The 72,089-nt window shown below is 37.2% G+C and overlaps 2 long non-coding RNA genes across 2 annotated transcripts; one reads left to right on the forward strand and one right to left on the reverse strand.

Moving 5' to 3' along the window:
* Positions 1-4,032: 4,032 nt before the first annotated feature.
* LOC127151237 (uncharacterized) lies at positions 4,033-55,504 on the reverse strand. Its single transcript, XR_007824005.1, has 4 exons — positions 55,411-55,504; positions 5,680-5,779; positions 5,384-5,433; positions 4,033-4,579 (listed from the first exon to the last, which is right to left on the reverse strand). It is a non-coding gene; the product is annotated as an uncharacterized LOC127151237 (long non-coding RNA).
* LOC127151236 (uncharacterized) lies at positions 21,905-23,706 on the forward strand. Its single transcript, XR_007824004.1, has 3 exons — positions 21,905-22,189; positions 22,919-23,056; positions 23,465-23,706. It is a non-coding gene; the product is annotated as an uncharacterized LOC127151236 (long non-coding RNA).
* Positions 55,505-72,089: the final 16,585 nt, after the last annotated feature.

Raw genomic sequence — 72,089 nt, forward strand, 5'->3', positions numbered from 1 at the left:
AGCTAAAATGCATAGATAGGTTTATAGGAGATGTTGGCTGTTTCGTGACTTTTATGTATGAATGATTATGCAATTATGGATTATTTAATGATTTTGCATGTTATGCCTATTATTGGAATGAGTTAACTATTATATGCTTTTTTTACTAAAGGTGGTTGTTAGCTTTAGCTATTAGGTTGGTATTCTACATGTATGGTGTCCCCCAAGATCACCATCTTTTGACGGATATGACTGATGTGTGTTCCTACAAGATCACTAGATTGATATGTCTTCCTACGGGATCACCAAACTTATGTGTGTTCCTACTGGATCACCAAACTGCTATTTATTCGTTTGGGATCACTAGACTAATGTGTGTTCCTTTAGGATCACAAGATTGATATGAGTAAGGATACCTTCTAATGGGAAGTTAACAATTCACCTATCAGGACCAGTAGTAGGTCCCTTACTGGGTATTTTTATACACCATTTTCTATGTTTAAGTTTTTAGGTAAAGATAAATGGAATGACAAGCTGATGGGCGATTTGACTGTTCCGTTTTCTGTTCAATTTGATGGTTTTTTTATGTTCTTTAAAATTAAATAGGGCTTGACTAAGTTTATATTCTCTTAGTATTTTGGTAATTTGCAAAACTTTGATTCTCGAACGTTTGTTTTACACTTATTTAATAAAGAAATAAATTTTGCCTTATTTCAAACACTTGGAAAATGTTATTTATTTCAGAGTAATGACCTCAAATTAGTTTGCAAAGTTTGATCGTTATAGAGTATTTGTTGTCATTCTCTAATGCTTACATATTATTTTGTGGTTGATTTATACTTGAACGATATGAAATAAGCTCTCAAAAGATGTTACAAAAATATCACTCACTAGCCTTTTAAGCTCATGCTTTCCTAATGTCTTGTTTTCCCTCTAGGTAGTAAGGAGTATTGGTTGCCTCTCAAGGTCGGGTCTGCCATACTACAGGATGGAATTGACATTTTAATTATAGGATCGAGTTGTAAGAATGGTTGGTTAGTGCATTGGGAGAGTTTGTTATGATAAGTTGTAGTGCTCTTATGGTTTTTCCGTGTCGAACTCAAACGGTCTCTCAATTGTTTTTTAATAAATCATTGCTGATTGATTTGTTTTTTTACAATGGTATGATTCCACCATTCAAAATTTCTTTCTACTCCCTAACATCATTTTTTTCACCATTTTTTTAAAATTAAATAACAAATATTTAAAGACGGTTAAAAACATAACAAAACAGAAAAATATTTACATTATATAGAACAATTTAGAAAATGGCAAAAGTTCATAAGTTCATAATGATAAATACCAAAAAATGCCATATGATTAATTGACACCCAGAGTGTAATATATTTGGTCATTTAGATTTGACTATTCTTTCCTAACGATCGTTTAGGTTTGATCGTTTAGATTTGGCTACCTAAATCTAAACGATTTTTTTCAAGATTCTTTAGTACGATCATGTAGATTTGGCAATTATTTGGTTCACGATCGTTTTTATTTAATTGTTTAAATTTCGGTAGCCAAATTTATCATTTATATTAAATAGTTTAAATTTTGGTAGCCAAATCTAAACGATTTTTTCAAGATCTTTTAGGTAGCCAAATCCAGACGATTTTTTTTCACAAGTTTTTGGTACACGATCGTTAATACTTGGTACACAATCGTTTAGATTTGATTGTTTATATTTGGGCAACTAAATCTCAACTATTTTTTTTCAAGCTTTTCTGGTACACGATCTTTAGATTTGGTACACGATCATTTATATTGGTACACGATCATTTAGATTTGATCGTTTAAATTGATGGGAAAACAAAACATGCGTAGCGAAGGAATGGATCAAAAATTACTCTAGATGCATCTAAACTAATTTAACAGTTAACAAGCTTAATAAGTCCTAATTAAAAGAAATTAGGGTTAAGGAAAATACTTACCTTTGTAGCTTCTCAAATCCTTGAAATCTCTTAATGATCATGTACCTAGAAACACCGCTAGTGTTGACCCACTATTCTTTGGACTTAGAACTGGATTGTGGGATCCGTTAAGTGAATAAAAAAATATGAGAGATGAATGGAAAAAGAGGAAGAAGGAACCAACAAATTGGCTATGGGAGAGGTGAGAAAAAATTGAATGTTTTGAATAATTTCTCCAAAAAATCAAAAGTATCATGATAGTTTTCAAAACCTAATTTTTATAAAAACATCACATGAAAAATGCATGAAAATAATTACTCTAAAAATCAACACCTCATTCTCCATTTAAAATTAATAGGGTTTGTTGTTTGCATCACATGTAAACACGTCCCACTAAGTGTTAGTGGGATTATCCAACAAAATGTTGGATTTTCCCACTAACTTTATTCCAAAGGCAATATAGTCATTTGACAAACTAAGTCAAAGTCATCATTTTGAATTTTTACCATTTTGTTCGTCTTGACTAATTCCGACCTCCCAAGTTTGACTTTTCAAAGTAAAAAGGTCAACATTTTGACATTTTACAACTTTGACCATTTTCATAAATTCTGAGTTTCCGAATATGAAGCAATATTCAGATATTTAATATTTAAATCACATTTAAACATAAAGCTCTATAACCGATGACTATATCACATATATTCATCGATTTCTATCTCTCTACCTAATTCGAACAATTCGAATTATTCCAACATATGGTTCTAAGTTAATTTCATATGAGTTAGCAGGAGAACCTAATAGACTTATAGATCATGGGCTCCAACGATCAAGATTAACTGGCTAAATCCTTTTAGATCGAGCTGATCAACATTCGTTAACTAAAGGATCATTCCATTAAAGTCCCACAGTTGCACTCGCCTTACTATAGATATATTTCTATCTATTTGATATAACCATGACATTAAGTTAATCCTTTATAGGTTGTTTGTAATCTCGGTTGGGTCAAAATACCATTTTACCCTCGAGATTACATATTGTTCCTTAAGTTCCATCGATCCACTATTGAACAATTGGTTTAAGGACCAACCTATAAATCGAATTCCTGTCAATGAGAGGGTGGGATCCCTTGGTTCAAGACTTGGATTTCGTCTTGCACCCTATGTTTCTGGTCATTCATCTGGCCAGCATCGTTGAGCTTCCCTCACCTATGCAGATCTAAGGATTATACCGTCTGAACATAAGTTCATAATTAGCTCAGGATTAAGATTAAGTTACCTAGGCCATCATAATCGAAATAGTCAGTTTACGTAGTCAATGGTGTTATAACTTAAAAGTAACTATTTCAGAATTCCAGTCTTATGTAAACTCTTTACATAATTCAGGATCACATCATTTGTACTAACTACAGAGCGGACAACATCCATAGTGTTCTCGGAATAAGGTGTCCAACTTATTCATACACTATAGACCATTTGGGTTAAAAACTCAAACTTGATCCACATTTATGTCTCTACATAAAGTTTAAGTATACACTAGATAGCCTCGAGACTTTAGTTATTTGGATTCAAGATTATAGTATTCTATTTTCACTAATAAGTCCTCAATAACTACTTTATTTAATAGAATATAATTTTACCTACAAACTACGAGTTTTAAGACATAAATTCCAACATAAATTTGGGTAGTTAAATCTCAACAATTGTTTTAGGACTTTTTAGTACACAATCGTTTAGATTTGGTACACGATCGTTTATATTTGGTTCATGATCGTTTATATTTGGTTCACGATTGTTTAGATTTGATCATTTAAATTTGACTACCCAAATCTAAACAATTTTTTTATTTGGCATTCAAATATGCTGGCGGTTTTTTTGTGATCTTTTATATTTGACGCACAATCTTAAACAACAGAATAACAGTTTGAAAAAAAATAGATGTTGTATATTTGGTAAAAGAAAAATTGCAGAAGAAGAGAAAAAGAAGATGGAAAGGAAAAGAAAAATTGCAGAAGAAAGAAGATGGAAAGGAAGAGCACACTAAAATATTTAAAAACATTGCAAAATAATAAGAAAAAAAAGAAAAAATGTGAAGAGAGGAAAAGAAAAAAGACGATAAAAAGGAAGTGCCAATCGAGAATATTAAAAAAAAAATTTGCTAGCTTCTACTACTACCACCACTAAGACTACCACTACTACTGTCACACCCCCTCCCGGACTACCTGCTACCTTAGACCGGAAGATGGCGTGAAGCTGACAAACAACGCTTTTCTGTACCTGTATCTGTCGACTCTGCTTAAAACTTTCATGTGATGAACTTGCCAATCTAGTATATAAATTATTGTACATGCCACAAAACACAGCGGATCCTAGGCTAGTCAAACACAGCTAGTCAAACACATACATGAAGTGTACCTCAAAATTTACCGATTTCACGAATAAACCTAAAGACACCTTAATCAAAATATACCCAACAAAATTTACACAACTACGGCTCCTAAAGCTTATACAAACTGTGGAGTATCTATAACATACAAGGGTGTATATACACCACAACACAACAGACTCTATGCCCAACTCAAAACATGTACTGGCAATCGATAATGAAGCTTCCGCAGACTAAGGCAGTCTATCAGGCACCGGGAAGTCGATCTCTACCTGGAAAATGGGTAAAACATTTTGGAAAGGGTGAGCTATGAAGCTCAGTGAGTGACTCAGTTTAAAACTATGAATTTAAAGATAAGAGTACGTGAAAACTTTACACATATAAATCTGTTTATACAAGTCGCAAATGTAAATGTGTAGTAGTAAGAATAGCTTCCTTAAATACTCAACATGTTCATCATTGAAATCTAGCAAGGCATATCAAGTATATCGAAGCATTTTAACTAACATGACGAATCTACGTTGTGTAGGGTACACCTAGTACAACAACGTTTACAAGCACTACGATGTAGTGGGGCCCGCCCAGCACTCCCATCGTCTTTGTCGTAGTGGGGCCCGCCCAGCACTCACGACAGCATCGTTGTTACGGAGTACACTCAACGTCAACAACGAAATCTAACCAGTGTGCACACGGTAATCTCTAGCCTCAGGCTCAAGATCTCAGTCATGTAGTTAATGAAAATTTCATAAATCATCATAAAATATTAAAACATGCCTGCTTATAAATTTTACACAAAGCTCGAACTTTACTCAGCTCTTTCGTGGAAAATTGTAGTTCTTAAAACAAAACTTCATACTAATTCATGCTTTGCTTAAAATATTGTGGTTTAAATACTTTCCAAACATTTAATATCTACGTGCTAGCATAAATTTCTTTAAGAAATCTAGTCTCCAAATGTATACTTGAAAATAGTCATGAAATTCAAATACCTTTCATGGCTTCGTAAATAAACATTTATCGCATTCAATCATAATAACAGTTATGGAAAATATTTCAAAGTTGGTTTTGTCACTCACAGTCTTGGGCTAGATCCTTGGTCTATAAGCTCGGTTTAATTCTTCTCGGCCTGCCAACAACCCAACCGAGTATTAAAACCTTAAACATTCTGGTTTCCTAAAGATATACATAACATGTCGCACCAAAGATGACGCTCACGAAAACAAAGCTTAAGAAATAAAATCCTATTTCAACAATTCTCTAAAATTTCCAGATTTCTAACATAAACTTCAAAGAACTATAACTTTCTCAATACTTAACCAAAATGAGTGTTCTTTATATCAAACTCTTCACTTTGAGATCCTCTAAAACTTACCTGAAGACATATAAATCTGATTCCCCGTGCATAAACACATATAACCCTCAAAACAGAACCACTTCCAGAATCGCGCGCACACGACCTCTTTAACTTGTTCCTACAATTTAACCAATTTTTAGTCGTTTTTGGTTTACAATTTCTTCATAAAAGTTGTAGTAAATTGAATAAGCTTTCCAACCATACCAAATAGAAATTCTAACTCCACCGATACACTCTGAAATACAAGAAAAACCAGAGACCTCCTGATTTCGAGTGAAAACCAACTGCCCTGTTTTCTTCATCAAAAAGCACCAAATGAAAATCCGAATTTGCTCCAACGTTCTTCATAAAGTTTGTTTAAAAATGAGTTAACTTTCAGTAAATGTAAATCTCACCTCTTAATTCCTTTTGAAGAGTTCAAACCGAATTAAAAACCAGTGATGTGCAGAATGAACTAAAATTCAGCCATTGATACACTTTGCTTGAGTTCTCCTCCTCTTCTTCAACCTAAAAATTCTAGTAAAATTTCTCTTCTTCTTCCAAACTCTCTCTTAGAAGTTCTCTGCAAATTGAAGAAGGAAAAAGAAAAAAAAATAAAGAGAACTTGGATGTCTTCAAACTTGGCGGTGAAGGGAAGAGAAGAAGAAGAAGAAAAGAGAAAATGAAATTTTCTTCTCCTTTTCTTCTTTTTGTCCTTTCTTTTCTTTCTTTTCTTTAATTAATTTAATAAAACTATTTAATATATAAATATATATATTTATATTTACACTTAATTTCCATTTTCTTTTTCTTTTTTTTTTTCCACATTTAAAGAAATTAAACCAAGAAAATATCGGGTTTACAACTACTGCTACTATACATCATCCCTCCTGTACATTTGTTTTGGCTATCCTGCAGTTATGGTAGCCTTTAGTTGAAACTTAGTTGTTGTTTATTTCTTAGTAGTTTTATTTGTTGGAATTATTAAGTAGCTTGTAAAGGTTGAAGTAATTTATGGTTGATTTTTTATGACTATCTTGTAGTTATGATAGCCTCTTTAGTGCAAACTTAGTTTTGAATTTGTTAGTAATTTTAGGGGTGTGAAGTGTTAGGTAGATTGGAAAGTATGTTTGAAGGCATAAGTAGGTTGTAAAGATTGAAGTTATTTGTTGTTAGTTTGTTATAGCTATTCTGCAGTTATGATAGTCTTTATAGTTTAAACCTAGCTTTTGTGAAAAAGTTGAGAGATTGGGCATAACTTATTAATGAGAGTGAGTTTAGGGTTTGAGAGGAGGAATATATAACTAATCAAACTTATTTATGTTTTAGGTCTTTAACGGTGGATAGGGGTGGGATGAAACTTAGGAATAAGTTATCGGTTAAGTATAGAAATGGAATGACCCAATTTTTAGAGGTTACCAATTTTCTCATCGATGATTACAGATGAATAAGGTGTCCATGCAAGAGATGTATGAACTCATCACTAGTGGAAAACTGGCAATACTTGACACTTGCAGTTTTGAAATACTTGACAGTTTTAATAAAAACTGTCAAGTAATATGAAAAAACGTCAATAATAAAAAAAGTAAAAAATTAAATTTTTTATTTTTTTTTATTTTTAAATACTTGACAGATTAAAAGCGTCAAGATTAGATTTAATTACTTGACATTTTTTAAATGTCAAATAATATATATTTTCTCCATATTCTAAAAAAAATCTTTTCCCTCTTTTTTTTCTCCAAAGTTCCCTTTTGTTCCCTAATTTCTAATAAAAAACCTTTCCCTCTTTTTTTCCCCAAATTTTCTTTTGTTCCCAATTTGTAAAAGAAAAACCCTATCTTTTCTCCCCCAAACCTTTCCTCTTCCCCCATTTTCTCCAATTCGCACGCTCCCCTTCTTGGCCATGATTGCCCGAACGATCCCTCCAGATGGCCGGTCACCGAACGATCTCACACCACGAACGATCTTCCTTGCTTGTTTCTATTCCTTAAATGGTGTCCTCCACGAGCCTTTCTAGGTCCCAAAGACCTTCTACCATCTCGCCATTCCGCTCACGGAAGTCTCCGGGGTTGTCGTCGCCCTCCAGGCCGAATGGACGACCTACAACTACTTCTTCAACAACATCTTTGAGACCTCCGTCGAAGGTTTCAGTTTCTCTGATGACAACTGCTAGTTGTAACCCGAACCCTTCCATTCTTTCACTTGACCGTTCCGATGTCATGAAGGCTAAAGAAAATGTGACGGTCGCGGTTAGGTTTAGACCTCTGAGGTATTGTTTGCTTTTTTTTTTACTCTATTCTTTGAAGAAATGGTGGACTGATTTTGGCGGAGGCTGATAAGTTTGTCATCTTCGAGCTGGTGATGGTACTTGGAAGCTTATTCTATTTCTTTTCTCTTCTTGTTTTTGACTTGGAGTAAGGAGACGAGATAGCTTGGTATGCGAACGGAGAATACACAGTGAGGAACAAATTCAACTCATCCATCGCTTATGGATTTGGTTCGTTTGAACTCCTTTTCAATTTTCGATCACACTTTGCTTGAATTTGTTACCATCAAGTTGTTCTGGATCATGAATTCATTTTTATCCTGTGTAGTCAACTGTTGACTCCATAACTTTTTTTTTAGCCAAAAAGTTGCAAGTACCTTTTCTTTTTGAATTGCATTGTGATTTAAGCTTTCGAAAAGCTGTTCTAGAACTTTTTGAGTATTCTATCATTTTTTTTGTTGTTATAGTTGTGTTATTTAGTGGCTGCTCAGTTGTTCCTCGGACCCGTGTATCGATGAATTTGCTATTCTTCTTTCAAATGGGTATTTCTTGCATGTTTCAGATAGAGTTTTTGGTCCAACGACAACGACTCGTCATGTATACGATGTTGCTGCTCATCAAGTTGTTGTCGGTGCAATGAACATAATCAATGGTAACCTTTTGATAAAAAAGAAAAATTTATATAAAAGAAGTAATACTGCATGCTCATAGCATACCGATGTAGGCTTTCAACACGGTATTGGAACAGTTGATATTTACTATTTACTGGAAACAAGCAAATTTAGTTCCCCTGGTTATCTTCGTCTCTCAGTTGCATCCTGGACTATATCATTGGGTTTTATGAAATATTGGCTGAAATATCTTTTTCATACCTTTTTCCTAATTAATGTTGTTACTAATTTGTTTATTCATTTATGTCTTATGATGTTACTCTTATCCAAAAAATATAGCTTATGCTGTTTGATGTAGCAACTTTCTGGGTTTTTAAGTGTTTTAGCGTTTGTTGTATTTACTTGCTTTTACAGCCCTGTCTGTTAGTTTTGTTTATTTTCAGTTAGTTATTTTTGGTTGTTTGGTTTGTTAGCTTTAGCTGGTGTTTGGCTTTCCTAGATAATGGGTACCTTAGTTGTTTTTTTAGTATCATCAATGATATTTTCTAGGTAGTAACTATGACATCCCATGTATTCTCTCTTATTCTTTTGATAGCTATGTGACCAACCATCCACTAATTCTTAAAGTATGTTGTAAGCGTCCAATACTTCATAGAGATCCTACATTTTGTGTCTATTTCAAGGACATAATTATAGTGTCAAAGGTCTTAGACTTAAAAGTTAGAGTTCTTAGTTTTAATGTTGTTCTCATTTTGTTTGTAGATTTCAAGGAGTTGATGATAACAATCGTGAGACTTTGAGTTTGGAGCTATCCAAGAGTGTGGGGCTTGGAGGAGGGTGATGTCTTTGTTTCTTATTATTATATGTACTTTTTCTTTTATGATTAAGAATGACGATCATAACTTGTTTTGTAATATGAATAAGAACGATGTTCCTAAGTTCTAAGTATGTAATGACCAATTATATGTATATTCAAGGATATATATGCAATTTGTTAGTTGATTGAAAGTTTGGGTTGATCCAATTTTTCAATTGATGTGTATTTTAATATTGTTGGACTTCAAAACAGGTGAATATAAGATATATGGATATTTTAAAATATATAATTTTTTATTTGAACAAACCTTATATACTTGATACCTATAAATTGTCAAGTATAATTTCACTTGATGTGTAAAACCTGTCAAAAATAAAACCCCCTTATTCTGAACACTGGATTAGTTGACGCATAAAAACTGTCAAGTAGAATTATATACTTGACGTTTTTTCAATGTCAAGTATAATTATACTTGACACTTAGAAACTGTCAAGTAAACCTCCCTTATTCTTGACACTGGATTAGTTGACACATTGAAAATCGTCAAGTAAACCAATATTTGACAGTTAAAAAGCGTCAAGTAAGCCCAGTTTTGTAGTAGTACATATTGGGACTCATTAGAGGGTGTGGAGTGACATCTATTAACAATTGGAATACCCCTTTCCTATACATAATAGGTATATCACAGAGAGCCAGTGACCTTGGTATAGAAAGCTTTGATGAAGGAATTAGTAGTAACCATTTTAATGAAGAAGATGAAATGTTTTGTATGCTTAATGATTTACAAGCTCTGATTGACCACGAAGAGGAAATGGAGGAAGGTCGGGAGAATGAGATGTATCACAAGAAGGCTCCTCCGCATGCGATGACATAAGGATAAACGAGTTGAAATAGAGGATACGTTGAGACATCTAGCTAATGCCGTGAGATGGAAGCATTTTGATAGTGGATTTTCTGATTTCGCTTTAGATTCACGAAACGTTCGTTTGGGGTTAGCTTCAGATGGATTTAATCCGTTTGGTCATTTGAGTACCTCGTATAGTATGTGGTCTGTGGTGTTAATTCCTTACAATTTTTCACCTTGAAAATATTTGAAAATGTCAAACTTCTTCATGTCATTGCTCATACCCGATCCAAGATCTCTTGGAACAGAAATTGATGTTTACCTCCAACCATTGATGGTGGAACTAAAAAAGTTATGGAATTTTGGTGTGCATGCGTATGATTCTCTTATCGGACAATTCTTTCAGTTGTATGGAACCTTGTTATGGACACTTGATGATTTTCCAACATATGGTGACTTATCCAGGTGGAATAAGATAGGGTATCAAGCATGTCCCATATGCTTGAGAGATAGATCATCATTTGGGATAAGAGGAAAAATATATCTTTCATGGGACATTAACACTATCTTCCATAGAACCACGTTTGACATAGAAGTAAACTACACGATGGAAAGGCTGAGCGTAGGGCCCTTCCAATGGTAATGGATGGGCATAACATCTTGGAACAACTAGATTTGTTAGAGTTTCCAATTATGAGTAAACATCCTTCATTAAACGATAAGAAAAGAAAGAGAGCTTTTAATTGAATTAAAAGAAGTATTTTTTTTTCGAACTTCCTTACTGGTCGAGACTTCTATTACATCAAAAAGTTGATGTAATGAATATTGAAATGAATTTATGTGACAACTTGCTTAGTACAAATAAGAAAGGATTTACACATGATAGAAGTCAATAACAGATTGTTGAAGCCAAATGCGAGTTACACGTTAACTAGCGGCGAGTAAGTTGTATTATGCAAGTACCTAAAATTAATTAAGTTTCCCGATGGATTCGTTTCTAATATTTCATGATGTGTGAATGATAGAAACGGGAAAATATCAGGTCTTAAAACACACGAGTATCATTGTTTTGCTACATTGACTTCTTCTTATTGGTGTTCGAGCATACTTATTGAAAAATGTGTACACCGCTGTTACTGAACTGTGTACTTTATTTCGTGACTTGTGCACAAGAACGATAAGAGTAAGTGATTTGGACCAATTGCAAGCATATATCATAATTATACTTTGCAAATTGGATAGAATATTTCCACCTGCCTTCTTCGACGTAATGGTGCACCTTTCTGTTCACCTACCATACGAAATCCATGTTGCTAGTTTGGTTTCTACCACAATAAAACTGTTTGATTGGAACAAAGCACGTCCTGAGGGTCTATTGCAGAAGCATATCTCATGTATAAATCAATGACTTTTTGTTTGAGGTACCTAAGTGGAATTGAGATTCGATTCACTAGAAATGAATGAAATGATGATAGTATTTCAGATGACAAGGTGATTGGTGAGTTCGAAATTCTCTTGTAGAAAGTACGACCATGAGGGGCATCAAGTGTACGAACCCTATCATAGGAAGAGAAACGCCTCTTTCATTGGTGCATCCTCAATAACGTAGATGAAATATCCGAGTATTGGAAGTACACATTTTGTAACGACCCAACTCTTTATACTAAGCTGAGGTCGTTACTAAAACGGAACAATGACAAGAGACACTTTTTTTTGAAACGAGGGAAGAATAAATTTTCATTAAAAATGGAATATTAAAACACTGAAACATAAACGCGGAAGCAAAACTGAGTCCCCATATGGCATGCCACGGATCCTTCTCTGTCGCTCGCCAGCTTTCCTCTACCTTTACCTTCGCCTGAAATGTTAAACATAGAAAGAGTGAGTATAAACATATACTCAGTAAGGGACCTACTACTAGTCCCACTAGGTGTCTGTTAACTTCCCATTAGAGTCCTGAAAATGGTACCCAATCTCTGGCACGTTCCCGAACACGTGCAACATGCGCTCCCGTAGGAACGAAAATCTGGTCTTCGGTGTCCCGGGGGAGCACCTAGGACATGCTGGTCTGTAGTGAACCCGGGGGTAACACTAAGACAATCGGGATGCGAGGACCCCGTCGAATCACTCGAATCATATCTATATACATGCTAGACTGGCGTCCCGTCGAACCACACAGTCCTAAATAGGTGGTGATCTTGAAGGACACCCATGCAGGTACGACTCTAATAGACAAAGTTAACAGAACACCCTATCCATAGCATGTAGCATAACATAACATCATAACATGGCATGAGTATTAATCTTAACGTCCTTAATCATGTGATTAATATATCATGCATTAACAATCATCAACATCAATCTATCAGTCCTTAACATAACATCAGTCATCATCATCAACCATCAACATAATAATCTCAGTCATCATCATCAACATCAACTATCATCATCAATCATCAACATAATAATCTCAGTCATCATCATCAACATCAACTATCATCATAATCTCAGTATAATCATTATCATCAAATTGTGCATCTTAGCTACCATCAATGCATAATCATAATTACATGCGGTCTCTTAAATTCAGTTCGAAGGTCTAGTAGGAGAATCTCTTACCTGGAGATTTTAACCAAACAAGGTACTCCCTAGTTGACAGTAAAAATTCTCCAATTAACTTGATCCTAATCATAAAAGGAAAACTTAGTATCTTAATTAATGAAATTAGCAATTGGCTAACATCCAAAAATCCTCCCAAATTAATTAACTTTCTAAAAATTGGGTTGAAACCAATTCAACCTTGATTGGGAAAAATCCAAGATTTAGATCTTAAAAAGTTTAGCCAATTGAACCTTTAAAGAAGCCTCAAATAGATCCAAAATTAAATCAATAAAATATTAATTTAATATCATTTGCTTACCAAGGTTACTCAAATGGAGGTTGAAAAATCCTCTTATCCTTGATGAAAAATTCATCACTTTAAATCCTCAAGTTTCCAAAGAGACCAATCTTAACTTCAACTGAGGCGGCGACAGCAGAGGGTTATCTTAGAGAAGAAGATGAAGAACCTTTTTCTTTTTCCTTTATTTTCCAACTTAAGCATTCCAATCTATTTATAGACCCAAATAATAACAATAATAATAATTATTATTATTTCCTTTTCCTTTTCCTTTTAGGATATATATATATATTATAATAACAATAATATTTATTATTATTATTTTCTTTTCCTTTTCCTTTTAGGATATATATATAATACCAAAAAAATATACATATATCTTTATTCCCATTATCTTTCCTAAATCAATGCCTTAATCTTAGGCATTTATAACTATTAGTAATAATAATAATACTTCTTTATTATTATTATTTTTCTCTCACCAAAATCTACAATAAATATATATTTATTTAAACCATTATTCTCTCTTATAAATAAATATATATCTTTTTTGTCCAATCAAATCAATCTATCTCTTTCCTCATGGATTATCTTCTTTTCCAAATAAATATAATTATATTTCATCATATAATTAACTTCACTTTTCCAAATTATTAATTAAATATATATATCCATATGTATATACTCAATTAATTACAATTCCACCAAAACTAACTTTTCCCTCCAAAATCTCAAATTAACTTAAGTCTTCAATTAATTTAACCAATCAAATCTTTTCCAATAAATCACTTATAACTTCAAAATGAATTATCTTAACCCAACCATAACAACTTCACTCCAGAATCAAGATTTATCTTTCTACATAATAATTAATTATCTTCCACAATAACTAATTATTATTTATCTTTCTTCAAAATAATTAATTATCTTCTACAATAATTAATTATTATTTATCTTTCTCCAAAGTAATTAATTATCTTCCACAATAATTAATTATTGTTTATCTTTCTCCAAAGTAATTATCCTTTTACAAATAATTGTATTTTTCCAAAATATAATTATTTTACTTTTTCTCCTTACTAAATATTCTTTCTCCAAAATAACTATCTTTTCCTTAAATAATTATATTTCAACAAATATAATTATCTTTTCCTTTAACATAATAATTATATATATATATTTCCACATATACATATAATTATTCAATCTCCAACAAACTTTCCACCCCACAATTTAATTAAATAACATCCATAATTATTTAATTAAATTCAACTTCAACAACACTAAAAATCCACAACTTTACTTAATTCTCTTAACCTACCATTTAAACAAAAACTTAACAAACACCACGTGCCAAAACCTCTAATTAATTAAATATTCATCCAAGAAATATTTAATTAATTTCGATTCCCACCTAAAACAAATAATTCTCATTAAATGGATTCAAAATAACGCCCAATAAATTATCTTAATTTTTGGGGCGTTACACATTTCTAACCTTCACATTCACTGGTCATTTTAAGTATTTGTTACACATTGTTCTTACATAAACTAATAATTATTGACTTTTGGATTCACTTCAGGTTGATACGTTGGCAAGTTCAAAGCGCTTCTGAATAGTACAAAAGACATCAACGAGCATTTTCTGAATGGTTCAAAAATCAGGTATATAGCGTACATGAATTTGATAATGATCAAGCACTATGTTTTAGAATTTTATATATAATCATTTACACATGGATTTCATGTTATAGAAATGTGTGAAAAAGAAAATCATTCTCATTATTTCTTCTCACTTATGATGGGACCTTCACTGACATTCGGTTTTATAGTGGATGCATTGTCGGTGGGATGACATTTCTATTGTAGAGCGTGATTCCCGATACACAACACAAAATAGTAGAGTCATGATAATCCGTGAAAGTAATGACAGTGGAAGTGGCAACAACTTCTATCGTGTAAATGGTGTTGTGCTAGCATCTCGCCTTACGACTCGCCTTGCAACTTTTTATCGTTGAGTTCTTGCATGAGTTCTTCATGCAATTAACTTCACTTTTCTTCTTGCTATCATATGTGTGAAAACATTTAAAAGCATAGTTAATCAGGTGTGGAGAGTTATGTAAGGTGCATCTCTTAACATTACAAATTTGCAGTAACAGTTATACATTTTGGTCCTTTATCTCGAGTTTTGACTCAATTGTTTTACTTAAAAAACCACAATAACTTGTATTTCTACAAGTTATCAATAAGTCTCCTTGTGGTCAAGCCCAAATCAACAATTATTGAAAAATAAAGAACAATTACTCTTAAGGAGCTGGTACAAGATATTGTGGAACCAGTTGTCGAAACTAAATCAAGTTCAAAGAACACAACCTTTAGTAGTGATGAGGTCAAGCAGGACTGTTAGACCATCATATAGGTATTCTTCTTCTTTAAATTACATATTATTAACTGATAGAGGTGAACCTAAATGTTACGATGAAGTGGTTCAACCGAAAGATTATGTGAAGTGGGAGTTAGAAATAAAAGACGATATTGATTATGTTACGACCAACGGAAACTGACTGAGTTACCTAAAGGTAGGAAAGCTTTGTAGAATAAACTGATCTATTGACTAAGGGTGTGTTTGGATTGATTTTGAAGTGTTTAATTTTTAAAACAATTCATTTTAAAACAAATTAATATGTTTGACATTTGTTTAAAATAACTTTTAAGAAAATGAGATTATTAAATAAACCATTTTAGAGAAAACACATTAAACCAAATTTTAGAACAAATGTTTATTTGGTGTTTGATGAGGAATTCCTCCCAAATATCTATTTTTCTTACTCTTTTTTTCTATTCCATTTTCCTATCTATTTTTCACGTTGTCGTTCTTTTTGTTTTTTTTTTTAAATACTTTGAATATTTTTTCAATGTGTTGATATACATTTAGATATAGGGGTTTGCAAATGTTCTTCTCCCAACTAAACTACTCCGCCTTAACATCTGTGAAAGAAATAATAAGGATGCCAAGGAAGAACATGATCATTCAGTTCATGAAATGAAGATGAATAAAGAACGTTATTCAATTGCACACTTTTTGTCTAGTTGATATTATATGTTCTCAAAAAAATTATTGATTCTATCTATATTTTGTTGGTAGAAATTAATTATCTTTTTTTATGGTTAAGTATTTACTTTTCAAGATATTTGTACTTCTAAAATTGAATTGTCCAAAAGAAATTAATACAAAAAAAAAAAAAATGAAATTATTGTTTATTTTGAAGATCAATAATTTCAAGTAACTAAAAAGGTAATAACTTCAAGATAACGTGCAATTAAACATTTATGAAATTAGTCTGTAATGTTTCATAGTATTTTATGAAATTTGACCTAAGTATAAACATTGTTATTATAGGACAAACAAAATATAGTTTTGCATATAAACATTTATAAAAAGATCAAACCGAACATGTAAGTGTTTAGATTTTAATCACATTTTATAAAAAATGTTTTTAAAACAATGTATTCTTAAAAAAAATATATTTTTTTTAATAGACAGTCCAAACACACCCTAAAGCAAAGGACTCCTTGGCAGCAAAAGATACAAAGTAAGGAATGTAGCCAAAGGCTTACAACAGACGGAAGGTATTAACTTTAATCTGATATTTTTTGCTATAGTTAAACTAACCAATATTAGAATTGTATTGTCAATAGTGCGAAAGAGAATCTGTTCTTGGAAGAGATGGACGTAAAGACCACATTTCTTCATTGTGAATTGGAAGAAGAATTTTATATTGTACAACCATAGGGATTCATAGTTGAAGGGGAGGAGAAAATGGTTTGCAAACCCCAGAGAAGCCTGTATGGTCTCAAACATGCTCCAAGACAATGGTATAAGAAGTTTGACAACTTTTTGAGCAACAGAGATATTAGGCAGGTCATTGCTGCTACATCAAATCTTTGGATAAATCTCACATTATATTACTATTATATGCTGATGACATGTTAATAACAGGTTCAGACAAACAAGAAATTCTAAAGATAAAAGCTGAGTTAATAAAGAATTGGATATAAAATATTTAGGAGCTGCTAAACAAATCTTAGGGATAAAGATTGAAAATACGGTACATTGACATTATTACAAGAATGATATGTGAACAAGTTATTGAATTGACTTCGCATGGAAAACAAAAAACTTGTGAGTATTCTCGTAGCTTGTCTGTTTAGTTTATCTAAGGAGAACTCACCCACTACTAAGTAGGAATGAGATCATATGAAAAGACTGCCATATGCTTCAACTATAGGCAACTTGATTTATTTCATGGCTTGCACAAGACCAAATATTGCACATACAATGAGAGTGGTTAGCATATACATGAGTAATTCAGGGAAGCAGCACTTGGAAGCTGTAAGTGGATTTTTCGATATCTGAGAGGGAATGGTGATTATGCTTTGCACTTTAAAAGGTTAGATTTTAAACTACGGGGATATGTTAATGCAAATATGGCAGGAAAAGTACTACCAGGTATGTTTTTACTTTGGGTAATATTGCTATTAGTGGATTTCTGGACTGCAAAAAATATTAGCCATTTCTATTATAGAAGCTGAGTATGTTGTAGTTACTGAGGCAAGTAAGGAGTTGATATGGCTTCAGTTTTTTTAGAAGAACTTGACTTGAAATTGGGAAAAGAGAGTGCTATTCACTTAGCAAAGAATCAAACAAAACACATACAACTATTAATTTTGGAAGATGAAGGTTTGGTACTTCAAAAGATTCTCAAAAGTTAGAATCCTGCATGAGTAGAGAGAAGAGTTGCTACTGCGGCCGTGGAGACATGATGCTTGTTTGTCTCCAAGAGGGAGATTGTTATGAAATATGGAGCCCAAAATCAAGCCCATTTATGTTGAAGATCAAAGGTCGTGTGATTTTCTTTCTTGCTTATACATTAAGCATGCTTAACCAACAAGCTAATACGTGATCCGCTAAAGTGGAGGTGGGTTATTATGGAAAATGGATATGGGCAGTGAAAATTTTCTTTAAATTTGAGAGGTTGAGAGTCACACATTCGAAAAACCAACGAGACTCACACTCTATATAAGATAGATGGGCTACTCCTCTTATTGCTAATTGGTTTTGAAATGGAACCCCATACTATCAAACAAAATTGACATAGTTGGTGTGAAGAAGATGGATGAGTGTCGAGAGCTTCTTCATACTTGTTGGTCTGTGTATTCGTCGGAAAAAATTACCGTTGAGTGAGTTTTCTTTTGCATCGTTTAGTGCGCTATTTTTCTTTCCTGGAGAGTGTTGTGAGCTTTGTAATGCGATTATTTTCTAAAGAGAAAAGTAAGAGAGATCATTTCAAAACATTGTAAATTTTTGTAATATTCTCCTTGGCTATTTTAGTGGAACCTGCATCTGTAGTAGATAACTTGAAGTAGCCCACACTGGGTGACCAGTATAAACCGAGTGGAATCTCTCCTCCCTTAAACTTGTTTTATTATTATTCTTGTTGTTTGAAAGGTTAGGTTGGTTTATCTTTTCTTTTAAGCTAGCGAGTTACAAATTGCTTTTTTCACATAATTTGGATCTCGAATTTGATCAAACACTAGAAGAAATTTGACCTTTAATGTCGGTTGGAAAAAATAGAAACGGAGGTTTAATGTCGATTTAAAAATACGGATGTTTAATGTCGGTTTTAAACCTACATTAAAGCGGAGCGATTAATGTCGGTTTAAAACCGACATTGAAGCTAATCTTTATTTTTTTATTTTTATAAAATTAATATTTTCCATATAATTTAGGGTTTGCGTTGCTTTTCTTTAACCCACTAGTAGCCGCCTCCGTTCTATAAAATTAATATTTTCCATATAATTTAGGGTTTGCGTTGCTTTTCTTTAACCCACTAGTAGCCGCCTCCATTCCTTCCCTCCGTATCTCTCGTCTCGCATCTCTACTATCTACGATCTCACCGCATCTCTTCTTCCATATTTGGCCAACTCATTTTTCTCTCTCGGTTTAATTTCTTCATGAAGATAAAAGAAAAGGTTTGCAAATTTGTATATTTTCCCTCTTTCTTCTCTTGATGAGATTAGGGTTTTGATTCAGATCTGATCTCTGATTTCCATCTTTAAATTCTTCCTTATACAGATCTCCACCTTCCAAACCTATTCCTTTCTTGGTCAATTTTGGTATGTTTCAATGTTTGGAATTAGCTCTCAATTATTTGCTTTATTTATTTATTTTAATTCCATCCAGTGACTTTTGTTGCAGATTCTGTTTGGTTTTGAATTTCGTATTTGAGTAATTCCTTTCATGTTCTGTTTCGGATTCAAACTTTCTTCTCACTCTGAGTATTCTTCTTTTTCGTTACTCTTGTTGTTTGGTTAAACATGGGGATCAGCTGGTTGTTTTTTTTTTTTTTAATAGTGATTTTGTATACTTGATTTACTTTGTTTTTTTGGATGAAACGGTGTTAAACAGACCTTGAAAATTGGCTCTACAAAGACAGCATCCCATAGGCGGCCAGATCTCACTTCAATAATTATCCACTCTAGCTGTAATGAATAAATGAAATCATAGAGTAATTGAACAGCCGGTGGAAACCAATGCAACGTGGACTATGATTAATATCCCAAATTAGAACCATGTGTATAATACAAGTTCCTTACTTGAGAGTCGAATTTGATGTTTCAATTTTCAATCTACCACCACAGCCTCTCTATTTCGTCTTCCTCAGCTTTCAAATAAACAAAAACTTTAGAATTTATCGGGAGATCCTGTTTTGCTCATTGAAAATTCATTATGAACGATCCCCATGTTCATCACCTTGCCGTTCCATCAACCCTTCTGCGTATGCTCCACTCTCCCTCTACTTCCTCCTTTGATTATTGAATTTACATTTCTTTTGCATTCAGTAATTAATTGTTCGTTTCATTTCTCGTGAATCTATGATGGGTTTATGCCCCAAAAATAAGACATTTGTCTAATTGCACTATGTGAATTTTCTATGCTTAACTCAAGAGGTTTAGGTTCCACTGGTATGAATTGCGTCATCTTCGTGCATTCATAGTATTGTATCTTCTTGGGTTACCTTTGCTTTGTAGTTCATGAATTGGGTTTCAACACTTATAATTTGAAGAACGGGGCACTGTAGAATTGATGAAAAAGGAAGGGGAAATGCTCTGCTGCTATGTGAAAAGAAATGGGTAACATTCACTAGGAAGTAAGATTAATTGCTAGAGTTGCAGAAGTAGGTTCGTAGTGCTGAAAATACTAAAATATGTTAACATGTTAATTGAGCTTTTGTTAGATGAACATCTTGCCGAGTAAAAAACGCTTGTCTTTGGCTGGTGGTGCATCCTCATGTTTTGCTAATTGTAATGTGTCAAGTGGAAGATTGTGTCTCACTCTAATTTTGGCGGTATCCATTAGTAGTTATATTCTGGTCTAATTTGAAATATTCCATGATAGACAAAGAGTTAAAGAATCATAGCCAAGTTTCGTTCCTTGGTAAATTCTTTTTGAGCTTTCAATAGCGAGTTGGTGGTTCCTTTTCCCTGCTGGCCATGAATTTCAATTCAAAATTCCAACTGAAATACATGAAAAGAGCAGAATGCTCGTTGTTCTATCCTTGAAAATAGTTGGTTCATTTTTTTTTTGTTATTATTAATCTTCTGATGTTCAAATGTTATTGTAAGGTTATGTTGGTGGTAAATTTGTAATATGATGCCAGATGTTATTAGAGTCTGTCCTATGCCGATTCTTTTTGTGGGATTACTTTTCATATGCCTAAAGTTCTGGTTTTCATCTTAAAAATAAAAAAGAAAGAAAGAAAAGGAAAACAACATCTAAAAAAACGTTGCTCAAGTGTTGTAGTTCTTTTGCTGTCTTATGTTCTTACATTTTCATTTCCATCCCTACCCATCTTCTCCAAATTTCCACTAAAGTTTCCTTATGTTTTGGTTTCATTTTTATCTTCCATTTCTCTCTCTCTCTCTCTCTAGACGTTTTTATTTTTCTTTTCATTTTTTTTTTGGATGGTAGTCTTCCTCAACCACAAGACTTAAAAGCTCTCAACCCAAAAGTTTGTTTTTGTTCTGTTTGGTCTTTGAGTAATGATCATCTGATTTACTTATCTTTCCAACTCAAAAAGTATGAAATGAAATGTTTGCTGATCCTTTTCAGATATTTCTACCAATAGGCATATGAAGTAGTATAACTTGAACTTTGACGATGAGTTTGGGATGACTTTTGGAATTGTGAGAAGTGGCTAAAATCGGTTAATGGACTATGGTCACAAAGTCAAAAGTGATTTTGAAACTTCCACAAGTACATGAAAAACACTTTGAAAGCATATAAGTATTTATTCTCCGAAAGTGCTTGTAAGAGAAGTGATTTACTCTAAGAAAAAAAAAATCTAAAAGTTTATAACAAACACACTTTATTATTGTTATTTGTGATTGGCATCAAAGCTTGTTGCTTACTACTTTTCACCCTATTTATTTTTTGTTTTGGAAACTTTGATTTACTGAGATCCCATTTAGTAACCATTTTGTTATTATTATTTTTTTTTGAAAATTAAGCCTATCTTCTCTCTATATCTTACGAGATTTGCATCATTCTTAAATACATGGTTGAATTTTTTGCCAAATTTCACAAACAAAAACAACATATTGAAAGCTACTTTTTTTTTAGTTTTCAAGTTTTGGCTTGATTTTTTAAACCATTGGTAGAGTGTTGATAACAAAGGAAGAAAGTTGGAGGTAGAATAAGTGCCTATAGGCTTAACTTTTCAAAAACAAAAACAAAAAACAAAATGTTTACCAAACGAGACCTGAGAGAAAGCATCTTTCGGTTCCTCACTCCATATTTTATATCATTTATTTTCAATCAGAGGTGAAAATTTGTGGATTATGAATGACTTCTGGTTGAGCTTTCAGCAAATATATTTTGCTACAGTGGGCAGAAGCAATCGAAAGTTTGGATGATGGAGTCCCAGGATCGGATAAGAGCTTTGGCATGAAGCAAAGGCCAAATGGTGATATTGAAATCGATGAAAAATATTGGGAGCATGATTTCTGTATTCTAACCTGCCAAAAGTGCAACGGAGTGCTCAAACCTGATGTAAGATTATTTGTTCCACTATTTGATAATATTTCTTGTCACAGAAGTCAAATAACAGTTTTAGGAAACAAATTTGTCCGATAATTATTCGCTGAATCTGAAGATTAATGTAGATAAAAAAAATAGAATCCTAAATTAAAATCCATATCAGCTATATCATCCATGAGAAAAGGAAACCACATAAGCTATGTTGCATTAAATCATACTGCCTCATTATTCGAGAGTATATTGTGTAGATTATTATGAGAAAATAAAACTCTTTCACAACATAGTTTAAGTAAACGGTTGAAGATGTGTTATGTTGTCGGAAACTAGAACTTAACGGATCAATCTCAAGTTAGCATTGTTGGTTCTGCACAATCGTATATGTTTCAAATTTATATGCTATTTTGCTCTCTCCTCTCTAATTACCATGATCTCTAGTTCTCTCCTCTCTAATCGTAGTTACCTTTACACTATGTTGTTTTATTGAATGTATGAGTAACTCTTTGCTAAGGGAGGGAGATACTTCTGTGGGTCAGTTTATTCTTTGACAAAAAAATAATAATAAATAAATACATATTTGTTTCTATAAATCTTTTGTAAATGAGAACAATTCTTTAAAAAGTGTTTGGTGCGAAATGCATATTTGTTTATGCAATTCTAAAGATTAAATGATGCTTCAAATAGATTGTTGGTTGTTGATTGTGTATTTTGTGTTGATATTTTTGTTATGAAATGCAATGGTAGGAAAGGGGAAGACCTTTAATAACACAACAGTGAAGCGGTCGATTATGGTGCCCACGATTAGTAACAAGCTAGCAGATATGATGATTATTCATGGAGGAAATATGGCCAAAAGCCAATCAAGGCTTCTCCACACCCAAGGTATACAAATATGATTGCTTTACTTTTCAGCTTATTGTGTTGATGTTGCTTATTTCTTTATAGATTGATATTGGTTTTCATAATAATGTTATGTAAAAAAATGTTGATTATTCATTTGGCGGGCAATATTATGAGCTAATTAATTACAAGAGTTCATAGGTTGCCACACAAAAAATATATTTTTTTTTATTTGGGAAAAGGATTGTATATGATTGCATCTATAGAATATTTCTAATATTAGATTGAAGAGATTTAGGAAAACCTGATGGATGGGGTAGACTAAAGAGAGTTATGTGGATTGGGGTGTGGATATAAAATCTTAAGAACTTTTCATCCTTCTCTGCAATTTTAGTGCTTCAAACAACTTTGTTATTCTATATAAATGGTTTATTTGGATATTGTTTATAGATAATTGAAGTCATATCGGGTTGAAAGCTAAGCGATTGTGCAGAGATGGCCAAGCGGTCGTTGAAAATTGAAGACTGAGAAGGCATTTAGGATTTTTAATTATTTAATTCTTGTATTAGAATCTTTTTTCATGTACTATTGTAGACTGTATATATAAACATAATATTAAGATTTTATTTTGTGTATTCAAATGTAAAAGACAAATATTATAGTTTCTAACATAATATGAATTTCATTGATTTGTTGGCGTGTGAAAAACATATTTATCTACAGTGACCCAATGTCGGTCTATAGGACAATAATGTAACAATTAAATAAAAATAAATTTGTAAAAATGAATAAAAAAACTAGGCTTTAATGTTGGTTGTAAACCGACATCAGAGTTCAACCGACATTAAAGGGCTTCAATTACACTATCAAAGATGTCGGTTGAAAACTGACAAACCGACATTAAAGAGGCCTTTAATGTCGTTTTTAAACCGACATTAAAGCCCAACCGACATTAAAGGGCTTCAATAACACCATCAAAGATGTCGGTTGAAAACTGACATTAAAGGACTTTAATGTCGTTTTTAACCCGACATTAAAGATGCCTTTAATGTCGTTTTTAAACCGACATTAAAGCCCAACCAACATTAAAGGCCTTTAATAACGCTCACAAAGATGTCGGTTGCCAAGTGACATTAAAGCTCTTTAATGTCAGTTTTAAACCGACATTAAAGGTCAGATTTCTTCTAGTGAAATGATTATCGGATAATATAAATTGTATGAATTTGGTTGATTAATTTAAATTGGTATACTATTATGCTATCAAGTTTGTGAGAAAAATTCTATAATTTTCTTCTTTTCTTTTTGTGTTGGGGGATAAAAGTAGTGCTTCTCAGAAAAAAGATATATACAAGTTAAAGAGTGCATATTGAGTTTTTTTTAACTTAAAATTGATGCATATTTTCTCTCAACTTTTTTGTTTTTCTATTGACCTATATTTTTCATGGTTTTAAACACTCATTTGAGATGCGGACACAATATATACTCTACGATTTCTATATGTAACTATTGCATTTGGTGTAGACAAAATAAAGTTGTTTATAAAATCAACAATTGATATACAACGGGAAGTTCGTAAAATGACGAAGTTGGTGGTTTGATTTTGTTGCTCGACATGGTTGTCGGACATGGCTGTAAAAGGCAATCTTCACTAGGGTTTATATCTTGAGGTAACTGTCGATGTTGGTAATCAAAGAGATCAACGAGGATTGCTGAAGTTGACTGAACAAAGGTTAATCTTCTACCATAATTGATCACTGAAAGTTGGCTGAATGAAAGTAGTCATGAGAGTTGGTCATTTGTGTATACCACCAGACTGTGGCAGCATAGTCACCAGACTATGGTCGCATAGTCATTGATGGTAAAATCATCTAATCATGTAATTGAAAACACTAAAAGCGATTGGAACGAGTTCATAAAATTAAGAACCAACTCAACTCTACTAATTATAATGGTTGGTGGACTAAACACTGCAAGAAATCTGGCCTTTAATGTCACTTCGCGACCGACATCTTTGCGAGCGTTGTCAAAGGCTGTTAATGTCAGTTGGACTTTAGTGTCGGTTATAAACCGACATCTTTGATGGTGTTATTGAATGCCTTTAATGTCGGTGGATAACCGACATTAAAGATATCTTTAATGTCGGATTTACACTATTTTGTATGACGGCAAAACCGACATCATTTGGCTCGAATTACGTCAGGTAATGTTCGTCATCGTATATTGTAAAAAATAAAAAAATTGCTTGCACGCTGGCTATAGAATGCCTACTACTCAATGACAAACTTTATAACTATTTCACCTGCAATGCACACAAGAATACTTGAAATTCCAACATACACTTCCATATAGAACTACAACAAATACACATCATCCAACACCTATATATAATCATATATGAATAAACACAACTGTATTCAACACCATAAGACCAACTACTCGAAATCTTCCAATATATCCACCTACATATAATCACATATCAAATAATGTATGCTTTCCTCCATGGCAACAAATAATAAACACATACAATGCACAAGATTAAACAACTAAAATTTCAACATACACTTTTCCACACTTCCATATAAAAACTACAACAAATATGCATCATCCACCACCTACATATAATCACATATCAATAAACACAACTATATTCAACACCATAAGTTCAACTACTCCAAATCTTCCAATATATCCACCTATATATATATATATATAAGCACACATATCAAACAACGCATGTTGTCCTCCATGGCAAACCAATAATGAACACCTAAAATACCAGCACACTTTTCTACACTTTCATATAGTACTACAACAAATACGATCATCCAACACCTAAAATATCAACACACCTTTCCACCCTTCTATATACTACTACAACAAATAAAATCTTCCAACTCCTATATATAATCACATATTTGAATAAACACACCAACTGTAAGTGAAAACTCAAAATATAAAGATAATATATAAGATCGTGATTAATAACCAATGTATATGTACAATAGAAAGTTCCTCCACTAACTAAAATATACGTACAAACTATCTAACAAACAACAATTAGTACGGGACTGCTTGCCCTTCTAAAAACTATAGGATTGCCCGTCCCTACAAAAACTTAATTAAAAACTTCAAGCGAAAATCCCAAAACCTGAAGTATTTACAAAAACCAACTACTAACTTAATTTGACCAAAAAAAAAAAACATTTAAAAGCTTACACAAATCTGCTAACAAAAGCTGCCCATTTGGTTCGAATCTCGTCAATCTCCTCTTGCCTATATGCACTTTTGGTATTGAACTACACAAAAAGAGAAAGATATGGAAAGTATGAGTTTAGATCATAAATTGTAATATGTAAAAAGTTAAAGTAGAAACATACAAGGATAGTAATAGAAGTACTAGAATTATGCACTATCTTATGTATATACTTTTGCACGTAGTACCCACACCCTACAGAATCCAATTGATGAGGGCACTGCATGTATATAAATTGAATACAAATTAATCTTATGTTTCATCGAAAATAATTACATGTAAATGCAAATTACCTTTACAGGTCTCCATTTTGGAGTTGACCGATAACGTTGTAGATTGTGTTTCGCTTGCCATGTCTTCAACCCTCTAAATATTTTGAAACATTAGAAGACAATAAAGTAAAATAAGAAGTAATAAAGTGAATACACTTACACATTTATGACTCCATGAATGTCTTCATTGACTTTACCTCGAAGAGAGTCCAAGACATAAACGCAATTTTCACGAAGATCGATGACATGCAACATCCAATGAAAACTACAATAAACAACATATTCAATGCGAGTACACGCATTTAAGCTCAATGGAAAAAAATTAATGTGTTCCTCTTCTTTATTTACCCGGTATTATATGGAATTATCATTTTTTGTTCCAAGTTAACTGCTTCTAGCTGGTTGGCTAAATTTCTGGATTGAAGATCACGATCCTTGATATGTGACGATATTTTTGATTGCTCAACGACAAAAAAAATTCCTTGCACAGTCACATTCATCCCAAAGATATCAAAGTAAAAGCAACCATAGTTAAAATATCAGCAAACTAACTACAACAATGGTATTGGAGATAAAGAGATGAGTAAAAGTTGTCTTATACTTACGTAATATACGCTAGTATGCACATATAGCCGATTTCAACCATGCTGCAGTAATGCAACAAATCTTCACGAGCTAAATAAACAAATTTGTCACTTCCAAATATTAGCTCATTCATTAAGATGCAAATCATGTCTACATCCTTCATGTTGTTCATGGCATGTCTATTTAAAAACTTAATAGTCCCGTTAACGTTAGTATAATTTGAAGAGTACACGACATCCTTCTAGTTGAATGCTCCTACTACAACCAAGGTTCTAAATTCAAAACACATATACAAATATAATCAAAACTTAAATAGTAAAAAAAGATTCACACTTGTTTGTCATTTATCGTAGAAGCAAGCCGACGAGGCCATTCTATAATGTTACCCAATGCTTGATTTAAGGTCTCTATCTTTCCCTTCACTGGATTGGGTATAGCCAAATTTTCTCCCGTAACCACGTCTACTAGAACTTTAACATTGGGATAGCTAATGTTATCCTCAACTATCGTGGCCACTGCAACAATATTATTAATGGATCCTATAGACAATTGGCATGGTGTTCCCTTTACAAATATTAAAAGCATAGTTAAGAACAATTGATCCTATATCGTTAAAAAATTAAAAGTGACAACAAAGTCAATTAGCTCGACTCCTTTGTTGCTAGGTGTGTTGACTAGATCCTCATCGGCATCAAGATCTATGTTAATACTTCCAATGGATGACCTCGAGTGATTACTTCTCTTCTTGTCACTTTTGCATCTCGACTCATCCTCTTCTTTATGACATATTTATACTTGAGGAGTTATCATTTTCTCATTCCCTTTTACTGTGTTGAAATATTAGTGATTGAGAGACAAAACCATCCACGCCTCTTACACGTCCACCGTGCTCCTTGGAACCAAATGCGTCAGTCAAGATGTTTTCATTTTTATGTGTGGCAACTAATTCATCCTATAAAACAATACAAGTATTTTTATCATCAGTTAGGTTAACAAAAGATTATGTATTGTAATCATAAGTATACTTAGAATCCGAGAGGCACAATCTCAAGTAGCATCATCAAAATAATCATTATTTATTCCTTTCCGTGCTTCTTTCCAAAGAGTTGAATGATAGGAAACATCATGCATAATTGTCTACAACAAAAGATAGATATCTAGTTAAAAACAACATATTAAGATAAATTCTTTAATTTAATTACAAATACTCACTAGTTCATCGGCAAGATTAGCATATCCATTACGAGACATGTGGTGATTGTATATGCATTTTGACCATCTTTCTCTTTCAATACAACTATAATCCTGTCCAACGCATTAGTTTGTAGGTAGATATCAAAACAAAATTAAAGTGAAAATGTAATCAAAATTATTTATCTCTCATTCTTCACTTAGTCTAGCATCCACAAACGATTCCTAATCTTCTTGTTTTATATGAGAATAAATTTTATGAGGAAACTACAAGAGTGATGGTTGATCCTTAGATGGAAATATATACTTCTGAGTTAACGTGGTCTTGAAAGTTCGAAATTTTCATGATGCAGACATAAGTATAGAATGTTTAGCATTGGGTTGTAAATCAAACGACATCTACACAAAAAAAAAAAAAATCGTAGTTGGACTTGGGGTGTAAAGCAACTACATTATATGAAAAACATAATAATAGAACTCATACCGATATACAATCATAGATTTTATCTTTCAGCTCATTCGGAACATCTTTCCAAGAGTTGTATGTGATAGGAATTTGTTGCCAAACACACACACCAATATAACTTTGCATTTTCTTAGACGTGGCTCCAACAGGTTGCCCGTGCTCATTAAATTGAATGGGCAACTTTTGCCTAGAATTTCTCATTGAGGCCAACTCATGGATAGTAGTTGGCCCACGTGGAACAAATTATTTCTTTCTTACTTCTAGAAGCATTTCTCTTTCATCCTCACTGCTATCCTCCATTTATGAATCTGCAAAAAACGGACATACATTAGTAAGCAAAGTCAACATACATAAGCATAGAAATTATGTTACGAACTTTAAACATAAATACATTATTAAGCAAAGTAATAACATACAATAAGCATATCAATTATATTACGAACTCTAAACATAAATACATTTTAAAGCAAAGTAATGACATACCCTTCTCTACCCATCTACCCTCACAATCATGTCTAATATAAGTTGAGGTTGTATCATCAGTCTCGTTAGGTGTATCAACACTGGGCATCCTTTGAATGGTTTCATAACCACACTCTTGAAGCATATCTCCTATTTCATCTTCAAAGAAATCTTCTTCAATAGTTCTTTATGGAGATGTTAAAACCACTGACTATTCAAGATTTGCAGAATCTTGGACATATAATACTTGTTTTGCTTAGGTGGCTAAAATAAATGAGTCTGATTTATGTCCAATACGTTTGAGATCCACGATGCTAAATCCAAGCTCGTCCACTTTGACTCCACTTATATTGTCAACCCAATCACACTTAAATAAAATAAAAGACAATTGATGGTAATCAATCTCCCATATCTAATGGCTGACATGACATGGTTTTTATCCTTAGAACTAGAGACTTGCATCGTAGTAGTGGTTATACTAACTCCACTATTTTGAACTCTTCTAATATCGTCACACTTTTTTGTGTGATAGTAATAACCATTAATCATGTAACCAGAATAAGTGGCCCCATCTGGAGAAGGTCTATGAGCTATCCATCTTAAAGAAGGTGTGATGGAATTTTTAGTTACTTCAAGAGCAAGTGCAACCTACACAATATATTGGATTTAGTTAGATCCAAAACAAACATGAAAGAGTATGATTATAGTGATTACTCGTGGGGACAGCCACCGACTGAATGAGCGATTATGCTATTCTTGAATCCACTTTTTACTTCGAGCTTTACTAGAGTTAAGCTTACGCAAACTCTCCATGTCTGTCATAAATGATAAGTTATTAAGTAATTACATAACCAACTTATATAGAATGAGAATAGATAGGGTTTAGCACGTACTCGACGTATGGTAGAACATCATTTACATTCTAAATGGAAAGCTTGAATGAGCGATTATGCTATTCTTGATCTACTGAATGAGCGATTATGCTATTCTTGATCTAATTGCTCCTTACTCAGTCTAATAAAAGAAGAAACTGATAATGCTCTATCCACGTTTGAATCCCTTTTTATTACAGATGAGTTAAGTCCAATAGAACTAACTCCAGCAATAAATTCAGAACAAAACTCTATAGCCTCTTCAACAATATAATTTTCTACCATATATCCTTCTGGTCGATTTCTGTTTCGCACATAAGTTTTCAGGACTTTCATATATCGTTCAAAAGGATACATCCACCTTAGATGAACAGGTCCACAAAACTCAATGCACTACAAGGTGTACCATTATAATGAAAAATGGTGGTGGAAAATACTTCTCCCATAGACATTAAGTGACAACTACATCTTCTTGCATTCCTTTCAAGTGTTGTATCAATTGTCTTCTTACATATAGGATTAAAAAAGAAGCATAGCCGAATAATTGCAAGTCTTACATGTTTCGGTAGAATATCACGATTGCCACAGGTAGCAATTGTTGCATAAGAACGTGATGGTCATGCGACTTAAGTCCATACAATTTCAAATCTGTGAGTGACACTAAACTTTGAATGTTTGATGGATAGCCTTCTGGTTCTTTCAGTTCAGATAATGTCTTATAAAAACTCAAATTTTCTGCTCGAGATAATGTATAACAAGCTGGGGGCAAAAAGATATTTTTGTCCCCTACTTGAGGGGCTAACTCTGATCCAATGTTCAGTTCAACCAAATCTAATCGACTTTTTACTCCATCTTTCGTTTTACCGAAAATATCAAGCAATATGCCAATGAGACTTGCACATACATTCTTTTCAATATGCATCACGTCTAAACAATGCCGCACATCAAGGAACTTCAATTATTCTAACTAAAAAAAATAGATTTTTTTCTTCCAATAAGTTCCCTTACCAAATGAGTGTTGGTACTTACTTGTTTGCACAAGAATTTCTTCCTCACTCAATGGTTCTGGAGCCAAATCTAATTCTTGTGCACCATTGAAAACTTTCTTCTGTTTCCTATATGGATGATGACGTGGTAGAAACTTGTGATGCCCAATATATGCCATCTTCCTTTTGGCAAATAAATGGATGAAGTTTTCTCCCCACAAATTAGACATGCATGATATCCTTTGATCGTACAACCACACAAGTTGCCATACGCAGGAAAATCATTAATGGTCCATAATAAAATAGCTTTTAGCTTGAAACATTGATCTTGATATGCATCGTAAAATTCCACCCCATCATGCCAAAGTGTTTTCAAATCATCAACTAACGGAGCTAAATAAACATTTATTTCATTTTCCGGTTGTTTGGGACCATATATTAGTGCAGTCAACATAAAATATTTTCGTTTCATACACAACCATGGAGGTAGGTTGTATGTCACTAACATCACTGGCCAACAACTATATCTATTGCTAAGATCTCCATGTGGATTTACCCCATCTGTGGAAAGAGCAAGACGTAGATTTCTAGGTTCCGACCCAAACTCTGGCCACAAATTGTCTATTTTTTCCATGATAATGCATCTTTTGGATGTTTTAATAGATCATTCACTTCTCTTTTTCTGGTATGCCACATCAATAATCTTGATGTTTCTTTGCTTCGAAACATTCTTTCAAATCTTGGGATTGGGGAGAAATACCACATGACTTTTACTGGAACATTCTTAACCTCCTTCTTTGAATTTTTACGAATCTTCCATCTTGACATACCACAAGAGGGGCATACATTTGCATCAGACAGTTCTTTCCTAAACAAGCAACAATCATTCCTACAGGCATGAATTTTCTCGTACAAAAAACTAACAAGTTCTATATTATATAAGATGCAATTTAATCTAAAAAAAATTTGAGAAAACAACGAAATTAAGTAAACTTAAACTCTTACCCACATTCCAAAAACTAACAAGTTTTATATAACCCAAACCAAAAGGTTCTATATTATACACTCAAACAACTACAAAACTCGCTTGTATTACTCAATCAACTAATAAGCAAATCTCAAATTAAAACCATCCACAAAGACAAAACACAAGCTCAGTTCGAGTCATGAAGATGAATTCGTGAGTCGGAATCATAAACTTGCTCATTGAAATTATGGTAAAGTTTTGATCGGAGTCTCGCTACCTATAAATATCACACCATACCCATAAGCTACCTTTTACCCTTCTTCTTCTTTGTTTTCTTCTTTTTTAAAATTTTATTTGTTTTTATTAATTATGTTGTATTTGTTAAATCTACAATTCTTGAGATATCTATTTCTCTTGATTTAGGTTTAGATTGTAATTAAGGTTAAATTTACTATACTTTTGTTACATAATTTGATGGATCTTGGCTATTGGTTTAGGCTTAGATTGAAGATTTTGTTCTATTTATTAGTTAATTAAAGCCTGCATGGGAGAAGAATGATAAAATTGCTTCTTTTATATGTTTAGCTTTTGATTTAACTTCATTCAAAGTGCAATAAGTCATGCATTTATATAGAATAGTACGGGAAGAAAAAGAGTATATGAGTGAAAACTCAACTATGGGATCGATACAATATAATGCATAGAGTCCGAGACAATATATATAAGAACTTCATGGAACCACACAACACCACTTGCCATGCACACATGATAATAAATCCCTAAACACACTAAAAAACACTACACAAAACCAATGAATTCTATCAAATGAATTAGGAAACAAAACCTAAAAACACTAAAAAAAAAACTTTATAACAAACACGAACATTACACAAAACCAAAATAAAAACTTACATTTAACTTCTTTTGTCTATCAACACGAAAACCACAAACAAAAATCTTGTGATTTTTCTTCCTTGATAGCCAAACAGAAACTTCCCAAAAAACTACTTCACACTCTAATAGAGGAAAAATCTGAAGGAATTAAACCAACAAACAATTCAATGATGTGAAGAAGAAATTAGAACAAAAAAAAAAAAAACATAACAAAAAAATCTGAAGGAATAAAAATAGAGAGAAAAAGGCTTATTCTAAAACTTATCAAACCAATAAACAATTCAATGAAACAAAACAACTTTGCATCCCAAACATATGATGAACTTCATATACATATGAACTTCTGACATCCTATCTCAACTTAACGCTTCAAACAATCTCTGAATCTCTTTAATAACATATCAAAAACAACAAAGGATGATGAACAAACATATGTCACAAAAACTCACAACCTAAATATTCAAAAAAGTTTATACCAAAATGTCATAGTTCCCTTTGAATTTTCCTTTAAAACCAAAATTTAAGAACAACTAACTGCTTCTAAAGTGAGGGATGTTCTCTCCTGCCTGGCTTCTTAAATAGAATTAGATAAGACGACAAGTTTTTTAGAAATTCTATTTAAAAAATTATCATTTGTGTTTACTAGCTAATCTGATAGAAGTACAACAACATAATAATTTGAGGTGTATTAGTTTTTCCTCATTAATTTTGCTTCTACAATTTTCAGCATGATGCAAAGAATCAATTCAAAGGACCTTGATAACGAAACTCTAGCATTCGAACCAGTTTTAGGTTTCATGGTTGCAAGAGTATATCACAACCCTCAAATGAATGAGGAAAGCCAATTGAAATTAAAGAAGTTGATACAGTTCTAGGTGTCTAAGGAGATTTATGATAAGGATACCTAACACTTCAATAATCAAGATGTATCCCTACGTCCAAAAAACAACAAGAAACAGTGAATCACAGTCTAAAAACTAGATTAATCTACACCCAAATAATAATCACACGAAGAAGAATAATGAATATCGAATCATAAAAAGTAATGCCTACCTGTTTCACCAAGTTTAAGTTGTATTCTATACCATCATTAACGTCTAAACTATTTGTAATTTCAAATCCAAGTAAAGATTATAAATTAAATTCATTTCACTACATATAAACTCCGAATCTTTGTAATTCATTGCAAAAAGAAATAACATAATTTCCAAAAGGAATTTTTGAATAATGCACCCAAAGAGAGAACCATGCTAAAATACATAAAATTTCAAATCTCTTCCCATAAAGCAAATCCTATTTAGACCTGATGTTCTTTCCTATTTTTTCACAACCAAATATTCCAAAGAGCACAAAACCAATGCGCCTTACGCAAGATAGCTTACTCTATCATATATATGTTCAAGCAATAAACTAAAGATATGCCAGAAGTCTACCAAAATAGAAGGATTAATGTGAGAAATCAAAGGTACCCACAAAAAGCTTGCTCCATTATCATATATGTTTGAACAAGAAAGCAATGAGGTACAATAGAACAAGGTAGCGGAAAGAGGTTGAAACTTAATGTTTGCACAATTACCACTGGTCCACTTGCTCCCAACCAATCAAATTCGAAGTCAAGAACCTAGAAGATGCAATGAAATATTAAAAAGCTACAACCTTATATTCTCAAAGTTCATATAAATATACACGAGTATGGACTGACACCATTATTCATTCTCCTAATATTTTTTATACATGTCTTTCTCTTTCCCGCCTATCATCTTTGAGTTGTAATGACTCAACCAAGTTCATGTTGGTGATTACGAAACCAATTGAAAAAAAAAATACTTTATTTTCTTAAATAATTTAAAATATATTTATTTTAATATTTCTAAAAGGTTTTTAAAAAATAGAACAAAGCAGAAAAATATTTACACCGAGAACAATTTTTAAAAAGGAAAAAGTCCAATAGGCCACAATGTGAAATAACAAAAATATCCCAGTGATTAAACGGTTACACACACATGAAAAAACTAATTTTGTACTCAGTCTAAATGATGTTGTACTAAATCTAAACGATCTCGCACCAAGTTTAAATGATCTTGTGTCCTTGTACCTAGTCTAAACGACCTTGTACCCATGTACCATGTCTAAAAGATCTAATTTTGCCATTGTACCCAATCTAAACAATCTTGTACCCAGTCTAAACGATATTGTAACAAATCTAAACGATCTTGTTCCAAGCCTAAAAGATCTTATACCAAAGCTAAACAATCTATTATTGATAATGGTCCATCTCTGTCATTTGGGATAGACAACGACTGATCGTTTAGATATTGGTACACGATCGTTAAGGTCCTGTTCCAATATCGTTTAGATATGGTACCAAGAAAAAAATAGAAGATAAGAGATGAAGAAGAAGGAAGAAATTATGAAAGAGAAAATGAAGAAATTGCAAACAAGAAGTGAAAATATGAAGAATGAGAAGTAATAATATGAACAAATTAATAATATCTAGAAGTGAAAAGAATAAATTGCAAAGAAGAAGTAAAAGAAGAACTGAAAAATTGTCACATAATAATGAAATTCTAATAAGGACAACTATGAAATTTATGAAAAAGTAATCGATTTCGTGGACTTTTCTTAAATCGTCATATGGGTAGTAAATATTTAACACTTTTACTATTAGGGGTGTAAGAATAATCTGACAACCCGAATAACCCGGACTACCCAACCCATATTATATGGGTAGAGTTTGGGTTTGTTTAAAATATGGGTTGGGTTGGGTTGAAAATTTTGAATTTTTTTGGGTTAGAGGGTTGAAAAATTCGGTTCAACCCAACCCAACCTGAATTAATATATATATATATATATATATATATATATATATATATATATATATATATATATATATATATATATATATATATATATATTAATATTATATTATTTTTAATAAAATATAAAGTTAAAAGAAACCCTAGACTAAAAGTGAAAACACGCGACGCGCAACCTCTCGTCCTCGCCGCTCGGCCTCTCTATTCGTCTCTCATCCACCTGACCTCGCCTCTCTCGAACGCTTCGTCTTCTCATCCTCGCCTCCTTCTGTTCGTCTCTCATCCTGACCGCTCTTTGTTCGATCGATTTCGATCTCATCCTCACCCACAGATCCATGCCAATCCGAATTCGATCATCTCATAACCTTCAACTTCGTCTTCTCATTCTCGCCGTTGGTTTATTCCTCGTCATAACGCTGTCGTTCTCCTCCTCACCATTAGTTCGGCCATCGCCTTATGCCTTCGTCTTTAGTTACAACAGGTTAGTACATATTAACTTTATATCATACAGATCCTATATGAATACTTTATAAATCTCTTTTTACATCTTTGTTATCACTTCATATAGTATCTTATTTTTAAAGAAACGAAAACCAAAAACAAAAGAATAAGAAATGAATTTGCTTCTGCCTTATGGACCCAAAGTTATTGTAATTTGGTGAATTGTAGAACCTTGATTTTGTGATGCTGTAATTACAATTACATTTTGTAGAATCTTGTATTTGAAATATTGTAATTACATTTAGATTTTGTAATTGATTTTGTAGAACCTTTGTAACGCCCCAAAGTTTTGAGGTAAGTTTTAACATTTTATGTTAATTTTTGGGAATTTAAAATTTTTTCGGTGTTAATTTTTAGTTGGTTTAGAAGAGGAAAGAAAAAGAAATTGAAAGGTATGAATTTTTTAGTATAATATAATATAATATAAATTAATATAATATAAATTATATTATTATTATTATTATTATTATTATTATTATTATTATTATTATATATATATATAATTTTTTTAAAAAAAACAAGTGACGTTCTTAGGATTCACGAGAGGCTTAATTGGAGATAGCTCTCCTTTACTCGGGTAAGTCGGCGGATGTTGTTTAGAACGATTTAAAGGCGACTTTTACTAGTGTCATTGTTTGAATCCTTATGATTTCGTTTAGGTGGATTCGTTGGACGTGGACTCGATCAAGGAGTATAGCCAAATTTCAGGTAAGGGATTTCTTACAACTAGACCTCGGACCGAGACTGGAAACGTAGTAACCCACATGGAAATTATACAATAGTAACTGTATTGAATTGATTGACGCATGTTTGACTAGTACATATCACTTATATGCTCTTGACTGATTAAAGGTAACGTGATCGTTAGTTGTAGTCTATGTACTATTATATATGTAATTAGTTGTTCTGTTGATGGGTACTGATGGCCTGATGTTCTGTGTATTGTGGTTATATTGATGGGTTGTGCTGTCAATTGGAATAGTAATGCTGATGGATTATAAAAATCTTAATGTTATATAAAGTTGAAGTCTGTTATCAAGATACTGGTTATGAATTATGTCGTGGAGGTACCAAGGGTTTGGAAATCTCTTGGGTAGATTGTGTATATGCGGTTGAGCGGTGTTGTAAACTGAATACGACTGTTATGCCTAATATAGACGTTATGCATAAAATAGATTACCTGTAGATGTGCTAGGGTTTGAATTGAGACGAAGTACCGTCAGGGGGATTTACAAAGTGGTGATTTGACTATTAGACTGAATTTAGGGAATGTCACGATGAAGTGTGGGTTGGACATACATATAGCAACCAAGGAGACTATTGATTAAACCTAAACTGTCGGACTGGTTAAGCTTATAAACTGAAATGTTAACTTGACTGATATGTGCATCCTTCGGGATTACTAGACTTCTATGTGAATCCTTCGGGATCACGACAGTGATTTATGCATGCTTCGGGATCACTAGACTGATATGTGCATCCTTCGGGATCACTAGACTGATATGTATATCCGACGGGATCACTAGACTGATTGATGTGTGCGTTCTACGGAACCACTAGACTGTTTACGTAGGGTACCCCTTAATAGAAAGCTAACTGTTATTATCCTAACGGGCCCAGTAGTGGGTCCCTTACTGGGTATATCTTATACTCATCCTTTTTCTCTTTAACTTTTCAGGTAAGGGTATGGCGAGGGGCAGACCGACGAGGGGCATGAAGGATGCGTGAAGGCCATATGGACGCATCTGGTTTTCTTTATACTTCCGCTGATATATTTTGTTACTTGTTATTTTTCATTGTCAGATTGAGTCATGGTTAGAACATTTGATTGGTGGTTTTGTGTTTTGATGATTTGAACACTATATTTCGGAACTCTTGGGAACGTGATTTAAAATAGGGCCTGAAATTGATTTTGTGATATTTTAAACGTTTTTAATGAATCGTAACCGATCTTTTATGAGGTTGTGTGTTTTACTGTCAAGTCTTAGTACTACGTAGTGACCTCAGCTTAGTCCGGAAAGTTGGGACGTTACAACCTTGTAGAACCAAAAGTCTGTTACATTATGTATATAGTAATTATAAATGTAATTATAAAAACTATTTGTAAATACAATTAGTCATAACCAATATAAAAACTGTTTGTAACTACAATTAGCCATAATGAAGTTTTAAAGAGTGATATAGTTTTATACTGTAATTATAAAAACTATTTACATTCGAAAAACTATTTACATTCGAAAAACTATTTACATTCTACTTTTGTTTTGGTGATTGTGGAATGTGGATGATTGTATGGTTGATCTGATTTTAGTTTTTATATTCTTTTAGACCATGGAGACAAGTAGTGAAAAACATAGTGAAACTAGCCCGGGTCTTAGTCCTAGTCCTACCCCTTCTACTAATAACGAGACAGGAACTGTGAGTTCAAGTAAACTACCACTACCTGATAAGAAGAGAGCTAGAGCAACTAAGAAAACAACTTCCATTGTATGGGATCATTTCACAAAGTTGGAAAAGAATAGTTCTCGATGTACATTATGGATAAAGAATATTGTGGTGATACTTATTCATGTAGAACTAGCACATTATGGAGGCACTTAAAAAATCAGTGTAAGAAGTACCCATATAAGGAAGTAGAATCAGGACAAACAATTTTGGCTCTTCAACCTTCCACTGGTGGAAAAAGTGGTAGTAATTTTGTGACTACTATTTTTAGTCAACAATTATGTAGGAAAGCATGTGCTAAAATGATAATTGTTGATGAGTTGCCATTAAAGTTTATCGAGCATGAGGGATTTAGACATTTTGGTAAAGTGGCATGTCCTAAGTTTGACCCTCCTTCAAGAATTTCTTAGTTAGCAATCCTTAAAGGGTTTGTTTGACAACTGATACATGGACTTTTTTGCAAAATGTTAACTACATGGTACTCGCTACACACTTCATTGATTTAGATTGGGTTTTGCATAAAAATATTTTAAACATTTGTCAAGTTGCAAACCACAAGGGTAAGACTATTGGAAAGCTCATTGTGTTGGAATTTGTGTCCTAAAACTCGTACTTTGTTATTTGATTCAATAAATTTTATTATTGAATGCTATAATCTTAAAACCAATAAATTAAGGTCTCGAGGCTATTTAACTGAGTTTGTCAAATACACTTGAACTTTATGTAGAGACTTAAATATGGATTAAGTTCGAGTTAATAGCCCAAATAGTCTATAATGTATGAATAAGGTTGGACACTTTATTCTGGATAACACTATGGATGCGGCCCACTCCGTAGTTAGTACAAACAATGTAATCCTGAATCGTTCATGTAGAGACATTGGAGTGGGGGCGTCCTATGTCAATGGTTTACATAAGACTGGAACCACGAAATAGTCACTTTTAGTTATAACACCGTAAACTATATACTGACTATTTCATTTATGATGACCTAGGTAACTTGATCTTAATCTTGAGCTAACTATGAACTTTTGTTCATTCGGTAGTATCCTTAGATTTACATAGGTGAGGGTAGCTCAACATCGCTGGCCCAATAAGCCTCCCATTTCAAGGTTAAGACCGAGTGGATAGCTAGGGACATAGGGTACAAGATGGAATTCACTCCTACCACTTTTGGGATAGTAGATAGGTTTTTCCCTTAAAGACTGAATCCAAGTCTTGAACAAGGGGCCCCACCATCTCATTGGCCCGAAAAGGATTCTGGTTTATAGGTTGGATGTTAAACCAATTGTTCAATAGTGGATCAGTGGGTCTTAAGGAACAAGATGAAATCTCGGGGGTAAAACGGTATTTTGACCCAACCGAGATTATGAACAACCTGTGAAGGATCAACTTACTCATCATGGTTATATCAGGTGGACAAAAATATATCTATAGTGAGGGGAGTGCAATTAAGAGTCTTTAGTGAAATGACTTTTTAGTTAACGAATGTTGATTAAGCTTGGTCTAAAAGAGTTTAGCCAGTTAATCTCGGATCGTTGGAGCCCATGATTTATAGGTCCATTAGGTTCCCCTACTAGCTCATATGGATTCAACTAAGAACAAGTATGTTGAAGTAACTTGAATTGTTCGAATTAAGAATAGAGAGAGAAACCGACAAATATATAAGATATAAGTCGGTAGAAATAAATTTTAAGTTTTGTGTTTAAATATGATTTAAATAAATATGAATGTAGATTCATATTTAAAAGCTTCAAAAGTTTAGATACGGTCAAAGTTGTAATAGTCAACATGTTGACTTTTAACTTTGAACTTTGACCAGATTTATATTCAAATATGATTTGAATTTTAGAGAAATGAATACGGATTCATACTCGGGAGGTTAGAATTAGTCAAGACGGGAAAATTAGTAAAAAGTCAAAAAGTTGACTTTTGACTAAGAAAAGTCAAAGTTTGACTTTTACTTGATTGGTCAAATGACCAAAATGCCCCTTTAACTAATTACTTTATTAATTAACGGTTAATGGGAAATGTGGCAGATTATTGTGAATTTGAAGCCACTAATTTCATTAAAGAATTAATGATTTGATTAGGTGTTGATTATATATGAAATAATTTACATGCAAATTCCATGTATATTTCATATAAAACTTCTCATTACCGAATGAGAAAATAATGAGGTTTTCTCTGAAAAACAACACCTAAACGATACACTCCCCATCTCTCTCGATATTTCACTTCACAAAATCGAGTCCCACAACTCCGTTCTTGGTCCTGAGCATAGTAGGTCAGCTTGGTGGTTGTCCTTGTTCGTGATATTCAGGTTGAGAAAGAAAAGAATTCAAAGAAGAAGCCCAGAACTATAAAAGGTAAGTCTTTTCGTTTACCTTTTTGGCTTCTCGTTTAAGACCATCGCATAGCATGTGCATGTTAGCTTCTAAATCGTTTAGATGCATATAGAGTAAAGCATGATCTTTTTCTTCCGATGCAGCATGCCTCTAGTGTTATTTCCATCACATTGAGAGTTGTTTATTAGAATGGGAGATCAATAAAGTCTTTTCTATAACTGTTGATAATGCAAGTTCAAACGATGGGACAATTTAGTATATTAAGAAAAGACTTAAAAGTTGGAAAACCTTAATATTGGAAGGAGAACCGTTACACATGAGATGTTGTGCTCACATAATTAACTTGATTGTAAATGAGGGATTGAAAGAAATGCATGATTCCTCTTCTAGATTTTTTTTCTTCTATGTTTAAATGATTTATTCTTCTTTTCTTAAATCTCTTATTTCATCTTACCATTTCGGCTAGATTCTATGAAGCTACTTCATCTTCTTCATATTCGAGAATATCAAAATCGTTTAAATATTATCTTGACATGATCTAAATGATCATTTACCATTGTCAACATAATCGTTTACCATGGTCAACACGATCATTTAAATTTGAAGTCTTTTTCTCGTCGTTTAAAAGAAACAACATGATCATGTTGGCATAATCTAGATAATCGCTTACCATAGTTAACATTATCATTTAGCACTACAAGAAATTGTTGTTATATATGAAATGACGTCGGGAAAGGATCTCCCAATGCATAGAGGCCCATTGGGCGTCGGGTCAGGCAAAATGTGTTGTGAGTGGATTTTCCAAAGCATACATGAAGCGACATCAAGAGTTAGGTACTCCCGAAATAGTAATGAAGCATGTCGAGAGTAAAGAACTCCTGACACTATCCTCAGTGATAGCCATTCATCAAAAGTTAGACACTCTCTATGCCGCTTCAAAATTGTCGGGAGATCTTCTATTCTGATGCCTACTAAACGCATTGAGTGTGAGTAACAACTCTCGACGCCTATGTGCGTCGGGAGATGTTTTTTTTCTCAATTATAATCGTTTTTTTTAATATTTGATACTTTTTTTAGTTTCAATTCGATCTAAATTCAATAAAATTTTCAAACAAAACGTTTACTATATTAATAACTATATTTAAATACCAAGGTTTAACTTACAAAATTAGAACATATTTAATATAATTAAAAAGAGTATTGCAATGTTTATTTGAAACAAATACATCATCTTTCATCGCCAGACGTCATCAATTCGAACAAGTCCACACCTATATTCTCACTAAGGTAAAATACATTGTTTAAACTTCAAATAAATCAAAATGGATGCCAAAAACCAAAATATTTTCACTAACAATAATCAAACTTAATTCCATGATCAGCCTACCATTAAATAGCATCCCATAGAACTCGATCCAATATCAACCTATCCCATAAGAATCCAATGTAACAATTTTCGCTCTTTGTAGAAAAGTAACAACAGTAGAATATAAAATCCTTACACAAAAACTAACTTCGATGTGAGCCACGTCTAAGATAACAATGACATTGAGACCTTCAAAGTGACGTTTAAGTCGTCTCCCTCAAACTCACTCCATGATCAAACTACCATAAACAACTCAACCTCTCAACTTTCACTCTTTCTACGTATAAATAAAATAATAAAATAACTAAACCATGATGAACTACACATAAACTCACTTCGACATGCCACCTAACATAATAATTACATTGAAAACTTTAAAGTGATGTTTTGAATAGCCCGATCATCTACCCAAAAATGTGTCGCATATTTTATACTCGGAGAGTGGTTGAGAACCTTTTGAGTTGGTGTGAAGAGTAATTCCATCATTTGATTATGTACACAAATAATTAAGTTATGCACTTAATTACACTAGAAAATAAACCACAATGGCAGGTAACCTTACATCTACATCCTCGGTTGCTTGATTCACGAACTGACCACTCTTATTGGCGTGCGTTTCTTTGAATAGCTCCACACGTCCCACTAGTTCACCTCGTTGTTCACTAAGCTTATATTGTGTCATGCCCCGCCCCAAAAGACACTTTAGTCGTATCTTTTATCCCATTTGCTTGCTAGAAGTTGAAAAGAGGCTAAGAGTTTGCCTAAGAGTCTCGGGCTAAGTCAAGGATCTTGAGATAGCATCTCGAAGCGGATTCAAACAAGGAAAGTACTAAAAAAAGAATCTCGAGATAGAGGTGCTAAAACCAGATCTTGTTTGACCGAGAGGAAAGCAAAGAAAGAAAAAAGTGAGAATGTTGGGCCAAACTTGGGCCGAGATCACTTAAAGATGTGTGACGAAAAAATCCCAAAACATTTCTATTGCACGAGGTTAGTGTTTTCGAACGCAATGAGGTATTTTGAATACAAACGACCCTCATTTTTCTCATTTCTCACCAGTTTCACTTCAAGAGCAAGTAGAAAAGAAGTAGAGAGAAGTTGAGTTTCCTTGCAAAAGCGAAGACAAGGTAAAAGGGTAGTTCAACGCAAAGTTTTAGTTAGGTGTTCGGTAAAGAGGCATCTAAGAGGTTAAGGGTGTTGGAGAGTTTAAGCTAAAGAGGAAGACTAGAGCTTGAGACTAGATCCAAGTAAGTCCAAGATTCTTCTTCCTTGTTTAAGAAGTTTAAGATCAAGTTGGCTAAGTTAGCGTTTGTTGTTTTAGGCTGTAGATCTGTTAGGAGTCTTGTGGAGCTAGGCAAACTTGAAGAACTAGTCTTGAGCAATATGAGATTACCCAAAGAGTTCAAAGAAAATCAAGGTTAGTAAGAAAGAGTTTTCTTGAGTATAAAAGGAAAAAGGTAAAAAGTTGAAGACGCTTCCTTGTGTTGGAACCTAAGATTTACTTAATGTTTCTGTTATTTCTAGGGGAAGAGGAAATAGGGCAACTCTATAAACCAAGAATCTAGCCAAAAATTGTGAGCGACTAAAATGAATTTAAAATGAATTTCTAAGGTTGACTTAAAAATTTATGTTTTAAAGCATGCTTTACATTTAAGCATTTGAATGTGCAAGATTTATAAAATTATTTACAAAGCATTAGTTTCAAGTTTAAAAATGAGTTATGAGAAAGCATGATTAAGTTAAGTTTCTAAAGCATTCAAACTAAGAAATGTTCGAGTTCATGAGAATTTATTTGAATGTTATGTTTCTGCTAATATTTGAGCAAAAAGATTATTTAAAGCATAACTACATTTGAGATATGCTTAATGTAGGAGTTTTTTCACAAGCATGCTAACTTAAGTAAGTTAAATTTTTACTGATATCTTGATTTGATAGCAACCCTACAAGGTCCTGTGCACATAGGTCATGTGATAAAGGTATCTCGTAGCATCCTAGAGTTTCCATCACATAGACTAAGTAAGAGATGATGGCCTTTACGGTCTAGATTTTCAATCTCATGATAGCTATAGTGAGATGGGGTGCTACTGGTGCCTAAAGTTTCATCATTAGATATTGCATCAACGAATAGGCCTGGATTCCATTCCTAGAGTTTCATCCCGCAAATACAAAGAGTTCAAGGTACAACAAGAAAGAAAGAAAAGAGAGAGTTAAAAGCTAAGTTTGAAAAGAAAATTGTTTTGCTAAGGTTACATATATTTTGCTCAATGTTTTCATTATCATGCTTTGTTTTAAATTTGTCACTCACGAGGCTTTATACCTCGTCCTTTCAATGTTAAATTCCCTTACAAGTAGAGATCATGGTTCCGAAAACTGTTAAAGCTTCACCTACTTTAGTAGAAGTTTGACTAGATTTTATACGGCTCGTTCCATGCTCGTATAATAATTTGCAATTAAGCTAGTAAAGGACTTAGTTGTCGTTGTCTGTAATAGACTAGTATGAGAGTCTTATCTTGAGTTTGTAATGGTGTTGTCATAGTTAGAACTCTGAACTTAGTTTTGTTTATATAAGAATGTGAACAAATTGTCCAATTGTTGGGTAAATTTGAAAGATGTTCTGCAAAGATTTTATTTTATTAATTTCAAGTTTAGGTATTTATTTATGCACTATTTGTCTGAGTTTAATTGAAAAGAGATAGTTAAGAGCTATAGGTTAAGCACAGTCAATAGGTGTCATTAGAAGAAGAGTGATGCTTGTTGGCTTCAAACCATATCTCAAGCCTAGTAAGGAGGTGCTCCGGGATGGGGTGTGACACAAGCGGTGGGCGATGGTCAAACTTCTCTTTCTTTCTCTCTTCTCTCGTTGCATCTCTTTATTTTTACTTTCTGTTCCAGATCTGTAAATTACAAATATGGAAAAGGGATTTTAAAGGGGAACTCTCGACACACCATGATAAGCATCGGGAATTCCCCCTTACTCCCGACACCTTTAATAATCCGTCGAGTGTACCCTAATAACTCTGGATGCATACATGGCGTCGAGAGAAACACAATCATTATTTAAATGATTTCTTTCTACTAACGCCTAACTGTTTGTGTTGGGAGTTATGTGGAAACTTCTGATGCAATAAACAAGGCGTCAAGCTTTCCCCAGTATTGCCTGATGGGTTTGCTAATGCGTCGGAAATTTGGCTTTAAATGTTGACCCATAACATTATGCGTCAGGAGATACTTGATCTCTCGATGCGCCTTTTTGTGCATCGGGAGAGACTCTATATCTCGACGCCTTTTCTTCTAACAGTCTAAAGCAACATTGAGATATCCAGAATTTCTTCTAGTGTAGCATGATCAACACAATCGTTTGATTTAATGTTTTTAATGATCATTTACATTGGACTACACGATCGCTTACGAGGATCAACACGATCGTTTGCCATGGTCAACACGGTCGTTTAAATTTGAAGTCTTTTTCCTCATTGTTAGAAAGAACTACACAATCATGTATCATGACCTAAACGCGATGGTAGATTATTCGTTTAGACTGTAATACATGATCGTTTAGAAGAAAATTACTCACACACGCGTGTTGTCGATTAATTGCGCATTGACTGGGGCATTTTTGGTATCTCACATTGTGGTCTTGTGGGCTTCTTTCTATTTTCAAAATTGTTATATACAGTGTAAATATTTTACCGATTTGTTATATTTTTTAAATAACCACTTATTTATCGTAAGTTAACTATTAATGAAATGACATGAAGTGAGACCCATTCTATTTAATTTTAAATTATTTGATAAAATTTGGGCAAAAAATTTTCTATAGAAATGCACTAAAATCTTGTTGATATTACAAATGAAATACATGTTATATGCAGAGTGTAACGCCCCGACAAATTTGATTTCCATTTATTATTATTTAAGTGTGGTTACGGAAAAATTCGAATTTATTTGAGGAACTCTATTATTTTGATTTGTGATTAACTAAGGTTTGGAGTTTTTTTTTATTGGTTGGATTTTAATTGTTTTATTTGAAAATAAACTGGTGAAGTTTTGTTGTTAAAGATTAAAATTGGTTGGTTAAGGAGAGAGAGGTGAGTATTTAATTAGGGAAAAGAAAGAAAGATTCTTTTTCAAAAAAAAAAAGAGAGAGAGAAAAGGGGATTTAATAAGATTTGGAAAAAGAGAGAAGGTAGAGTAAGTGGGTTTAAATAAGCATTGGGACCCGTGTACCAAAAATAAATTTTATTTTTGGAAAAAAAAAAACAAGAGAGAGAAACCTAGAAAAATTTTGGAAGAAAAAGGAATAAAAGAAATTGTTTGGAAACCCTAGCCGTCGTCGACCCTAGCTCTGCCGCGCCGCCGCCGAATTCCAGCCAACTTGTACGGGAGCCCAGCCGCAACCCCTGAGCCGAACTCCCTCGTTCGTCCAGCGTCGCCGCGTCGAGTCGAGAGCTTCGAAGCCGCGCAGCCCAGCAAGCCGTCGCCTTCGCGGATCGGAAGCCGCCGCGTCTCGTCAGCCGAAATCTGTCTGCAAGCCATCGTCGAGCACCGCTAAAGCCAGCAATCGAAGACGCAGTGTTAGCCGGATCGCCTCACGCCCCGTTCACGCGTAAACCCGACCCGACCAAGCCTCTGCCCCACGACCCGAGCGACCCGCGTCCGCATGCGTACAGCACCTGCGCCCAAGCTGAGCCACTTCCCTCCGCGCCGCGCCTGTCTGCGTCGTGTCCGAGCCGATCCCAGTCTTCAAGCCGAGCCGGTTCCTGCTTCTCTAGTCGAGCCGATCCGCCTGCTCTTGAGCCGCCAGTATGCTCCGGTTCCTTTTCACCTACTTTAGTGAGTCAAAAGTGTTTCTCACACCCAGCCAAGATTTGAAACTTTAATCTAAATAATTTAATTTGGACTAAATTAAATTATTCCTTTTAAGGAACGTCGTGGACCAATTGACTTGGAGGGTTGGACTTCTTCAGCAAGGGCAAGCGTTGCAACCTCGACCTAGGGTAAGTTATCCAAACAACATTTGTTTGGTCTTGGGTCATTTGGTGATTCAATTACGAGTTTTGGTGTTTTAAACATTTAGGATCTCGCTGCTTGGAAAGCACGTTTTCTGGCCGTTAGGGCTCGTTGAGCAAATCTCCAGGTAAGAAAGTTCTACTACTAGTTCTGTGATTAAAACCATGAGACCGCTTACACCTCCAGTTATGCATGATAAAGATTAGACTGCATAACACATGTAATTAATGAGAGCAAGATGTGTTTGATGATGTGGTTACATTATGGTATGATATTGTGACGTTGTGACTTGTTGTAATTGTATGTTGGATATTGTGATGGTTTGTGAAATGGCTATTTGACTGGTCTAGTTACATGATGATGCTATGTGCATGTATGTTATGGTTAGGGTACTAGTTAGCTTAGCCTATTAAGGTCGTACCTGCATGGGTGTCCTTCGGGATCACCACCTATTTAGGGCTGTGTAGTCCGACGGGATGCCAGTCTAGCATGGATATAGATATGATTCTAGTGGCTCGACGGGGTCCTCGCATCCCGATTGTCTTAGTGTCACCCCCAGGTTCACTACAGACCAGTATGTCCTAGGTGCTCCCCCGATTCACCGAAGACCAGATTTTCGTTCCTACGGGAGCGCATGTTGCACGTGCTCGGGAACGTGCCAGAGATTGGGTACCATTTACAGGACTCTAATAAGAAGCTAACAGGCACCTAGTGGAACTAGTAGTGGATCCCTTACTGAGTATTTTATACTCACTCTCTCCATGTCATGTTTTTACATTTTCCATATTATCCTGATTTGATTTTCATAAATAAAATTCTGAAGTTTGATTCGTTTTAACTAAACTTTATGGCTTAAATCATGTGTTTTGCCTTTAGTAATAACTTCGGCTCAGTATAAGGAGTTGGGTTGTTACAGTTGGTATCAGAGCCCAGTGTTTTAGGTTCTGTAGACTGACTTACGAGGTAGGTCTTGTTTTGTTTTGTTTTATTTTAACCCTATGGCTATACGGTCCTTCGTCACTCGCCATGTATGTTTCAAAGCCTTGTTAATGTTAAGATTATAATCTTACCTGAATAGACTAAGCTTAGAAGTTTGAGTGTCATGTTCTTGTGGTGAAAGTTTTTACTGGTGAAATTTAGGGAGAATGCCGCCACGTAGAGGTGCACGCCGAGGAGGTGGTAGGGGAGGCAGAGGAGCCGGTCGTGGCCAGTCGGAGGAGCAACCCGCTGTGCCGGCGATCGACCCTAATGCACCGGTCACCCAGGCGGATCTCGCCGCGATGGAGCAGCGTTATCAAGACATGCTGCAAGCTGCTCTAGTGCCTTTCCTCGCTGCCCAGCAGAACCAGGCCGCCCCTTTTAAGGACCAGACCGTCATTCCTCCAGTCCTGGTGAAAGCTCAGCCCGTGTCAGTTCAACTGTCGGCTGAGGCCAAGCATTTGAGAAACTTTAGGAAGTATAACCCTAAGACTTTCGACGGATCCATGGACAACCCCACAAAGGCCCAAATGTGGTTGATGTTCATAGAGACTATCTTTCGGTACATGAAGTGCCCAGAAGACCAGAAGGTGCAGTGTGCAGTTTTCTTCTTGGAGGATAGGGGCATCGCCTGGTGGGAGACTGCTGAGAGGATGCTGGGGGGCGACGTCAGCAAGATAACCTGGGAGCAGTTCAAGGAGAACTTCTACGCTTAGTTATTCTCAGCCAACGTGAAGCACGCCAAGCTGCAAAAATACATAAACTTGGAGCAAGGCGACATGACCGTGGAGCAGTACGACGCCGAGTTCGACATGTTATCCCGTTTCGTTCCTGATGTGGTAAGGGATGAGGTTGCCAGGACTGAGAAATTCGTTAGAGGTCTCAGACTAGACCTTCAGGGCATCGTTCGAGCCCTCCGACCAGCCACTCATGCAGACGCACTACGCATAGCACTGGATTTGAGCCTGCATGAGAGAGCTGATTCGTCTAAGGCTGCCGGCAGGGGGTCGAGCCTTGGTCAGAAGAAGAAGGCGGAGCCGCAGCCTGCGCTGGCACCGCAGCGAGACTTGAGGTCAGGAGGAATCTTCCAGCGGCATCATCAGGAGCTAGCTACTGCAGGGAGGACGTTGAGGGAGCTACCTCCTTTTGGGAGATGTGAGAGAGTGCATGGAGGTCGTTGCTTGTTAGGGAGCGGGGTTTGCTTCCGATGTAGACAGCCGGGGCACACCGCTGATGCGTGTCCTCGGAAACCCTTTGAGACGACACCGCATCAGCCTTCTGCTTCCTAGCAGGGAAGAGTTTTTGCCACTACCCGTCAAGAGGCCGAGCGAGCTGGTACAGTGGTGACAGGTACGCTCCCAATCTTGGGGCATTATGCTTTTGTATTGTTTGACTCTGGGTCGTCCCACTCGTTCATATCCTCTGTTTTCGTTCAGCATGTGGGTTTAGAGGTAGAACCGTTGGGTAGTGTTTTGTCTGTTTCTACTCCGTCTAGGGAGGTCCTGTTGTCTTAAGAGAAAATAAAGGCATGTCGGGTAGAGATAGGCAATCACGTGTTAGATGTGACCCTGCTAGTATTAGACATGCAGGACTTTGATGTGATTTTAGGCATGGATTAGCTGTCAGCTAACCATGCAAGCATAGACTGTTTTGGTAAAGAAGTCGTCTTTAACCCTCCGTCTGGGCCTAGTTTCAAATTTAGGGGGGCAGACATTGTATGTTTGCCCAAGGTCATCTCAACCATGAAGGCTAGTAAATTACTCAGCCAGGGTACTTGGGGCATCTTGGCAAGCGTAGTAGACACCAGAGAGTCAGAAGTTTCCTTGTCCTCCGAACCAGTAGTAAGGGAGTACCCTGATGTTTTCCCCGACGAGCTTTCAGGACTTCCGCCTCCTAGGGAGATAAACTTCGCCATCGAGTTAGAGTCGGGCACTGCTTCTATCTCGAGGGCCCCTTACAGAATGGCTCCAGCCGAGCTAAAGGAGTTGAAGGTCCAGCTGCAGGAGTTGCTGGACAAGGGTTTCATCCGACCCAGTGTGTCAGCTTGGGGAGCCCCTGTAACGCCCCGAATCTTCGAAGTAAACTTTTATCGTTCTGTGTAAAGCTTTCGGAAATTTAAAATTTTTTTAAAATGATAAAATAATAATATAATATTAATTATATTATTATTGTTAGGTATTATTATCATTATAATTTAATATAAATACTTTTATTATTATTTAATATTAATATTAATATTATTATTTAATATTATTATAATTATTTAATATTAATATTTTATTATAATTATTATTATTATTATTTAATATATATATATATATATATATAAATTATTTTAATTTTAAACCCTAGACACGCGCGCGCCGCCCTCCCCAGTCCTCCTTCTTCCTTTCCCCGTCGGCCTTCTTCTTCTTCGTTCTCTTCTCGTCCGACGCCGCTGCCGTCTCTCAGCTTTCTCTCTTCCGCATTCGCCGTCGCCATCCAATCTCTCCGTCTCCCTCTCTCTGTGGTGGTACCGTTTCCGTCTCCGTCAGTCGAAATCTCACCGCTCCAGCTTTCGTCCGCCGCGGCCCATCCATTCCCGAACTCCCTCTTGATTTCACGCACCCGGACGCCGTCGTGCGTCCTTCATTCCATCGTGTCCGCCGACGCCCAGACACTCTCCGCCGCGTTGAAGCAGAGCCGGTCGTCGGACTCTTCCAAGCCGCGAAGCGTTTCCGTCGTCGAACGCCGAAGACCGATGTTCGTGGTCGCCCCAGTTTCAAGCTGACCCAACCCGAGACCCGCTTCCAGTCCGACCCGCGATTCAAGCTGCAGATCCGAGCCGAGCCACGAGCCACAAGCAGATCCGAGCCGAGCCGCGAGCCACAAGCCGAGCCGAGCCGAGCCGTAAGCTTACTTGAGCCGAGCTACGAGCCGAGCCGCTAGCCGAGTCAAGCCGAAGATCGAGCCGAGCCGCGAGCCACAAGCCGAGCCGAGCCGAGCCGTAAGCTGACTTGAGCCGAGCTGCGAGTCGAGCCGCAAGCCGAGTTGAGCCGAGCCGAGCCGTGAGCCGAGCCATGAGCCAAGGCCGAGCCGAGCCGAGCCGAGGGTGAGCCAAGCCGAGCCGAGCCACCTAAGCCATATTTTCCTCCCTCCACTTCGGGTCACGGTGAGTCTTCGGTAAGGATTGTTTTCGATGAATTCCTTAATGTTGCTACATCCGATTCGAGTTTGAATATTGGAATAAGATATGGTCCTACCTTTCATCCCTTGAAGGTATTAAGGAGTTGACGTATAAGTTCTCGGGTTCCGCGACAGGCTTGTTCGGAGATAGCTCTCCTTTTTCTTGGGTAAGTCAACGGATGTTGCTTAGGACCATTTAAAATGACTTCTACTAGTATCATCGATTAAAACCTTCGTGTTTTCGTTTAGGTGGATCCGTTGAGCGTGAACTCGATCGAGGGGCATAACCGATTATCAGGTAAGGATTTTCCTACTACTGGACCTCGGATCGAGGCTGGAAACGTAGTAATCCACAGGGGATTACACGTTAGTAACTGTACCAAATAAATGTATGTGTGTTTGACTTTTAAGTATTGTTGCTATACTCTTGTCTGATGTAAAGGTAACGCGACCGCTAGTTGTAGCTTGTGTGCTATCGGGTGTAAGGAGTTGCTTGCGGATAGACCCCGATGCTGGATGTTCGGTATAGTGTGGTTATGTTAATGGGCTACGTTGTAGATTAGAATTTTATGTCGATGGACCCTGAAGTTTACGATTAGGTACGTGGTAGTCATTGGTCTGGACATTGATCACGGAGTTTGGTCGGGGAAGGACGGTGAGTCCGATTTTGATTGATTAGTTGACTGGGTCTAGGGGTTATTAATGGTGTGCGAATTGGAAACGCGTATAGCGACTGCGGGTGTAGTTGTTTAAACCTACACTATCTGACTGGCAAAGCCTATGGTGAAATTGTAATATGAGTGTTTATGGGGTATGACTGTGGTAGACGGTTTAGTATGGACTGAGGGGTAGCGGTTAGCTTCATCTATGGGGTAGTGTACCTTACGGATATGTGCATCCTGCGGGGGCACTAGACTGATATGTGCATCCTTCGGGAGCACTAGACTGATATGTGCATCCTTCGGGAGCACTAGACTGATATGTGCATCCCTCGGGATCGCTAGACTGATAGGTGTATCCTTCGGGATCACGAGACTGATATGTGCGTTCTACGGAACCACTAGACTGTTATGTAGGGTACCCCTGAATAGGAAGTTAACTGTTGTTCCCTAACGAGCCCAGTAGTGGGTCCGTTACTGGGTATGTTTATACTCACCCTTTTCTCTTCTTAAACTTTTCAGGTAAGGGCACAGCGAGGGGCAGACCGACGAGGGGCAGGAAGGACGCGTGAAGGCCATATGGACGCGTCTGGTTTTCTTATTGCTTCCACTGATGTATTTTGTTGGAATATTTAGTTTTGTGATTTTGAATTGATAACCTGAGTTTTTATTTGAAACTTTTGTGACTGTGATTTAATATAGGGCCCGATACTGTTTTTTTTGTAATATTTCTAACGTTTTAAGAAATCGTAACCGTTCCGTTATAAATTTTGTTTTTTGTGGTCGAGTCTTAGTACTGAGTAGTGACCTCAGCTTAGTCCGGAAAGTTGGGTCGTTATAGCCCCAGTGTTGTTTGTGAAGAAGAAGGATGGGTCGATGCGCCTTTGCATTGACTACAGAGAGCTGAACAAGGTGACTGTTAAGAATCGCTATCCCTTGCCCGGGATTGATGACTTATTCGACTAGTTGCAGGGAGCCACCGTGTTTTCTAAGATCGACCTGGGATCAGGCTATCACCAGTTGAGGATCAGGGATAGTGACATTCCTAAGACGGCCTTTCGTTCGAGATAGAGACATTACAAGTTCATTGTGATGTCTTTTGGTTTGACTAATGCCCCTGCGGTGTTCATGGACTTGATGAACAGGGTGTTTAAGGACTTCCTAGACTCGTTCGTCATAATTTTCATTGACGACATCTTAATTTACTCCAAGACTGAGGCTGAGCATGAGGAGCATTTACGCCAAGTTTTGGAGACTCTTCGAGCCAATAGACTGTATGCCAAGTTCTCCAAGTGCGAGCTCTGGCTGAAGAAGGTATCTTTCCTTGGACATGTGGTATCCAGTGAGGGAGTCTTTATGGACCCAGCAAAGATCGAAGCGGTTACCAATTGGCCTCGACCGTCTACTGTTAGCGAGATTCTGTCACACCCCCTCCCGGACTACCTGCTACCTTAGACCGAAAGATGGCGTGAAGCCGACGAACAACGTTATTCTGTACCTGTATCTGTCGACTCTGCTTAAAACTTTCATGTGATGAACTTGCCAATCTAGTATATAAACTATTGTACATGCCACAAAACACATCGGATCCTAGGCTAGTCAAACACAGCTAGTCAAACACATACATGAAGTGTACCTCAAAATTTACCAATTTCACGAGTAAACCTAAAGACACCTTAATCAAAATATAACCAACAAAATTTACACAACTACAGCTCCTAAAGCTTATACAAACTGCGGAGTATCTATAACATACAAGGGTGTGAATACATCACAACACAACAGACTTTATGCCCAACTCAAAACACGTACTGGCAATCGATAATGAAGCTTCCGCAGACTAAGGCAGTCTATCAGGCACCGGGAAGTCGATCTCTACCTGGAAAATGGGTAAAACATTTTGGAAAGGGTGAGCTATGGAGCTCAGTGAGTGACTCAGTTTAAAACTATGAATTTAAAGATAAGAGCACGTGAAAACTTTACACATATAAATCTGTTTATACAAGTCGTAAATGTAAATGTGTAATAGTAAGAATAGCTTCCTTAAATACTCAGCATGTTCATCATTGAAATCTAGCAAGGCATATCAAGTATATCGAAGCATTTTAACTAACATGACGAATCTACGTTGTGTAGGGTACACCTAGTACAACAACGTTTACAAGCACTACGATGTAGTGGGGCTCGCCCAGCACTCCCATCGTCTTTGTCGTAGTGGGGCCCGCCCAGCACTCACGACAGCATCGTTGTTACGGAGTACACTCAACGTCAACAACGAAATCTAACCAGTGTGCACACGGTAATCTCTAGCCTCAGGCTCAAGATCTCAGTCATGTAGTTAATGAAAATTTCATAAATCATCATAAAATATTAAAACATGTCTGCTTATAAATTTTACACAAAGCTCGAACTTTACTCAGCTCTTTCGTGGAAAATTGTAGTTCTTAAAACAAAACTTCATATTAATTCATGCTTTGCTTAAAATATTGTGGTTTAAATACTTTCCAAACATTTAATATCTACGTGCTAGCATAAATTTCTTTAAGAAATCTAGTCTCCAAATGTGTACTTGAAAATAGTCATGAAATTCAAATACCTTTCATGGCTTCGTAAATAAACATTTATCGCATTCAATCATAATAACAGTTATGGAAAATATTTCAAAGTTGGTTTTGTCACTCACAGTCTTGGGCTAGATCCTTGGTCTATAAGCTCGGTTTAATTCTTCTCGGCCTGCCAACAACCCAACCGAGTATTCAAACCCTAAAAATTCTGGTTTCCTAAAGATATACATAACATGTCGCACCAAAGATGACGCTCACGAAAACAAAGCTTAAGAAATATATCCTATTTCAACAATTCTCTAAAATTTCCAGATTTCTAACATAAACTTCAAAGGACTATAACTTTCTCAATACTTAACCAAAATGAGTGTTCTTTATATCAAACTCTTCATTTTGAGATTCTCTAAAACTTACATGCAGACATATAAATCTGATTCCCCGAGCATAAACACATATAACCCTCAAAACAGAACCACTTCCAGAATCGCGCGCACACGACCTCTTTAACTTGTTCCTAAAATTTAACCAATATTTAGTCGTTTTGGGTTTACAATTTCTTCATGAAAGTTGTAGTAAATTGAATAAGCTTTCCAACCATACCAAATAGAGATTCTAACTCCACCGATACACTCTGAAATACAAGAAAAACCAGAGATCTCCTGATTTCGAGTGAAAACCAACTGCCCTGTTTTCTTCATCAAAAAGCACCAAATGAATATCCGAATTTGCTCAAACGTTCTTCATAAAGTTTGTTTAAAAATGAGTTAACTTTCAGTAAATGTAAATGTCACCTCTTAATTCCTTTTGAAGTGTAACGCCCCGAACTTTCGAGGTAAAATTTATTTTTCGTTTTATATAAATTCTCGGGGATGTTAAATCTTGAATTAATTTCTGAAATTCTAAATTTATATTTGTAAATTTTATAATAGTAATATAATAAGTAATTATATTATTATTACTATTGGTATTTATTATTACCTATATATATAATTTAATATTAATATTTTCTATTATTATCATTATTATTATTAGTATGATTATTACTAATTAAATCTTTTTGGGTTAAAATATGTATAGGTATATAATAATACTTTATATATTTTAATTATTAATTAGGATAAGTAGAAATTAATATATATATATATATATATATATATATATATATATATATATATATAATAATATCTTATTTATTATTATTATTATTAAAAGTTATATATATATATATAATAATTTTTTTTTAAAGAATAACCCTAACCGCGCGCCGTCTCTCTCTCCCCCCCCCCGATTTTCTTTCTTCACTTTCGCTTCCTCCTTCTTCTCCACCGCGCCGCCAGCCCCTGTCGTCTTCTCCTTCTCCGGCGTTCTCTTCTTGTCTCCGCCACCATCACCATCCTCTCCGTCTCCGTCCTCTGCTCCTATCTCCATCTCCGTCGGTGTGCGTAGCCTCGCCGGACGTTCGCCGCAGCCACCATCCGCAAGCCGCAACCCGTCTCTTCGTCGTCGTCCGTCGAATCCCAGCCAACGCCACCGCCGCTCGTCGCCGCTCCACGAAGCAGCCACCCGCATCCCTCGTGTGTCGTCCGCAAATCGCCGCCGCCGTCGTTCGCCGGAAGAAAGAAGCCTCAGAACCGTGCTGCCGTTTTTCGTCCAACCCGACCCGGTTCCAAGCTGACCCGACCCGAACCCGTTTCCAGTCCGAGCCACACAAATCCGGGTGAGCCGAGCTGAGTAAGCCGAGCCGAGTGAACCGCGAGCCGAGCCGCGAGTCGAGCAAGCCGAGCCGCGAGCCGAGTTGAGCCGAGCCGAGGCCAAGCCGAGCCGAGCCACAAGCCGAGCCGAGCCGAGACCAAGCCGAGCCGAGCCGAGGTGGAGCCAAGCCGAGCCGAGCCGAGGCCAAGCCGAGCCGAGCCACAAGCCGAGCCGAGCCGAGACCAAGCCGAGCCGAGCCAAGCCGAGCCGAGCGCCTTCAAACCGAGCCGAGCTCCTTGTTTCACCAAGCCACCTAAGCCTTCCTTCCTCCGCTCTGGGTCACGGTGAGTCTTCGGTAAGGATTGTTTTCGATGAATTCCCTAATGTTGCTACATCCGATTAGAGTTTGAATATTGGAATAAGATATGGCCCTACTTTTCTCCCTTGAAGGTAGTTCAGAGTTGACACTTGGGTTCTCGGGTCTCGCGGTAGGCTTGGTTGGAGATAGCTTCTTTTCCTTGGGTAAGTCAACGGGTGTCGTTTCGGACCTTTTAAAGCGACTTCTGCTAGAGTCATCAACTAAAACTCTTGTGTTTTCGTTCAGGTTGATCTGTCGAGCGTGGATTTCGATCGAGGGGCATAACCGAGTATCAGGTAAGGGTTTTCCTACTACCGGACCCCGAGTCCAGGCTGAAAACGTAGTAATCCACAGGGGATTACACGTTAGTGACTGTACTGAATAACTGTATGCGTGTTGACTGTTAAGTACTGATATTATATTTTGTCTGATGTAAATATACTGTGACTGCTAATTGTGGATTGAGATTTAGTGTTGATGGGCCTTAAGGTTACGGTTCAGTATGTAGTAAAACACTGGTCTGGATGTGGTTCATGGAGTTTGGACGGGAGAAGGACAGTGAGTCCGGTTTTTGGTTGGTTAGTCGATTGAAGCTAGGGTTTTCCCTAATGGCGTACGAATTGGTGATGCATATAGCAACTGGGGGTGTAGATGTTCAAACCTATACTATCTGACTGACAAAGCCTATGGCGGAACTGTAATATGAATGCCGTTGAGATGTGACTGATGTAGACAGTTTAGTATGGACTGAGGGGTAACGGTTAGCTTCATCTATGGGGTAGTGTGCCTTACGGATATGTGCATCCTTCGGGAGCACTAGACTGATATGTGCATCCTTCGGGAGCACTAGACTGATATGTGCATCCTTCGGGAGCACTAGACTGATATGTGCATCCTTCGGGAGCACAAGACTGATATGTGCATCCTTCGGGAGCACTAGACTGATATGTGCATCCTTCGGGAGCACTAGACTGATATGTGCATCCTTCGGGAGCACTAGACTGATATGTGCGTTCTACGGAACCACTAGACTGTTATGTAGGGTACCCCCGAATAGGAAGTTAACTGTTGTTCCCTAACGGGCCCAGTAGTGGGTCCCTTACTGGGTATGTTTATACTCACCCTTCTTTTCTTTAACTTTTCAGGTAGGGGTACAGCGAGGGGCAGACCGACGAGAGGCAGGAAAGATGCGTGATGGCCATATGGACGCGTCTGGTTTTCTTGTCGCTTCCGCTATGTATTTTGTCAGAATATTTTGACTTGTGATTTTGAACTAGTGACTTGATATTTTATTTTGTGACTTTTTGATTTATTTAAAATAGGGCCCGAAACTGTCTTTTGTAAGGTTTCTAATGTTTTAATGAATCGTAACTGGTCCGTTTTAAATTTTATGTTGAATGGTCGAGTTTTGGTGTTTTGTAGTGACCTCAGCTTAGTCCGGAAAGTTGGGTCGTTACAGTTGGTATCAGAGCCTAAGTTTTAGGTTCTGTAGACTGACTTATGATGTGAGTCTGTGTTTTGTGTCCTTATGGCTGAAACGATCCTTGCCGCTCGTCAGGTACGCTCTCATGAAAGTATATGTATAACTCTACATGCATTACCTTACCTAAGTTAAACTGCAAATTCAATTACCATTTATGACTAAAGGAATCGTTGGTGGTTGTTAGGGAAATGCCACCAAGGAGAGGTGCACGTAGGGGTGGCCGAGGAGGCCGAGGAAGGGGAACAGGACGCGTTCAGCCTGAGGTGCAGCCTGTAGCCCAAGCCCCTGACCCGGCTGCGCCAGTTACTCATGCGGACCTAGCCGCCATGGAGCAGAGGTTTAGAGATATGATTATGCAGATGCGGGAGCAGCAGAAGCCTGCCTCGCCAACTCCGGCGCCAGCTCCAGCGCCAGCCCCAGCACCAGTTCCTGCTCCAGCTCCGGCTCCGGTACCAGTTGCGCCCCAGTTTGTGCCGGATCAGTTGTCAGCAGAGGCTAAGCATCTGAGGGATTTCACGAAGTATAATCCCACGACGTTCGATGGGTCTTTGGAGGACCCCACCAGGGCTCAGATGTGGTTATCGTCCTTAGAAACCATATTCCGTTACATGAAATGCCCTGAGGATCAGAAGGTTCAGTGTGCTGTCTTTATGTTGACTGACAGAGGTACTGCATGGTGGGAGACTACGGAGAGGATGTTAGGTGGTGATGTGAGTCAGATCACGTGGCAGCAGTTCAAGGAGAGTTTCTATGCGAAATTCTTCTCTGCCAGTTTGAGAGATGCCAAGCGGCAGGAGTTCTTGAACCTAGAGCAGGGTGACATGACAGTGGAGCAGTATGATGCGGAGTTTGACATGTTATCCCGCTTCGCTCCCGAGATGATAGCGACCGAGGCGGCCAGAGCTGATAAGTTTGTTAGAGGCCTCAGACTGGACATTCAGGGTTTGGTCCGAGCTTTCAGACCCGCTACTCATGCCGATGCACTGCGCCTGGCAGTGGATCTCAGTTTACAGGAGAGGGCCAACTCGTCTAAGACCGCTGGTAGAGGTTCGACATCGGGACAGAAGAGGAAGGCTGAGCAGCAGCCTGTTCCAGTGCCACAGCGGAATTTCAGACCAGGTGGTGAGTTTCGCAGCTTCCAGCAGAAACCTTTTGAGGCAGGGGAGGCTGCCAGAGGGAAGCCGTTGTGTACCACTTGTGGGAAGCACCATTTGGGCCGTTGCTTATCCGGGACCAGGACCTGCTTTAAGTGCAGGCAAGAGGGTCATACAGCTGATAGATGCCCGTTGAGAGTCACGGGGATCGCGCAGAATCAGGGAGCAGGTGCTCCACATCAGGGTAGAGTCTTTGCTACCAACAGGACTGAGGCTGAGAAGGCAGGCACAGTAGTGACAGGTACGCTCCCAGTGTTGGGGCATTACGCCTTAGTTTTGTTTGATTCGGGTTCGTCACATTCTTTTATCTCGTCCGCATTTGTGTCGCATGCCCGCTTAGAGGTAGAGCCCTTACACCATGTTCTGTCAGTATCTACTCCTTCCGGGGAATGTATGTTGTCGAAGGAAAAGGTGAAGGCATGTCAGATTGAGATAGTAGGCCATGTGATTGAAGTAACGCTGATAGTTCTGGATATGCTGGACTTTGATGTAATCCTGGGTATGGATTGGCTGGCCGCTAACCACGCCAGCATAGATTGTTCACGTAAGGAGGTAACGTTTAACCCTCCCTCGATGGCCAGTTTTAAATTTAAGGGAGGAGGGTCAAAGTCGTTGCCTCAGGTAATCTCAGCCATCAGGGCCAGTAAACTGCTCAGTCAGGGTACTTGGGGTATCTTAGCGAGTGTGGTGGATACTAGGGAGACGGATGTATCCCTGTCATCAGAACCAGTAGTGAGGGACTATCCGGACGTTTTTCCTGAGGAACTTCCAGGATTACCTCCGCACAGAGAGGTTGAGTTTGCCATAGAGTTGGAGCCGGGCACGGTTCCTATATCCAGGGCCCCTTACAGAATGGCCCCCGCAGAACTGAAAGAACTGAAGGTGCAGTTACAGGAATTGCTTGATAAGGGATTCATTCGACCGAGCGTGTCACCTTGGGGTGCGCCAGTCTTATTCGTTAAGAAGAAGGACGGATCGATGCGTCTGTGTATTGACTATAGGGAGTTGAACAAAGTAACCGTAAAGAACAGATATCCCTTGCCCAGGATTGACGATCTATTTGACCAGTTACAGGGAGCCACAGTGTTCTCTAAGATTGATCTTCGGTCGGGATACCATCAGCTGAGGATTAAGGATGAGGACGTACCGAAGACAGCATTTCGTTCCAGGTACGGACACTACGAGTTTATTGTAATGTCTTTTGGTTTGACGAATGCTCCGGCAGTGTTTATGGACTTGATGAACAGAGTGTTTAGGGAGTTCCTGGATACTTTTGTGATTGTGTTTATCGACGATATCTTGATATACTCCAAGACGGAGGCCGAACACGAGGAGCATTTACGTATGGTTTTGCAAACACTTCGGGATAATAAGTTGTATGCAAAGTTCTCGAAATGCGAGTTTTGGCTGAAGCAGGTGTCCTTTCTGGGCCACGTGGTTTCTAAGGCTGGAGTCTCTGTGGATCCAGCTAAGATAGAGGCAGTCACCGGTTGGACCCGACCTTCCACAGTCAGTGAGGTTCGTAGCTTTCTGGGTTTAGCAGGCTATTATCGACGGTTTGTGGAGAACTTTTCTCGTATAGCTACTCCTCTTACTCAGTTGACCCGAAAGGGAGATCCTTTTGTTTGGAGCAAGGCATGTGAGGACAGTTTTCAGACCCTTAAACAGAAGCTAGTTACCGCGCCGGTTCTTACTGTACCCGATGGTTCTGGCAGTTTTGTGATTTATAGTGATGCTTCCAAGAAGGGTTTGGGTTGTGTTTTGATGCAGCAGGGTAAGGTGGTCGCTTATGCGTCCCGTCAGTTGAAGAGTCATGAGCAGAACTACCCTACACATGATCTAGAGTTGGCAGCAGTGGTTTTTGCTTTGAAAATATGGAGGCATTATTTATATGGTGAAAAGATACAGATATTCACAGATCATAAGAGCTTGAAATACTTCTTTACTCAGAAAGAATTGAATATGAGACAGCGAAGGTGGCTTGAGTTAGTGAAGGATTACGATTGTGAGATACTGTATCATCCAGGCAAGGCAAATGTGGTAGCTGATGCTCTTAGTAGGAAAGTATCACATTCAGCAGCACTCATTACCCGGCAGGCCCCATTGCATCGGGATCTCGAGCGGGCTGAGATTGCAGTGTCAGTGGGGGCAGTTACTATGCAGTTAGCCCAGTTGACGGTACAGCCGACTTTGAGGCAGAGGATCATTGATGCTCAGAGTAACGATCCTTATCTGATTGAGAAACGTGGCCTAGCAGAGGCAGGGCAAACGGCTGAGTTCTCGTTATCCTCTGAGGGTGGACTGTTGTTTGAGAGACGCCTCTGTGTTCCGACAGATAGTGCAATTAAGACAGAATTATTAACTGAGGCTCACAGTTCCCCATTTTCCATGCACCCAGGTAGTACGAAGATGTATCAGGACCTGAAGCGGGTTTATTGGTGGCGTAACATGAAGAGAGAAGTAGCAGAATTTGTTAGTAAATGCTTGGTGTGTCAGCAGGTTAAAGCACCAAGGCAGAAACCAGCGGGTTTATTACAACCCTTGAGCATACCGGAATGGAAGTGGGAGAACGTGTCCATGGATTTCATTACAGGGCTACCGAGAACTCTGAGGGGTTTTATCGTGATTTGGGTTGTGGTGGACAGACTTACTAAATCAGCGCACTTCGTTCCGGGTAAATCCACCTATACTGCTAGTAAGTGGGCACAGTTGTACATGTCTGAGATAGTGAGATTACACGGAGTGCCAGTGTCGATTGTTTCTGATAGAGATGCCCGTTTCACTTCCAAATTTTGGAAGGGTTTGCAGACTGCTATGGGCACGAGGTTGGACTTTAGTACAGCTTTCCATCCACAGACTGACGGTCAGACTGAGCGTCTGAACCAAGTTTTAGAGGATATGTTGCGGGCGTGTGCATTAGAATTTCCAGGTAGCTGGGACTCTCACCTACATTTGATGGAATTTGCTTATAATAACAGTTATCAGGCTACTATTGGCATGGCACCGTTTGAGGCCCTGTACGGCAAATGTTGTAGATCCCCGGTTTGCTGGGATGAGGTAGGTGAGCAGAGATTGATGGGTCCTGAGTTAGTTCAGTCTACTAACGAGGCGATTCAGAAGATTAGATCACGCATGCATACCGCTCAGAGTAGACAGAAGAGTTATGCAGATGTGAGGCGGAAAGATCTTGAGTTTGAGATAGGGGATAAGGTGTTCCTAAAAGTAGCACCTATGAAAGGTGTTTTACGATTTGAAAGGAGGGGAAAGGTGAGTCCCCGTTTTGTTGGGCCGTTTGAGATTCTGGAGCGGATTGGCCCTGTAGCTTATCGCTTGGCGTTGCCACCATCACTCTCGACAGTTCATGATGTGTTTCATGTTTCTATGTTGAGGAAGTACGTGCCAGATCCATCCCATGTGGTGGATTATGAGCCACTAGAGATTGATGAAAACTTGAGCTATGTGGAACAACCTGTTGAGGTGCTTGCTAGAGAGGTGAAGACGTTGAGAAATAAAGAAATTCCCCTAGTTAAGGTCTTATGGCGGAATCACCGGGTAGAAGAGGCTACATGGGAGCGTGCAGATGACATGAGGTCTCGTTATCCCGAACTGTTCGAGGAATAAAACTTTCGAGGACGAAAGTTCCCTAAGGAGGGAAGAATGTAACGCCCCGAACTTTCGAGGTAAAATTTATTTTTCGTTTTATATAAATTCTCGGGGATGTTAAATCTTGAATTAATTTCTGAAATTCTACATTTATATTTGTAAATTTTATAATAGTAATATAATAAGTAATTATATTATTATTACTATTGGTATTTATTATTACCTATATATATAATTTAATATTAATATTTTCTATTATTATCATTATTATTATTAGTATGATTATTACTAATTAAATCTTTTTGGGTTAAAATATGTATAGGTATATAATAATACTTTATATATTTTAATTATTAATTAGGATAAGTAGAAATTAATATATATATATATATATATATATATATATAATAATATCTTATTTATTATTATTATTATTAAAAGTTATATATATATATATATATATAATAAATTTTTTTTTAAAGAATAACCCTAACCGCGCGCCGTCTCTCTCTCCCCCCCCGATTTTCTTTCTTCACTTTCGCTTCCTCCTTCTTCTCCACCGCGCCGCCAGCCCCTGTCGTCTTCTCCTTCTCCGGCGTTCTCTTCTTGTCTCCGCCACCATCACCATCCTCTCCGTCTCCGTCCTCTGCTCCTATCTCCATCTCCGTCGGTATGCGTAGCCTCGCCGGACGTTCGCCGCAGCCACCATCCGCAAGCCGCAACCCGTCTCTTCGTCGTCGTCCGTCGAATCCCAGCCAACGCCACCGCCGCTCGTCGCCGCTCCACGAAGCAGCCACCCGCATCCCTCGTGTGTCGTCCGCAAATCGCCGCCGCCGTCGTTCGCCGGAAGAAAGAAGCCTCAGAATCGTGCTGCCGTTTTTCGTCCAACCCGACCCGGTTCCAAGCTGACCCGATCCGAACCCGTTTCCAGTCCGAGCCACACAAATCCGGGTGAGCCGAGCTGAGTAAGCCGAGCCGAGTGAACCGCGAGCCGAGCCGCGAGTCGAGCAAGCCGAGCCGCGAGCCGAGTGAGCCGAGCCGCGAGCCGAGCCGCGAGCCGAGTGAGCCGAGCCGCGAGCCGAGTGAGCCGAGCCGCGAACCGAGTTGAGCCGAGCCACAAGCCGAGCCGAGCCGAGGCCAAGCCGAGCCGAGCCACAAGCCGAGCCGAGCCGAGACGAAGCCGAGCCGAGCCGAGGTGGAGCCAAGCCGAGCCGAGCCGAGGCCAAGCCGAGCCGAGCCACAAGCCGAGCCGAGCCGAGACCAAGCCGAGCCGAGCCAAGCCGAGCTGAGCGCCTTCAAACCGAGCCGAGCTCCTTGTTTCACCAAGCCACCTAAGCCTTCCTTCCTCCGCTCTGGGTCACGGTGAGTCTTCGGTAAGGATTGTTTTCGATTAATTCCCTAATGTTGCTACATCCGATTAGAGTTTGAATATTGGAATAAGATATGGCCCTACTTTTCTCCCTTGAAGGTAGTTCAGAGTTGACACTTGGGTTCTCGGGTCTCGCGGTAGGCTTGGTTGGAGATAACTTCTTTTCCTTGGGTAAGTCAACGGGTGTCGTTTGGGACCTTTTAAAGCGACTTCTGCTAGAGTCATCAACTAAAACTCTTGTGTTTTCGTTCAGGTTGATCTGTCGAGCGTGGATTTCGATCGAGGGGCATAACCGAGTATCAGGTAAGGGTTTTCCTACTACCGGACCCCGAGTCCAGGCTGAAAACGTAGTAATCCACAGGGGATTACACGTTAGTGACTGTACTGAATAACTGTATGCGTGTTGACTGTTAAGTACTGATATTATATTTTGTCTGAAGTAAATATACTGTGACTGCTAATTGTGGATTGAGATTTAGTGTTGATGGGCCTTAAGGTTACGGTTCAGTATGTAGTAAAACACTGGTCTGGATGTGGTTCATGGAGTTTGGACGGGAGAAGGACAGTGAGTCCGGTTTTTGGTTGGTTAGTCGATTGAAGCTAGGGTTTTCCCTAATGGCGTACGAATTGGTGATGCATATAGCAACTGAGGGTGTAGATGTTCAAACCTATACTATCTGACTGACAAAGCCTATGGCGGAACTGTAATATGAATGCCGTTGAGATGTGACTGATGTAGACAGTTTAGTATGGACTGAGGGGTAACAGTTAGCTTCATCTATGGGGTAGTGTGCCTTACGGATATGTGCATCCTTCGGGAGCACTAGACTGATATGTGCATCCTTCGGGAGCACTAGACTGATATGTGCATCCTTCGGGAGCACAAGACTGATATGTGCATCCTTCGGGAGCACTAGACTGATATGTGCATCCTTCGGGAGCACTAGACTGATATGTGCATCCTTCGGGAGCACTAGACTGATATGTGCGTTCTACGGAACCACTAGACTGTTATGTAGGGTACCCCCGAATAGGAAGTTAACTGTTGTTCCCTAACGGGCCCAGTAGTGGGTCCCTTACTGGGTATGTTTATACTCACCCTTCTTTTCTTTAACTTTTCAGGTAGGGGTACAGCGAGGGGCAGACCGACGAGAGGCAGGAAAGATGCGTGATGGCCATATGGACGCGTCTGGTTTTCTTGTCGCTTCCGCTATGTATTTTGTCAGAATATTTTGACTTGTGATTTTGAACTAGTGACTTGATATTTTATTTTGTGACTTTTTGATTTATTTAAAATAGGGCCCGAAACTGTCTTTTGTAAGGTTTCTAATGTTTTAATGAATCGTAACTGGTCCGTTTTAAATTTTATGTTGAATGGTCGAGTTTTGGTGTTTGGTAGTGACCTCAGCTTAGTCCGGAAAGTTGGGTCCTTACATGAAGAGTTCAAACCGAATTAAAAACCAGTGATGTGCAGAATAAACTAAAATTCAGCCATTGATACACTTTGCTTGAGTTCTCCTCCTCTTCTTCAACCTAAAAATTCTAGTAAAATTTCTCTTCTTCTTCCAAACTCTCTCTTAGAAGTTCTCTGCAAATTGAAGAAGGAAAAAGAAAAAAAAAATAAAGGGAACTTGGATGTCTTCAAACTTGGCGGTGAAGGGAAGAGAAGAAGAAGAAGAAAAGAGAAAATGAAATTTTCTTCTCCTTTTCTTCTTTTTGTCCTTTCTTTTCTTTAATTAATTTAATAAAACTATTTAATATATAAATATATATATTTATATTTACACTTAATTTCCATTTTCTTTTTCTTTTTTTTTCCACATTTAAAGAAATTGAACCAAGAAAATATCGGGTTTACAACTTACCTTCCCTTTAGAAAATTTCGTCCTCGAAATTTAGAATGTCCTTAACTGAAAAGTATCGGATAGCTCTTCTTCATCTGATATTCTGGTTCCCAAGTTGCCTCCTCTGCTCCATGATTTCTCCACAAAACCTTTATGAGTGGAATCGTTTTGTTTCTCAAAACTTGTTCCTTTCTGTCGAGAATCTGAACTGGTTCTTCAACATAACTCAAATCTTCTTTTAATTCAACTGGTTGATCTTGCAACACATGCGATGGATCTGGTATATATTTTCTTAACATGGATACATGGAAAACATCATGTATTCGTGCAAGTTCTATTGGCAACTTAAGTCTATACGCTGCTGGTCCCACTCGTTCCGTTATCTGATATGGCCCAATATATCTAGGACTTAACTTACCTTTTCTTCCGAAACGAATAACACCTCGCCATGGAGATAATTTCAAGAAAACTTGATCTCCAACTTGGAATTCTAGGTTTCTTCGTCGCTTATCCGCATAACTTTTCTGTCGATCTTGGGTTTTCCTCAGATTTTCTCTAATCAACTTAATATTGTTTGTCGTAATCTGAACCAACTCAGGACCTACTAACTTCCGCTCTCCCACTTCATTCCAGCACACAGGAGTTCTGCATGGTCTCCCGTATAAGGCTTCATATGGTGCCATACCGATACTAGACTGATAGTTATTATTATAAGCAAACTCCATAAGTGGCAAGTGGGTATCCCAACTTCCTTTAAGTTGTAGGACACATGCTCTCAACATGTCCTCTAAAGTTTGGATGGTCCTCTCGGACTGACCATCTGTTTGGGGATGAAATGATGTACTAAACTTTAGCCCTGTTCCCATTGCTTTCTGTAAACTAGGCCAAAAGTTAGAAGTAAACCTTGGATCCCTATCTGAAACTATGGACACTGGTACTCCATACTGACTCACAATCTTATCAACATATAATCTCGCTAGCTGGTCTAACGTAGTTGTCATTTTAATCGGTATAAATCGTGTCGTCTTGGTGAGTCTGTCTACTATTACCCATATACCATCATGTCCACTGGATGTACGAGGTAATCCAAATAGAAAATCCATAGTAATATGCTCCCATTTCCACTCTGGCACTGGCAAAGGATTAAGAAATCCTCCTAGCCTCTGTCTTACTGGTTTAACCTGTTTACAAATCAAACATCTATCAACATATTCAGCTATCTCTTGCTTCATTCCAGACCACCAATAAGTCTTCTTTAAAGTTCTGTACATCTTGGTGCTACCTGGATGCATAGCGTAAGCTGAACTGTGAGCTTCTTCTAGAATAGCATTCTTAAGCTCACTGATATTCGGAACACATAATCTTCCTTGTTTAACAATGGCTCCATCTGTTCTCAGCTCAAACTCCACCTCTAAGCCTTTCTTGGATTTCTCAAACTTCTTCTGTAAATTACTGTCTTCTGACTGTCTTCTTACAATCTCAGTTACTAGAAAAGACCGAACCTGAAATTGAGCTAAGAGACTTCCTGAATCCTCTGTAGTTACTACTGCCTTGGAACCTCTTAACTCATTCAACAAAGCTACTCGAATACCACACAAGGCACTCTTCGGAAGTCTTGACTTCCTACTTAATGCATCTGCTACTACGTTGGCCTTACCTGGATGATACTCTATAGTACAATCATAATCTTTAATCAGTTCTAGCCATCGCCTTTGTCTCAGATTTAGCTCTTTTTGATCAAAAATATACTTCAGACTTTTATGATCTGTGAAAATATGGCAGTTTTCCCCGAACAAATAGTGTCTCCAGATTTTTAGTGCTAAAACAACTGCTGCTAGCTCAAGATCATGGGTAGGGTAATTATACTCATGCTCCTTCAACTGCCTTGAAGCATAAGCTATTACATTCCCATCTTGCATAAGCACACAACCTAATCCTAGCCTTGAAGCATCACAATAAATCACATAGTCCTTCCCTGTTACAGGAAGTGCCAAAATAGGTGCTGTAACTAGTCTTTTCTTCAATTCCTGAAAACTTTGCTCGCATTTATCTGACCACTCAAACTTAACATTCTTCCTTGTCAAAGAGGTCAAAGGCAATGCCAATCGAGAGAAATCCTCAATAAAACGCCTATAGTATCCTGCCAAACCCAGGAAACTACGTACTTCTGTCGCACTAATTGGTCTTTCCCAATTGACAACCGCTTCTACTTTTTGTGGATCGACACTAACTCCTTTTGCTGAAACTACATGCCCCAAAAATACTACTTGTTCCAACCAGAACTCACATTTGCTGAACTTAGCATATAACCGTTTTTCACGTAGAATCTGTAGAACAATCCTCAGATGTTCCTCATGAGATTCTCTGTCAACTGAGTAAACTAATATATCATCAATGAACACAATCACAAACTGATCTAAATACCGATGGAAGATCCTGTTCATGAGATCCATGAAAACCGCTGGCGCATTCGTTAAACCGAATGGCATAACTCGAAACTCATAATGCCCATACCTCGTTCTAAATGCTGTTTTAGCAATATCTGATTCTCTAACCTTCAACTGGTGGTATCCTGACCTTAAGTCAATCTTAGAGAACAACGTTGCTCCCCTTAGTTGATCAAATAAGTCATCGATGCGTGGTAAAGGATACTTGTTACGTATTGTAACCTTGTTTAACTGTCTATAGTCAATACATAATCTGAGGGTACCATCTTTCTTTTTCACAAAAAGCACTGGTGCTCCCCACGGCGAAACACTAGGCCTGATGTATCCCTTGTCAACTAGTTCCTGTAACTGCATCTTCAATTCTTTTAGCTCGCTTGGAGCCATTCTATACGGGGCCTGTGAAATAGGTGCTGTTCCTGGTAATAATTCAATGGTGAACTCAATCTCTCTATCAGGTGGCAAACCTGACAGATCATCTGGAAATACATCAAGAAACTCTTTCACCACAGGAACATCTTCTGGCTTTAGTTTTTCTCTCTGCACTACTACGATGTGTGCAAGAAACGCTGTGCAACCCTTCCTCAGTAATTTCTCAGCTTCCAAAACTGAGATTAAACTTTTAGAAACGGCCTTCCTCATACCTCTAAAAACCACTTCAGCAAAGCCTGATTTTCTGAAACCCACTTCCTTCCTATGGCAATCCATAGATGCATAATGAGCAAATAAGAAATCCATTCCCAAAATTACATCTAACCTCTGCAACTCTAGTGGTAGCAAGTCCACTAGCAAACTGATACCTTCTACTAAAACTTCACAATTACGTAACACCTCATTAACAAGTAAAACGTCACCAACTGGAGTGTATATAGCTAACCCCTCAGATAAAGGCTCTAGCATCCTATTCAACTTAGTCAGAAATATACTAGAAACAAAGGAATGCGTAGCACCTGGATCAAATAAAACATCTGCAGGTACATTACAAATAAGAATCGTACCAGTAATAACGTCTGGTGCATCCTCTACTTCTTGTTGAGTCATAGCATAGACTTTTCCCTGTTGCCTCGGTCTTCCAACAACTCCCTTTTGCCTTGCACCACTGGTGCCCTCTGTTGGAACCACTGAAACTCTCGATTGCTCAATTGTCTGGGACCCAACTCCCTGATCTCTCTGAACTGTCATGTTCAACTGCGGACAATCTTTCTTGAAATGTCCTGGCTGTCCGCACTGGTAACATACACCAGCACCTACCAAACACTGACCCCGATGGTTCCTGCCACAACTCGTGCATGGTATTCGCCTGACGGTACTAGCAATGGACTCCTGACCTGGTTGCGATCTTACTATTGATCTAATGGGTTGACTAGGTATTCTCTGGCTCTGTCTCTGAAAAACACTACCATAGCTCACGTTCCTCAATGCTTGGCCTCCAGAGCGATTCTTAAAATCTTGACGGCTTGAAATATTTATCCCAGGCGTGAACCTCCGCTGCTCACGGCCTCTAAATCCACTAGCTGTTGAAGTCCCACGACTAAGCTCCACTACCGATTTCTCTTCTGTTATACTCTGCTCCACACGAAGGGCAGTCTCCACTAACTGAGAGAAATTCGTCTACTTAGCAATGGCTGTAACTGGGGTACGTATTTCAAAACGCAACCCTCTTTCAAACCTTCGGCACCTGTCACTCTCAGAAGCTATAATAACGTCAGCATACCGTGAAAGCTCGGTATACTTCCTCTCATACTCAGCCACTGAAAGTGATCCTTGTTTCAACCCCAGAAATTCATCCCTCTTGGCTTCGCAGTATGTGCTGGGATAATACTTATCTTCGAATATGCCTCTAAAAGTCTGCCAGTCTAAAGCACGTGCATCACTGCGTCTTGCTAATATAGATTTCCACCATCCTTCAGCCTCTTTTTGCAACAAAAATGTGGCCAATCTAACCTTTCGCTCCTCAGGACAATTCATCACATCAAAACACTTTTCAAGCATATTCAACCAGTTCTCTGCATCAGCTGGATCTGTGGAACCTTCAAACACTGTAGCCCCTAACTTCTTCAGTCGTTCAATTCCGTATGCCTTTTCTGCATCACTAGGCTCTGCTCTATCTGTCCTTCCTATTTCCTGTGTTGTTCTCGCAAACTGCTCGTTTCCTGCACCACCTCGAACTCCTAGGGTACTAGATTCCCCTACAGATGGACCTTGGATAGGACCTTGCATCCCGTCCTGATTCTGCCGGCGTCGTCTACCAGTACGTGGTGGCATGACTCCTATAATATGTCAACACATTAGACATACTATAAATACTTAACTCAAATGCATGATACTAAATGTCTACTCACGTATTAATAATAATTGGACTCACTTCTACCCTTACCTAGACCATACTCCACTAGTTCCCTTTAAGCTAACTTGACGTTCAATTATTTACTTTCCAGTTTCTTCTTAGAGCTAACCGCTCTACCTTAATTCCCATGGAGCAAACTGCTTTGATACCAAGTTGTCACACCCCCTCCCGGACTACCTGCTACCTTAGACCGAAAGATGGCGTGAAGCCGACGAACAACGTTATTCTGTACCTGTATCTGTCGACTCTGCTTAAAACTTTCATGTGATGAACTTGCCAATCTAGTATATAAACTATTGTACATGCCACAAAACACATCGGATCCTAGGCTAGTCAAACACAGCTAGTCAAACACATACATGAAGTGTACCTCAAAATTTACCAATTTCACGAGTAAACCTAAAGACACCTTAATCAAAATATAACCAACAAAATTTACACAACTACAGCTCCTAAAGCTTATACAAACTGTGGAGTATCTATAACATACAAGGGTGTGAATACATCACAACACAACAGACTTTATGCCCAACTCAAAACACGTACTGGCAATCGATAATGAAGCTTCCGCAGACTAAGGCAGTCTATCAGGCACCGGGAAGTCGATCTCTACCTGGAAAATGGGTAAAACATTTTGGAAAGGGTGAGCTATGGAGCTCAGTGAGTGACTCAGTTTAAAACTATGAATTTAAAGATAAGAGCACGTGAAAACTTTACACATATAAATCTGTTTATACAAGTCGTAAATGTAAATGTGTAATAGTAAGAATAGCTTCCTTAAATACTCAGCATGTTCATCATTGAAATCTAGCAAGGCATATCAAGTATATCGAAGCATTTTAACTAACATGACGAATCTACGTTGTGTAGGGTACACCTAGTACAACAACGTTTACAAGCACTACGATGTAGTGGGGCCCGCCCAGCACTCCCATCGTCTTTGTCGTAGTGGGGCCCGCCCAGCACTCACGACAGCATCGTTGTT

The sequence above is a fragment of the Cucumis melo genome, chromosome 10 (genome assembly GCF_025177605.1).
Source record: "Cucumis melo cultivar AY chromosome 10, USDA_Cmelo_AY_1.0, whole genome shotgun sequence".
In the NCBI taxonomy this organism is placed as follows: Eukaryota; Viridiplantae; Streptophyta; class Magnoliopsida; order Cucurbitales; family Cucurbitaceae; genus Cucumis; species Cucumis melo.